The 72089-nt window shown below is 41.9% G+C and overlaps 1 protein-coding gene, 1 long non-coding RNA gene and 1 pseudogene across 3 annotated transcripts; all 3 read left to right on the top strand.

Moving 5' to 3' along the window:
- The first annotated feature begins 14872 nt into the window (after positions 1-14872).
- Positions 14873-50889, top strand: LOC136705505 (trichohyalin-like; annotated as a pseudogene).
- Positions 50890-56438: 5549 nt separating this feature from the next.
- On the top strand, positions 56439-57338 carry LOC136705096 (uncharacterized). Of its 2 annotated transcripts, none has more exons than XR_010804004.1 (3): positions 56439-56662; positions 56787-56947; positions 57202-57338. It is a non-coding gene; the product is annotated as an uncharacterized lncRNA (long non-coding RNA). The 2 variants fall into 2 exon arrangements; XR_010804003.1 differs by having other exon boundaries at positions 56439-56658.
- Positions 57339-61955: 4617 nt separating this feature from the next.
- On the top strand, positions 61956-65038 carry LOC136706177 (uncharacterized). Its single transcript, XM_066680131.1, has 4 exons — positions 61956-62431; positions 62665-62817; positions 63190-63282; positions 64363-65038. Exons 1-4 carry the CDS (start codon positions 62330-62332, stop codon positions 64663-64665), a joined length of 651 nt encoding a protein of 216 aa, XP_066536228.1. The 5' UTR covers positions 61956-62329; the 3' UTR covers positions 64666-65038.
- Positions 65039-72089: the final 7051 nt, after the last annotated feature.

The raw sequence follows: 72089 nt of genomic DNA on the forward strand, positions 1-72089 counted from the left end.
GCAGCTCCAGGTGTGATGTGAGTGATGTTACTTGTAGTAAAACGAAGCATTTTAGTTCCATTCCATAGACGTAGTGTATTCTACCAGTCAAATGCTCATTAATTATCATAAATATTCAGAAAAGTCTATTTTTTTACAGCAGAAAAACACATTTACACAATTTTACCAAGTATTTTTTTATGAAACATGAAAAATGTATTTGTAGTTTTCCAAAAGCCTTTGTGTGTAAATGTGTCGCTCAGTTGTCGACATAGATTTTCTGACATTCAGAGGAAGAAGATGATGATGCAGAGGACTGTGGGAGGACTGGTGAATGACCTCATACCTCAAGCCAAGGTTCAGACAGTAACAGAAACAACTGTATTTTCTCTAAATGTGGAAACACAGCTGTGCAGATCAACACAAAAGAGCCTTTGTGGTTTCTGTGTTTTTATTACCACCAGCAGATGAAATGTAAAATGTCAGGGAGAAGAATAGAGTTCTCATGGGTGAACGACCTCTGGAGCAGTGTTTCCCATCGGCTCAATGGTACATTTTCCTGAAAAGTTCTTAAGAACAGAGACAATCATTTGCTATTCGTTGTTAAATTAATCAAACTTAAGAAAAAAAAAAAAAAAAAAAAAAAAAAACAGTTTAACTGTTATTAATTTTAATTATAGAATATATATATATATATATATATATATATATATATATATATATTTATATATTGCTAAATGTCTAAATATGATGCATTCAGAAATAATGATCCAAAATTTAAATATTAACTACATTAGGATTTTTAATTAAAGGACTACGTAATGTGGGATAAAAAAAACAATTTTTGTAGTATATAATTTTCATGTGTCAGGCTTTAAGGGGTTAATCCAGTGACCGCTCAATGCACACCCTGCATGTGCCCAATAGACCATCTGTATCCACTCTGCAGACACTCCTGATAATGAGTGAATTCACCCAAACATCTGGACGTACAGACTACATTGTCTTTCATGAACCTGCCACTAGAAAGTCCACATTACTTTGCAATAGAAAGGCTGGATGCCAGCTGTGCGGCTGGAAATGCCACTGCGTAAACAGTGCACCTCTCTGTGTATGTTATATATCCCATCTCATGGTTTACAGACTGTAGTTAACTTCTGACCCAGACATTTATACTCTCTCGCCACATTTCTAAAACTCCACTCTGCTTCTGCCAAGTAATTCCTGGCCCAGCTCCTTTTTCTGCTCTCAAGTTGCAACTCTCATTCACACATTTGGTGAAACGATAAACAGATGACTGCTCTTTTGGCATCACTTCCGTGACGAAACACCTTATCAGTGAGAATCTGCTTGGCTTGTTTTCAGGGGGTCCTTTTATTGGCTCATGCTTGTTGCTGATCCTAGCAGAGGGAAAGCAACAGCTTGCCATTTTTCATCCCCCGAAATCAGCCCAGTGTGGTCCTCCTTGTAATACGATCCCACCCTCACCTGTATCTAAGAGTACAATGTGTTACACAGTTGTTAGAAGCTGGAATGCTGGCACCATAACAGTAAATGACTGTAAATGACCAGCTGCCTATGCTCCAGCCACTACAAACTGCCCTACACTGAAGACTCCTAACTATTATCACCAGTAGATTGACCAGAGGAAGGTAGGTCTCCAGTATGAGCCTTGGTTCCTCCCAAGGTTTCATCCTCAGCTCTGAGGGAGTTTTTCCTTGCCACTGTCGCCACTGGCCTCGCTCACCTGGGGATTTTTTTTTATATCTTTACATTTCTTGTTAAAACTATGTCTTTACTGGAAATCTGTGATGCTGCTTTGTGAAATCATCAGTTGTAAAAAGGTTGAAAACAGTTTCTGTAACAGTGAAATACCATAAATATTTTTATCAGCCAAAACATTTTTACATGTATTTTACTGTAAAAAATATATTATTTCACTGATAAACGCACAAACCATTAGGGGGCGGTACAAGTGTCCAATGACTGGGAGGAGCTGAGACTCATTAGGGAGCTCCCAGCATGCCTTGCAGCTCCATATTTTCTGTAATTTTCTTGCTTTTTCTCTGTCTTTGAGGCTTTGTGATTTTGGCTTTCATTGAGGTGATTTAGATGACATTTCTTTGATCCTTTCAGCAATACCTCCTTTTAAGGGCTGAATATAAGATGTGGTTTGGCTGTATTTGCAGTTTGGCTGTATCTCAGTCTCTGTTCTTTTATTTGTCACAATATTTACATGTTAATTTTATGGCAAAACAATGTTTCTTTGTTATTTATAGGTAAGTATTATGTTTTTTTTTACAGTGTGTATCTGTTTTTTAACAGAAAAGTACTGTAAACAAAACAGTTCTTTAATGTAAAATTTACAACTGCCAAAAATGATCATATATAGATTGATTGTATATTTTACATTTAAATTTTTGCAACCACAGCTGTCGTTTATTTTTTTACTGTAAATTTTATGTTTTTTTTTTTTTCTTTAAAAATGTTTTTAGAAGAAATAAAACTGTAACTTCCTTATTGGTACCCTTTATTTCAGAAGAATTTTGGATAAGCATCTGTTCATATTTTCTCTAGGATTTGTTTAAGGTGATTTGTTTATTCAAGTGAACATGAGAGAGCTGATAAACACCAGATTTAAGGTCATTTTTACACTCTACTCACATGAAATAAATAAAATAAAGCATTCAGCATCACTTATCACACTTGAAATCAGTTTGCTCAGTTTACTACATCTTAACTGACTATTTTTAACCGAAAGTTGCCTTCTGTACATGGTTAGGATAGTTATGTTAGCTGTTGGAATTTGGCCTTAGCATATGTTTGTTTGTCAAAAAGACTCTTTGTGGTCTCAATAAGACTATACCTTAATGTAGTCCTTCAGAATGCTGTCTGGCCTGTTGTGGGGCACTAAGGAATCAAACAGAGCTCAGAGTCATGTAGCCCATGTCCGCGCTGAGGTTCAGTGCTGGTGCTGGTTTCAAATTCTTGGATGCATCCGTGTGCAAAGGACTTTAGGATATTTTACAACTATATTCTTTTCAATTGTTAAACTTATCACACTTAACGTTAGTTTCTGTCTGACTGGTGTTTCTGAGCTGTGTTTTTTTTTTAAAAGATCCTCTAATGTAAATGTAAACATATGCGTGCATTTGTAGGATTTTACCATACAGACAGACTTCAAATAGACAGACAGAGATTATTGGTTTTTGGGCTATGAGAGAGAGAGAGAGGGAAAGAGGAACCCAGTCTCTCTGGATCTCTCTCTCTTTCCACAGATCCATGAAAAATGACCATGTTAGAAATATTCCCCCTGACATGAAACACTTCTAGCAGCAGGTTTCACAGGTGTGGGAACTCACGCCTGGTGTACTGACCCTCTCCTGTGGAGCTCCTGATAAGGACACTTACTGCCTGACCTTTTGTGGTGGGAGAGGAGCAGCCCTCCCTGAGGCAGTACCAGATTTCATGGACTCGCTCCTGGCCTCCTCCACCACACACTGCTGATGAAGTGATATTTACAGTAAAGCGACTAAGTGTTTGGAGTCATTCATTTTTCATGACCAGCCTAATTCTCATTTCGTAACACTGCCTCGTTAATAATGAATAAAACATTTGTTTGTGAGCTTCGCACATTGCCCTGGATGCTAATGAGAAGGAGGTGACAGCAAAGCCAAGGTGATTTGGAGTGCTCAAGTCAAGTTGTGATCAAAGGACTCATATTGCTTCAGTGCTGCGGCTGCAGAGCTCAACGCTGGGAAAAGTGTGATCAATAGGAGGAGCTGAATTTAATTGTTTTGGTGAGGAGCTTCTACACTGATCTACAAGCCATAGCCATCTCTGGCTGTTTCCACATGCACAAAGGAACTAGACAAGGATGCCCACTATCTCCATCCCTATTTACCCTCCTGACTGTGGAAGAACAATAGTAGGAGAAGATGTTTTTTTTTGTTGTTGTTGTTGCATGGGACGGTTAAAGAAAAAGTCATTCAATAACACGATGTACAGAGACTATCCGAGGACACATGAGCAAAGAATTATGAAATTATATAAAAACATTGTCCATATTATCAAGAGTTAGCACAAAGACTGGCACCTAAACCAGCCTCCTCTCATTTTTAAACTGTCCATTGTCTCTTGGTGTGCTGGTGAATGAGCTCTGAAGCAACGCAGAGAGCACAACACAGGCTTCTGTCTCTGAGATATATATAAATATTTTCTCTGCAGGTTTCTTCTGTTGGATTTTAGTGGGTGGGGCAAGTGTTGGCTCATGTGATGTCAGGTCCTCCACAGGTCCAGAGTTAATGATATATTTATGCCCTGCCAGCCCGCACCCACCACACAAAATAAAACAAAAAACAAAATAAAGACACCACCTTCTGTGCATTCAGCCTCTAAACGTTTGCTGGGAGTGGAGAAGTGTTTCAGGGGGACGGATGTAATTAATCATTGTTCAAGTCTCCTCAGTGAGGGACGTCCTTCACCTGGACAGCATTAAAACCACTGTTGGACAAACAAGCTTCCTCAGGCACTCTGCACTCTGCAGCCCATCCACCACCCCCCACTCCCCACGTTACCGTCATCTCTAGGGTCGGCATGTGGGCTCTCGTCCGCTGCAGTGGCGTCCAAACCCAGGCCAGCTTGACTAACCTCTGGGGTTGTTTTGTTGAGACTCTTGTTGGCAGCAGCACTCCAATTGTTGACATTGATAGTAGTGACACCATGTCAAAACTATCATTTTTATTTGACCCACCCCTGCAGCCATAAGCTGCACTAGATGTTGGGTATAAACTTGTATTACGATTATTGATAATAATGCTGATTAACACAGGTGTGATTCTTATTCTAGGGCTTAGCTCTGGGACATTTCTAAGATTACAAATAATTTTAAATAAATGCAACAATGAGTTTATAGTGACTTTAGTACTACTACTACTACTACTACTACTAATAATAATAATAATAATAGTATATTTTACTAGGGGTCTTTTCTTATACATAGTCACTCATCACTCACCAAATTTCATAACAGTTAACTCTTACACACCCAGGGATTCACCTTATTGCTCCATGTTTCCCTCCCTTGTTCTCTCTCTCTCTCTGTCTCTCTCTCTCTCTCTCTCTCTCTCTTGCTCCCTGAGGGTCAGGAGGAGGGAATGATCTTGCTTTGATTGCTGTGTGGCTTCAGGCTGTCCTCAGGCGAGCAGAGGATTTCAGCGGGAATCTGTAGTAAATAATCCCGTCTGGGGAAAGATGACAGAGAGAGAGAGAGAGAGAGAGAGAGAGAGAGAGAGAGAGAGTATATGTGAAGGGCACTGTTGGAAAGCTGAAATGAAAAATTAAAATGAGTGAGGGAAGGAGGAAAAGAAGAAACAAGGACCCCCCCCCCCCCCTTTCAACAACCAGGAAGGAAAGAAAGCATCACAAGAGGAGGTGAAGGGATGCAACAGCATGCTGGAAAATGTAGCCTGCTTTTCCATACGTGTGCTACGCTAAACATGAGTCGTCGTCAGGAGATACGAGAGTCTCAAGGGAGAGAGTGGTGGCGGCAGAAGGGAAGATCAAAGGAGACTGGAGGAGGAATGAAGGGCGATATCCGTCTAGCCCCTTTTTAAAACCTAGACCTTTTATAATTCATCCCCTCATCATTGGACACCTACTTCCTCGCTGCTCAGCATTCTTCCGCTCACACTCCTCTACCCTGCCCTTCCCTTCTTTAATCTGCTCCTAAATAAGAGCTGACATCTATGAAATATGCATGCTCTTCCTCATACCTACCGCTCCTCACTGAGCATGCTCAGAACAGGATGTTACCCCTCGCTTCCCCCGTGAAGGAGAAGCTGCGGATGTCATCACGGTTGGGCCGACGGTGCTTAAAAGGAACCTGCAGGCACTTAAAGACAAGATGTTCCTCAAGGTTAAGGAGTATGAGCTGTGTTTTCATCATGGACATCGCAGCTGGAGCTGCTGGCCAACGTACATACACTAGTCAGTCAAATCGTTACAGTGACCTCCCTGTTTCTACACTCACTGTCCACGTTATCAGCTCCACTAACCACACAGGAGCGCTCCGTAGTGTTTCAGTGGTTTTGCATACTTTGTTACCACTGCTTTTCAGTGCTCAGGACGCCCACAGAGCAGGTGTGATGTGGTGGTGGATCATTCTCAGCGCTGCAGTGACACTGACGTGGTGGTGGTGTGTTAGTGTGTGTTGTGCTGGTGTAGAGTGGATCAGACACAGCAGTGCTGCTGGAGTTTTTAAACCCTGTGTCCACTCTCTGTCCACTCTGTGAGACACTCTACACTACATTTGCTGGGTTGATAGTTGCCCCACTGCCATGTATCCAGACAAGAGCCAATCAGGCTTAAAAATGTCCAGCACAAACTCTGTACAACAAAAGGTGGTCGACAACTCTTGACCTTCACAGCGGGTAATAACTAATGTCTAATAACAGAAGTGTAGTGTCATCAGTACTACATCCATACTCCGCCTTTAGGACCCTTCGCCTGATCAGTGCCCCACACACGTACAGCTCTGTGTTCTTGAGGGCGGTAAGCTCGTGTCATCCTGATAAACACCCTAATATCAGCTGATGACAGCCACCCAGAGGACGAGGGCTGTGGTTACGTGGCTGTAAGCGAGTGCATCTGTGAAATTGCATCTCTGAAACACATCGTCCAGCGCCGCTTTCTAATGGCCGTCAGGAATGGATATGCCTCTTAGGGTGCGATAGCGACCGGCCATCCATAAAGGCCCTGTCAGCTGCACACAGAGCTCATTCACGGCCCTGCTTATTCCTATTATCTCCAGGCTGGCGAGCCGAATGCTGCACGCACTGATCACATGGGCCTCGGTGAAAGAGCAGGTGTTTACTGCAATGGCGATTCAGCTGAGGGCTGGGGGCAGTGAGACATGCTCTCATTCTGGCTTAGATCTTGTCTTTAGGAGAGAATGGAGAAGTTGTATGTTTTCCCAGTTATTATTTGGAAATAGCGGCTGGTGTCTCCCTTTCATTGGATTCACAGGATGACGAAGGAAATTGAGGCGTGATACAAATGTAAAGGTTGTTCTAATGAACATAAAGAGTAAAACAAATCATAAACTCTACCAACTAAGGTGACCCTCTGTCCTCTTTTCCCTGGACAGGTCCTGTTTGGAAACTAAATTTCTAAATCGACAAGTGTCTGTAGTTCTTCTCCTATCCCAGTTCTTGAGCCTAAGGCATATTGATACTTCTGCATTGACTCGACACTGAGCCTACAAGGTTGTGAGTGTTTATTCTTCTGCGTTGGTGTCTACGCCGCTCTGCAGTACCACCCCCACACCATTAAAAAGTGCTATACAAATAAATTTGATTTGATTTGATTTGACTCGGAGCCGAATCTCAAACATCTTCCTCTTCACTGTATAGTACACAATGCAGTGGTATAGAATAATTGATTTTATATAAATATATAATCTTTATAAGTTCACTATTTAGGGAGGAGGGCATTGTTTGGGGCTTGATGTGTAAGGAAAGTAACTAATACAAAGCAGTACATTTTTCCCATTCTTTATCCCCCCCATTTGGAGACCTTCGTATCTTTCCTTTGTTCAAACTTTTATTCGTCCCTGATGTCCACACCATGTCTGAGGAAATCTCTGGCTGTGAATGTGCTGCTGTCTGTGTCTCTGTGCGAAGGAGAGGAGTTCATGTTTCTGTACTTCTTCAGTTCAACTTCAATAATGTCCCTCCGACTACCGACCAATAACAGTCTGCGGTCTGCATCAATGTAGTGCATAGTTACATTTCTGGAGAGGTGCGTGTCAGGGTACGCCGTAGGGTACGAATTGGGCTTTACGGCCCTAAGGATTTGATGGGATTAAGCCATAAGAGAAGTCACTGAGATCAGATGCTGGTGTTGGTAATTAGTTCTGCTTCACAAACATAACTCCAGCTCCTCCCATATTAGCTCCATCACTCCACTCCACAGCCCAGTGTTTGCCAGTGGGCATGGTGACCTTAGACTCATGGGCAGCTGCTCCATAGTGTCCCATTTCTGTTCTTGACCATTTACAGTACAAAAGACTTATGCACCTTCATTCATTCATTCATTCATTCATCCATTCATTCATTATCTGTAACCCTTATCCAGTTCAGGGTCGTGGTGGGTCCAGAGCCTACCTGGAATCATTGGGCGCAAGGCGGAAATACACCCTGGAGGGGGCGCCAGTCCTTCACAGGGCAACACAGACACACACATTCACTCACACATACAGACATTTTAGACTCGCCAATCCACCTACCAACGTGCGTTTTTGGACTGTGGGAGGAAACCCACGCAGACACAGGGAGAACACACCACACTCCTCACAGACAGTAAAATTATTATTTTTTGAATGTAGTGTCTGTGTTGTGAGTGAGTGAAAAGAAGTGTGTTTCCAGATATTCTCCTGATTGTATGGATTTGTTAAATCTACAGAAGTGTTTATTAACCTCTGACACTAGGCACTGGATGATCACCTTAAATAACAGTCACCAGGAGAGATGTGGAAAGGGTTAAACCAACACACACACACACACACACACACACACACTATCACACTCACTAGAATAATGGGGCTGGGTTTATTCTAATATTAGGGTTGTTGTTTTTTGTTAGTTGGTTTGTTTTTGCACAAATAAACTCACTGCTCCAATAAAAAGCTTTTTAAAGCTCATTTTCTCAGGTTCCTAAAATGTTTGCACAGAACTGTATGTGTGTGTGTGTGTGTGTGCAAGCAACTTACTGTATCATATCTGCCTGTGAAAGGTAGACCCTAAAGTAGATATAACTGTAATTAACCAATCAAACTGAGCAGACCGTTTTCCAGCTGCTAGTGCAGGGGGGTCTTTAAAGACAGGGATGTGGATGAAGGATAAAGTTACTAACTGAACTGGAATACACTCCTGATTACTTCTCCCTGACTCAGAGTCTTCTATGATGATCAATGCTATTTATTTATTTATTTTTTGCTTTGCTGTAGTGTCAATATCATATTGAGCTTTGTGAGTCTCCTGTCTGCGCTTAGCTCTGCCGAAGCCAATTACTGCGTGGGATAATCACCAAGCGGAGGTTTGTTTGCATTAAAGAGAGAAAGTGTGGCGTCTCTTGTTTTATGCTGGTAATAAGGGGAAACACTCTGGGTTACCCTGGTGAATAGAGTACAAACCCAATTCAGAAAGCCGTAGAGGCAGTAGAGACACAAACACAAGCAGAAAATCGTTGTAAATCTGTTCTGACTTGTGTTTAAACAGAAACAGGACAGAATCACTTTCAGTCGTTGACCTCATGACCACCAATCAGATTTGTTGCAGAAAACCAGGGTGAGCTCTACTGGAGAGAAGTCTGTTTTTCTCACTTGGTAAATAAGCAGTGTATTCATTCATTGTCTGTAACCCTTATTCTTATTTGTGGTGGTAGTGGGTCGCTGGGCACATGGCAAGAACACATCCTTGCCTTGCCTTCACAGGGTGACACATACTCACACATTTACTCACACACTTACACCTACGGACACTTTTGAGTCTCTAATCCACCTACCAACGTGTGTTTTTGGAGTGTGGGAGGAAACTGGAGCACCCGGAGGAAACCCACGCAGACACAGAGATAACACACCACACTCCTCACAGACAATCACCCGGAGGAAACCCACGCAGACACAGAGAGAACACACCACACTCCTCACAGACAGTCACCCGGAGGAAACCCACGCAGACACAGAGAGAACACACCACACTCCTCACAGACAGTCACCCGGAGGAAACCCACCCAGACACAGAGAGAACACACCACACTCCTCACAGACAGTCACCCGGAGGAAACCCACGCAGACACAGGGAGAACACACCGCACTCCTCACAGACAGTCACCCAGAGGAAACCTATGCAGACACAGGGAAAACACACCACACTCCTCACAGACAGTCACCCGGAGGAAACCCACGCAGACACAGAGAGAACACACCACACTCCTCACAGACAGTCACCCGGAGCGGGACTCGAACCCACAACCTCCAGGACTACTGTGCCGCCCAAACAGAGTTTATTCTTTTTTTTTTCATTTTAAATTGAAGTGCACTGTTTAAAATAAATGTACTACATAAATGTTCTTTGATTATGTCATAGAAGAACCATTGTCGGTTTCATAAAGAACCATTTTTTGCTGATACCTTTAAATGGTAAGGAACCTTAATACTCACCCGTGCTTAAAAGGTTCTTTACACTCACACATCTCTTAAACAAACTCTGTTCTTTATGGAACCAAAAGTGGTTCTATTCTATTCCTTTTTAGCACCTTAATTTTTAAGAGTATGACTTTAAATTCAAATGCTGCATGCTTTTAAAGGGCGCTGTGATCACTCGCCCTGTCCGAAACACAGGCACACGTGTTGGCACCCATCTCTTAACTTATGTTTACAGACAATAGAGACTTAAATGGTGTAGAATGTATGAGCTCACAGTTTCAAGGCTATCTAGATTTTTCAAACATTTTGTTGCTTATACCCTTGAAGGACTGGAGCCTCCAGTGTATTCTCGCCAGGCACCCAGTGATTTCGGGTAGGCTCCGGACCCAATGCTGCCGCGGCTTTGTATTTTTTTTTTTGAAGAATGTTTATTATGTCACCCTCTGATCGACAAATTGAAAGTAAATTTCCCCCCGTCGTAGACAAAATTAACTCGCTGTAACCCATTGCAATGTTATTTCTGGCCACACCACTTTTCTGAGGTCTTAGCTGCATTTTCATTATATTTTTTAACAATAATTTTTATTTTTATATCAGCAACATCAGAATATTATGACAGCACCCCTGATGATGGCAGAGAGCACACCAGCTGGGAAAGGCTGGGCTAATCCATAGATACGTGTCTACAGGTATAAGGCTCTTAAAGGCTTTTCCTTTGTTCTGATTTTGATCATTTTTTTTGTGTAGCTCCATTCATAGGTACCCACCCTATATATATATATATATATATATATATATATATATATATATATATATAGTGTGTGGTCACTAAGGTGATAAGGTACAATCAGTGTAAATGCACCATTTTTAATAAAACATATTTACTAAATATATTCATGAGGTAAATACCTTCATCTAAAAAAAATTATCCTGTAATTAGCAAACATGTATTGATCACTTTTTTACTGGCAATTCATACCTGTTGATGTTTTTTTCTGAAATCTTGACAACCTTCCAGACATTCCACTTTACTATTCCCTCAGAATTTAGTGGAGCATTGGAACCGTTTTATTTCTTCTAGCAACTGGAAATATGTTGATTCAAGTTCGAGAAATCACAGTCATGGTACAAACTCAAGGAAGGAAAGTAGGATTTATAATGCTCCTCTCAGTTCTTCACTGCATCAATATCCTCTTGTATTCTGTTTCATACGAGATCAGCCTTTGAGATATAAACCCCTCATCTCTCTATGCTTCTCTGCTATTTACTGCCACTTTCTTCTGTGTTTTCGTGGATGTATCCGTTGGTTCCCATGTCTGCGTTGCTGGAGTTTCATATGAAGAGGATTAGATGATGAAGGGAATCAATAATTTTAGCACTGACCACTTATGTTGTCTTTATTTACATAGGCCTCTCAGATTTTAAATAATCAACATTAAGATGCTGGACTTACCAGCATCTTCCCACATGCCCCCTGGTGGCCATCAGCCTGCTTTTTCTCCCAGTGTAACTCTGCTGATAGGGGAGTCCTGGTATGTACACATTCATGCAGAGCATAGTGAAATAAATTAGAGCAGAATCAGAGATCTATGTGTCCTCCATGTGTCATATCATTGTACACATAATGCACAAGGCTTTCTGTCCTGTTGGAGGCACTATGTTTGTTTCTGAGTGAGTGTGAGAGCTCATTCAGGGTGGAGTGTGATCAGAGCTGATACCTATTGTGCTTAATCAGAGATAAGTGATAAACACAGTCCACATGTTCATTATATTCTTGTTTTTCAGAATACACAGATGATTATTAATCAAAATAAATACCTAGGAATGTCCAGGTTTGCTTGACAGTGGACATTAAACATCAAACACATGCACAACTTAAATGACACATTGTGCTGTTATCAGGGAACATGAGATAAATAGGGGGCCACTGCAGTAATTCCAATCTTCCAAGGCCTGGCCCGATGAGTCCTTGGTGAAGGTGGACATGAACCATTAGAAGAACAGAATGCCTTGCTTCAAATAATACCCCAATTCTGTAAATGGCTTTCAGGCCTTACTTCTATTAACCTACTGTAGGGATTTAAAACTGCTGGCTGGTGTCATGGCATGATGAGAACACTTACAAGTCCTCCAGGTCAGCAGGGGACAGCGTCTTGGCTCCTCACATTGTACTCAGATTAGCAGTGTCCAAAGTGTCAAACTCAAACTCTTCAGCCAAGGACTAGAGCAAGAGGTTTTATATTCACAGTATTATACAGAGGGAGGTGTGCTAAATCAGACAGAGAGAGAGAGAGAGAGAGAAAGATTTTGATTTTAAGCAAGCACCAGTAAAATGCAGAGTCATCACTTCTTTAACTTCACAGTATTTCTGAGCAAAACTTTGTACTATATTCAATGTATTAAATAAAAATACATTTCAAATGTTAAAAATGAGCAATGTATAGACTTTTTATACTGAATTAGACATGTTCTAAAAAGTTGGGACAGGGAAGTTGTCTAGTTCAACAGAAAATAAATAAATTGGCAACAAATCAGTGACATGATTGGGTTAAAAAAAAAAAATATATATATATATATATATATATATATATATATATATATATATATATATATATATATATATATATATCAAAAGTGGGATTCCCATTCGTCCAGTTTATGCTAGTAATGAAAAATCACACAAATTAATAACAATAAAAAAGAATAGACAAGGCCCAAATATCACAAAAAGATTCTTATGTTCGGACGAGGTGGTAAAGAGCAATGAAGAAATGTTTTTCAAATAAACGATAAGGTTTCAGCTGGTTCAGATCTAATATGACACAGCGCCCCCCAGAGACCTGCACTGACATCCTGACCACAGGCTTTTAAAAGACTCCCTCAGTTCCTCCACCCTCCAGACCACTCTGTTCTCACACCAGCGCCACCTGGAGGTCTTATTTTAGTGTTTATATATATATATATATATATACAGCTGTAAAATCAAAATGAAAAGAACTGTTATCAAAGCTAGAACTCACTCAGATCTCTCCCTTTCCCTTATTTCCATGCTGTCCCTGATCACGGAGCTGATGTCATCTGGAGTTTATTTGCAAAGTGCAGTGGATGGAAACATGATGATATTTCATTTAAATTATTTCTTTATTGTGCTGAACATTTGCAAAGGTTTTGGATGGAATCCCAGCTGGAGTTTTTCTGAAGTAAAGCTGGGGAAAGGTTCACCACTGTGAAAGTCTGCATGGTCAAACAGTGAACCAGTTCAAGAATAATGATTCCAGGTAGGCTCTGGACCCACCGCAACCCTGAACTGGATAAGGGTTACAGATAACGAATCAAGGAATCAATGAATGTCAGGAACACGGAGCGGACTGACTGAGGGCGGAAGCATTCGCTAAAACACAGTAAACGTTTATTAACGGAAAATAACACAACAGAGACTTTTAACATAAGGAAAACAGGCTAAACTGGAGACAAGGAAATAAACAGGGTAAATGGGACAGACAGACAACAAAGCGGAACGACTACAAAGGAAATGAAACGACGACAGGGGAAACTTCGGAGACAGACAGATAACATGACCGACTTGACATATAACAATGGAGAACCAACACGACTAAGACCACGACAAAACAAAGGTGAAATGTTCGACAAACAGGACGTGAGACAAGAGGGCTTAAATGCTTGACACAGACGAGACACACCTGGACAGATAACGAGGGGTCAGGTTAACAAATGACAGACGAGGAGGCGGGACAAAGGCGGGACTAGAATAATAACAAACATAGCCATGTGCTAAAAGAGCACATGGCCGGGGAAAACAGACATGACGAGACGAGGGCGTGACAATGAACTTAAAATAGTAAAGAATTAAAAGGTTTTTTTTTATATCATTAAAAATTTTCATTAAAAATATCATTAAAAGCATCAGAGAATCAGGATAAATCTGTAGACATGAGCATACAGCATAGTTTTCTCAAAATGTGAAGGACAGCTTCTGTGTTCAAATGATGTAATAAACTAAACATCCACAGACACAGGGAGATACATGTTTTTAATTGGACAGAGGGGATACATGTCACTACTATTAACCTTTCCTACTTGAAACGTGAATGTCTCCACTGGTATTCCACTAGACCCACAGGGGCTCCACTGGATCTAATATTTACTGTTGCGCATTTGAGGGTCCACTCCCTCTGTGGTGACCGTGTACTTTCTTTCTGCCGGTGCAGAGTGAGGTGGAAGGAGACGTTGACTTTATCAGACAAATTGAGATGGCTTTGTTTTCCTCCGGCTCTTCCCTCAGTCCCTGCGTCTTTATTTGCTGCGCCCGCTCTTGGTTATTCCTCACAGAGCTCGTCTGTGTGATGCCGTACGCTTGGACGTTATCTCCCATGCCTCTTCCTCAGTGTGTGGAGATAAGAGGCTTTCTTGGAGTGAGTTACACTGTTGTGCTGGTGAGGGGAATCAGTGGAGGGGGTTAGACATCATTCAAAAGATCGAAACGAGTCGGCCACTGGCAGAGCCAGAGGAGCGAGGCTCTACTTGTGGCGGAGGAACCGAATGAGTCCCCACATGTCATCTTTCCCTCTCCTCATGGACTGATTAAGGGCCTTCTCTGACTCTCTCTCTCTGTCTTTTTCTTTTCCTTGCTTTCCTCTTCTGCACTCCTGGGACAGATGCTAGGGCATGTTGAAGAAGAAGAAGAAGAAGAAGAAGAAGAAGAATTTTTGGTGCGTCAATTAGGCCCTGCCGAACCTAATACAGGTTTATGCGAGTGTATCGCAATTACCCAAATGAGGCATCTGCATAACTATGATGAAAGAAGAACAGGCGCTCTTCCCAAACTCGCCCCCATGCCTTCCTCTCATCCCACGGATTAGTGGCATACTCAAAATATGGTGAAAGAAACAGGAGGATGGAGGAATAGAGGGAGGCAGATGGGGCCAGGCAAGCTCTCCACACTCTCTCTCTCTCTCCCTCTCTATCTCTCTGAATATAATTGGCGCTCCCAGGAATTGTGTTATTTATCTCGCCCCTTTTAACAAGCTCTCGGAGCAGCCAGCCGGCTGTATTATAGGCAGGGGGATATTGATAGGAGAGAATAGAGCTGGATCGATTGGGAGGCACTGAAACCTGCCAGCAAGGGTTTCCCTTTGACATGGACTCGCCCTCCTCAGGCCACGGCTTCGGGATCCGTGTGTACGGATGAGCGTTGGAAGCTTTGATTAACACGGTCAATCAGCACCAGATGAGCTCAAACTAACAAACAAACATCCTCAGGGTCAAGATTTGATCAAAGACATCATGATGCGTCCCCACGTCCCCAATTACATGTTTGTTGTTGGAGCTGCCGACTTGCAACAAAGTCATACCTAACAACGGATTAGCACAGTCGCTAGCAAATGTTATTTCCAGCCGCATCTAATCGAGTGACAGGGAAATTACCCCGTGTCTAAACAGGGGACAGAAGCGAGGGTTGGGTAATTGCATATCACACTCTTCACTCTCCCTCTGTGGCCCTCAGTGAATGATGATATGGTTTGTGGCGCTGTTGCCTGGTGTCTCCATCACATCGACCCACAGGTAGATGAATGTGTGCAGGGTGAGGCGTTATTTGTTTTGTGCCGCTGATTTTTTTTTCTTCCCTCTCGCACCTTCACCTCGCTATGACACGATCAACACTTTCCCCATCGATCACTCAATTACTGCATTGCATGGGTTGCCTGAGGCTAGGGAGGCTGTGGACAATGTTCACCGCTTACAACAAACCCCACAGTGCCCTCCTCACTGCAGTGCTCCACAGTTCATGCTGCGGTTCGAGGGCGTTCACATTTAGATATAAAGGACCTATTTGACACTGAGCTTTGGTGTGTTCTCCCTGTGTCAGCATGGATTTCCTCCAGGTGCTCTGTTTTCCTCCCACAGTCCAAAAACACACGTTGGTAGGTGGATTGGAGACTCAAAAGTGTCCGTAGGTGTGAATGTGTGAGTGTGTGTTGCCCTGTGAGGGACTGGAGCCCCCTCCAGGGTGTGTTCCTGCCTTGCGCCCAGTGAATAGACTCCGGACCCACCACCGCCCTGAACTGGACAAGGGTTACAGACAATGAATGAATGAATGATGTTGAGCATTTCAGAATGTGTTTTAAAAAAAGGAGCAAAAAGTCACATTTTCCAACAAATATAACAACTGTGCATGGGACTGAACAGACCACATCTTTACAAACAGAAGCCCTTCACCACTTTCCCTTTTCTTACATTGCCAGAAAAATTATTATCATTATTATATACCTAGTATACCTTTAAAGGTACAGCAGTGGTGTTAAATTCCAGTGGTGTTCCCTAAAGGTTTATTACATTCTCTTCCCCGGAAGAAGAGATCAATATTTGTCATTTTTTAAATGATAAAACTGTGTAAAATAAAGAAAGTCATGGAGTTGAAATAATATGAATATGATAATAATATGAAATGAATAATATAAAACAGTGGTTCCCAAACCTCTTCTGCAGTGCCCCCTTTTTTGTAGGTGAAAATATTTTCAAGCACTCCCTGACACACACACACACACACACGGATGCACACACATACACACACACACACACACACAAACATTTTGCTTTTAGACTACACTAGAAAATTATTTTAAACATTTTAAATCAAACTGGCAATATCTTATTGAATAAAACAAAATGTGAAAAATAACAGTTAAATTATTAATAATAGAGTTAAATTAGTACAAGTGTCAAACCTTATTTATCTCATTCACCGGCCTCGCTGGAACCACTAAATACAAACATGTTCCTAATCAAAGCAGTAAAAATGTAACCTTGAGGGTAACACTACAGTGACCTTTTTTTCTGAGGAGGTTGTAAAGTTCTTTTAACATTACACTGAACATCACCTTAGCAGTTAACTATCGTAGCATCTCTGCTAATTAATGGATTGACTCTCAGCTTATGCTGTGCGTTCTTCGTTTTGCACAAACGCACTCTTAACTAAACAAAATAAAAACAAACAATGCCACCCTTATTCACAAAAGAAAACCAAAGAATCCACAAACATTCATTCCTGAATTCACCCATAACATATTTCATTTATGCAAAAAAGTACAACCATAAGCATTTAATATCCAATTAAATCTTACCATCTATTAGCATTGATATGTCTCTAATCCAGTAACAATTCCTTAATATTAATATTAACATTCCTAATTGCTTTAAAGATAATGTAGAACATTCTGAAGAGTTATTGTTCTCAAAGCAAAAAAAAAAAAAAAAAACCTCCTTCTCAATTTTCTTTCCATTCAGAATCTCTGTATCTTTTAATGTGGAGCGGTGTGTGTGAGTAAGAAACGACTGTATCTTTTAAGGTGGAGCGGTGTGTGTGAGTAAGAAGCCACTGTTTCTTTTAAGGTGGAGCGGTGTGTGTGAGTAAGAAGCGACTGTATCTTTTAAGGTGGAGCAGTGTGTGTGAGTAAGAAGCGACTGTATCTTTTAAGGTGGAGCGGTGTGTGTGAGTAAGAAGCGACTGTATCTTTTAAGGTGGAGCGGTGTGTGTGAGTAAGAAGCGACTGTATCTTTTAAGGTGGAGCAGTGTGTGTGAGTAAGAAGCGACTATCTTTTAATGTGGAGCGGTGTGTGTGAGTAAGAAGCGACAGTATCTTTTAAGGTGGAGCGGCGTGTGTGAGTAAGAAGCGACTGCATCTTTTAATGTGGAGCGGTGTGTGTGAGTAAGAAGCGACTGTATCTTTTAAGGTGGAGCAGTGTGTGTGAGTAAGAAGCGACTGTATCTTTTAAGGTGGAGCGGTGTGTGTGAGTAAGAAGCGACTGTATCTTTTAAGGTGGAGCAGTGTGTGTGAGTAAGAAGCGACTATCTTTTAATGTGGAGCGGTGTGTGTGAGTAAGAAGCGACAGTATCTTTTAAGGTGGAGCGGCGTGTGTGAGTAAGAAGCGACTGCATCTTTTAATGTGGAGCGGTGTGTGTGAGTAAGAAGCGACTGTATCTTTTAAGGTGGAGCGGTGTGTGTGAGTAAGAAGTGACTGTATCTTTTAATGTGGAGCGGTGTGTGTGAGTAAGAAGGGACTGTATCTTTTAAGGTGGAGCGGTGTGTGTGAATAAGAAGCGACTGTATCTTTTAAGGTGGAGCGGTGTGTGTGAGTAAGAAGCGACTGTATCTTTTAAGGTGGAGCGGTGTGTGTGAGTAAGAAGTGACTGTATCTTTTAATGTGGAGCGGTGTGTGTGAGTAAGAAGTGACTGTATCTTTTAATGTGGAGCGGTGTGTGTGAGTAAGAAGGGACTGTATCTTTTAAGGTGGAGCGGTGTGTGTGAATAAGAAGCGACTGTATCTTTTAATGTGGAGCGGTGTGTGTGAGTAAGAAGCGACTGTATCTTTTAATGTGGAGTGGTGTGTGTGAGTAAGAAGGGACTGTATCTTTTAAGGTGGAGCGGTGTGTGTGAATAAGAAGCGACTGTATCTTTTAATGTGGAGCGGTGTGTGTGAGTAAGAAGCAACTGTATCTTTTAATGTGGAGTGGTGTGTGTGAGTAAGAAGCGACTGTATCTTGTTGGTGTCTAAAGTGTAAATTGTGTTTATTCACTGTTTGAATTCTTACAGAAACTCATGTGTAACTCGAGCTGTTTAGTTTTGTAGCACTTTCGCTCTGTGTTTAATTTCATGCAGGTAGCACTCTCCTGAATTTAGAGTCAGTTCCACCTTAAGTAATGTGATTGTAACAGCAAAAATAAGTCTGTGTTACCTCCTTATGGAGCAGGAATAGAGCAACATCCATAAACATAATCGACTCTTTCAGCATTCAGATATCTTCCCAGAGTCAAAATGCCTCCTGATGCAGAGAGAGAGAGTGAAAGACTTCCCCTCATTCATTCATTAAAACTGTCTGTAACCGCTTATCCAATTAAGGGTCGCAGTGCTTCCCTCATTTGTATATGCAATTTTTTTAAACATACGCTTGCTGTATTTTTTATTTAAAATGACCATGTATTATTTGTGTTTATTTCCTGTAATATAAGTGTAAGCATAAGTGTATTTGCTGTAATTTATGAGAAAGCCCAGCACCAGCGATACATGTCCCCAAAATTAATATGCCTTATATGCAGTCATTATTACAAACATGTCCCATGTGCTCTCACTGGCCACTTCATGAGGTCCACTGTATATATACACAATTACAGACCATTACCCATCTGGTGTCAACCAATTCCCTATTGGTCAGTTTCTGATCACACCACAGTTGTTGACCAGTAAGTAACCAATGAGAACATTATCACAGGGGAAAGGCTTCTCTTGGAGAACATCTGCTTCCATGAACTGCATATTTACTGAATATATGAATGCATTCTGTTGTTTACAGCTTTGGTCGCCTGTGGTTATTCATTTCTGCAGTTTCTTACTTTGTGGAAGACATTAAGAGGCTTTCATTCATCCACCAATTCATTATTTAGTTAATTCATATATTCATTAATTTAATAAGAAATTTTAGGAGGTGAAGCTTTATTTACTGACAAAAACAGAAAGAACAGATTTAGAACTCAATGCCTGCAACACACAAAGGGTCAACCTATGAAGCCAAGAAGGGGTTTGGTCATCACTTTGGCCCAAAATATGTGAGGAAAGCAAACAGTTAAAAAAAAAATGTATATATATTTCACCATATACCATCCAGAATGACATAGAAGATTCAGGCATTGTGGGAAAAATCTCATTCCATGTTGAGCTAGGCTGGACACCACTGCATATGAGTATGACCTTCCAGCCCTCAGATGGCACTGCATGGGCTATCATTATGCTACTGCAAGAAGTATAGCCACATGGGCTCAGGATTTCAGAGAACACCACTGTCACTAAATCACTGTCACCAGTCTGCAGTTGCATCAAGGAATGCCCCTAAAAAGTTATTCCACAAAGACAAAATCATGCATCAGTTCTATGCAGAAAAGCTGCAAAGTTATCTGGACCCAGCTTCATCTGAGATGCCTCAGAAGAAAGTGGAAATGTGCTGGGCACAGTGAGGTCTATGATTTATCATGTTTTCATGAAAAGCTGATGTTGAGTTCAGCTCAGATATTTATCACCAAAAATACATAAGACAACACCTGTCTGGTATGGTCTGGTGGGGGCATGAGTGCCCATGGAATGGATGAGCTGCTTGTGTGAATGTACCATTATTACATAAGCTCATATAGAGACTTTAGAAAGACACATGCAGAATTCAAGGTAATGTCTGTTTTGAGGAAGTCCATGGTTATTCCAGCAGAACAATGCAAGGTCTCATTCATCATTTGTTACCACAATGTAGCTTTAGATTATATTTGATTTGATTAGGTTAGATTAGGTTAGATTAGATCAGACTGGATTCATTTAGGCAACATTTATTCATTTCCAAGGGCAAATGTAATACAGCAGCATAGGGGCAGAATATATATATTTAAAAAAAAAAATCATTATATGCTAAGTTTAAACTTTCTGGGCTGGTTTTCCAAACTGTGATTAACCTTCCTCTTGTGTTAGGGTCTTGACCAACCCATTTTAGGTTTTAAATGCATACAAGTGCTCCATAAATTTGTTTATTGCATCAAGATGTCATGCCCTTGTTCTGTCTTGTCTGTTGTCCCTGCCATGTGCTCTCTCTGCACATGGCTCTGTTTATTATTGTTCATGTCTCCGCCCTAGTCCCACGTTTGTTCCGCCTCCTCGTCCGTGTCTCATTTGTTACCCTGCCCTCTCATTAGCTGTCCCATGTGTTTCTTGTCTGTAGTTTGCATTTAAGTTCCCTTGTCTCTGTGTGTGTTTGATGGACATTCCATGTTTGCCGGTCTGTCTTGTTGGTTCTTTGATTTGGTCCGCGTTTGCTTATCTGTATTAGCAGTTTCTTGATTTGATTCACATCCCTGGTCTGTATGTTTCTTCCTTGTGCTTTGTGAGTTGTTTGGTTTGTCTATTTGTATTACTCTGTTTAGTTCTGTGTTCTAGTTTAACTCTGTTCTAGTTTAGCCTCTGTAGCTCTCTGTCTGTTTAGCTCTCTCGGTCCAGTTCCCTGTTTGTCCAGTTCTCTCTTTCTGTCCATGTCTCTCTGTCTAGGTCATTTTTTCAAAGTCTCTGTCTAGATCTTTCTTTATCTAAGGTTCCTGTCATGTGGTCCTAGTTTGCCTGTTTTGTTAACTTCTGTTTAATAAAAATCACTGTGTTTTTAGCAAGTGCGTCCGCCTCCCGTCAGTCTGCGCGATCCTGACACAAAACTGTTTGACTTTGTCAGGAAGTTCGATTTCAACAAAATAATACATATATATTTTTTTTACTAAATTATAAAATGCTCTTGTTATAATTAATAATTATGGCTTTTCTGTTATTAGGGTTAATTTTGACCCAGGCATCATTTTAAATCAGAAAACAAAATCAAGTGCCAAATCTGGACTCATAAACACATTCTACACGAACAGCCTACAGCTGGCTCCTCCTACAACCACTCGAGCTTCAGTTAGGGGCTTCTGTCTTTGTCTGTTTCACAAAACAAGGAAAGACAGACATGTCCAGACACGTAAGGCCCAGTCAGTTTAGAGCTTGTGTTTTGTAGAGTGTACATCTCCAGTTTACAGTCCGCAACAATGAACAATTAAAACCAATCATTTCATGGATAAAGAAGAATAACAATGTCAACAAAACATAAGAAACAAATAGGTTGATAATTAATGGTTTTTAGGGGATCTTATGGCTGATTTAAGACACGGGTCAAAACCGACCCATTAACATAAGAGACGGTAACAGAAAGCTAACACACAAGAAATGTTAAGCCCAATCCTGGACTACACAGCATTTTCAATTGTGATATCCCTTTAAATGAGGATAATGTCCAGGACTAACTTAATCCCTATCTGGGAAAACAGCCATCTGAGTTCTAAGAACTGAGAGGAGCTTGCAAGGGGTAAAGTGCAGCCCCAGAAATAGGGAGAAAGAGGGCCAAACAGGCAGGGCTGTCTCCTCGCTCCCTGAATTCCAGCATCTCTTCCCCTAGCCTTGACAGAAGCTGCATTGAGTCATAGCTGATATTCTGTGCATCTCAAAACCCCTGCAGGACATCCTCAAAGTTGTTTTTTGGCTGTCTTCTTACGTGCAGTAATGATTAATCATGGTGAACATGAACACTGGTTGATGCTCTACGCATGTATGTTCATGAAAAATGTTAGATACAGTGAGGAGCTACGGTATCAGGCTGCCACAATCAGTATCCTCAGTTCCCAAATGTCAATTTGTTCTGAGAAAAAACCCTGGAGATATACCTTTGTGCTTTTGTCGTTAAATTAAGCTTTAAGAGAATCAACAAACCACAGATTATTGTTTTCTTTTTTTTTTTTTTTTTTTGAGTTTTTGGAAACAGGTTATTTTCTTTTTTTTTTGCTAATATGATCCTCCAGGAATGTGCAGTAGAGTGGAATAAAACAACACTGACTCTATAGCCGATGTTATTATATCTAGGAAAAGACGGATGTAGATACATGCACGATTGGCTGCAAGACAAGTCCAGCTTACAAGGCAAGTCCACACTGGCCCAATTATCCCGGCCTCCCATTGTCAGAGAGACAGGCTTGTGGTAGCCCTGGTCTCCAGGTCTCCAGATTTCAGAGAGAGGGGAATGCAGCACTAGAGGAACACAGGGGCGCGAGGACCAGCACTGATGCCTGCTGTGCTTGATAGTCTCCTTAATCACATCCTGTTGGCAACGTCACAGCAAATTGTTTCTCGGGGAAGAGAGCAGTGTCACTGATGAGGCCGGCATCTTCTCGTATGCTAAATTAGGTCACATCTGCTCTGGTAATTGCAGGCTAAGATATGCCTTATTTGATGCGTTCTTCTGCAGTCGTGAAGTGAGCCCTCCGCAACAAGACACAGGTCGAAGTGGAGACATTGTATCTTAAACCTGCCGTTGTGTTTATCTAAGGGGGACTCTGAGGCCCTTTAACTTGCTGGAGAGACATTTAGCTAATTTTCTCCCGAGATCCACACATTAGCTAGGACCACCATCTTATCATATCTAGCACAATGCTAACATATCTGGAAAAGTGACAGCAGGAGGAGTTTCCTGCGAGACCTGTGAATCCAGTTACTGTACACAAGTACAGCCACAGTTCCCCATCATTTTTTTTTTATATAATTAAATTAAGACTACATAGAGTTTTTACCTTCAGTTTAAAGATTCAAAATACTTGTGATGCTCCGCTGAGCTGCAATAGAGAGAATTGAGCCTCTGCTGTTGCTATTCTGGCCTCAGTACTGCAGAAAGTTCACCTTGTATCTTTTTGAGGTTTCTAATTTGAAGGAAAATTAACTAAGACAAAGACATTTTCATTGGATAGTTCAAGATAAAGATGGAACACAGCAGAGTTGGGAGTAAGCCCTCACAGTTTGTGAGAGATGAGCTTTGTGAGGTGACGTGAACTGTGTGCAATTTTTAATATGTTCATGAAAAACACTGAATAATTAATCTAAAACACGTGGCTACAATTTAGCCGCTGTACATTTTCATAATTGTCTCAACTTTGCACCCAAAAACAATTTGTATTAATGTCCAGTTTGCTGTAATTTTAGTTAATTATACAAATAATTAGGGTTTAGATTTAGGGTTAAATTTAGCATTAGGTTTAGGGTTAATTTTAGGATTAGGGTTGGGGTTAATGTTAGATTTAGGGTTAGTCAGGGTTAAGATTAGGGGTTAGGATTAGGTGTAGGCTTGTTTAGGCTATGAACAATATTTAGTACACATTTTACAGACTATGGTAATGGCCTTTAAACTCACAACTGTATGAATTCACTCTGAGACCAGGCTGTATTTTCACCGTGCCCAAAGCCAAGTGTAGCCCAGAGGGTATAATCTTTCCTAGATATTGTCATGAATCACTGTTCAATTTCTTTCTTGTGGTTCATTGCTGTAAACACATGACTTTATTTACACACATTGCATACACTGGCAAATGCCATCACTCTTCTGTTTTAGAGGTAAGAATGACAGCTTCCCTGAAATAAACAAAACACAATCATGGTTTTCTCAGGGATCACACTGTGTCTCACTGCTCTGTGCAGACTGCCCTGAGGTTGTGTGTTGACACCGCTGACAAAGGCAGAGGACGGAGTGTGAAGGAATAAACAGTCATGCATTTGGATGTAAGAGGAATTGGCCGCATAGATGACGCAAGGGCGTTGTAAGAGAGAGAGAGAGAGAGAGAGAGAGAGAGAGAGAGAGAGACAGACAGAGAGACAGACAGAGAGAGAGAGAGAGAGAGAGAAGTTATGTTTACATCACTCTGAGTCCAGTTGGCTCTGTTGTGTTTGGGTTAGTGACACAGGAGACCCCTACGGGCGAACGTCCTCAGAAAGAAGGACCCTTTTGAACCTTTTGTTGTGGCTGTCAAAAACCTTCTTTAAAATGTCATTCAGCTCACGCGGCGGCATTGAAAGAGTCCTCAAAAGATGCTTTCAGAAGCAAGGCCTTTTTTCCAGGCATTTCAGTTCGACTGCAGCAGAGGGCTCCGGGGCCCTGGTCATTGTGAGGAGTGTCTCTGCACTGTTGGTGGTCACAGTTCATCAATAAAACCTGATCATCTACTTATCAGACGTGATCAGATGAGTGAAAAACTGCGTTTAACTGTGTTTCTGATTGTTGGCAGGGGCCAGACAGCTCTCCCTCTCAGTTTAGTCCTGATTTAGCTAAACATTCACAGACATCACACTGCAATCCCAGAGATGGAGGACAGAGCCATGGAACAGCACACGGTGTCTATGGGGAACACAGTGTGTGGAAGTGTGTGAGTATTTAGGTGAGCGAGTGAGTGTGTAAGGGAATATGTGTGTGTGTGTGAGTGACTGAATGAGTGTGAGAGTGTGTGAATGGGTGAGCATTTAGGACCATAAAAAGTATGAGTAATTATGTGAGTGTAAGTAATAGGTGAGTGTCTGAGGTGAATGAGTGAGTATGTCATTGAATGAGTGAATGTTTTTGTATATGAGTGATTGAATGTGTGAGTGAGTGAGTGAGTATGTGAGTGATTATATGCTTGGCCTAGTGAGTATTTAGGTCAGTGTGTAAGGAAGTGCATGAGTTAGTATGTGTTTATGTGAGTGACTGAATGAGTATGTGATTGAGTGAGTGAAAGGGTGAGTAAATATGTGCATGAATGGAAAGGTGAGTGAGTTTGTGAGTGCCTGATTGAGTGCATGAGAGAGTGAATGAGTGAGTATGTGTGTATACCTGCTCTGTGGGGTCCTGGGGAATAACAAAACATGCAGAGTAACAGATGGCCTACAGGTTGTAGCTGTAGAACTACAAAGTGCTCTGTGTAGTCAGTGGAGCTGAGAGAGTGGACAGTGAGTGCATTAACCAACTGGTCATCTTGTTCATTAAGTTTTGGTGTTGTGTGATTGTACACATTTTTCTGGGTGATAGAGCAATAAGTCCCCAGCAGTAAGACATGTGTCCACTCCATAAATGTCCACCCAGTCTCACACACACACACCTGTGTACAGTTTCACACACTCACAACTGTGGACAGTTTCACACACTCACCCAGTCACTCACACACTCACACCTGTGGACAGTTTCACACACTTACCCAGTCACTCACACACTCACACCTCTGGACAGTTTCACACACTCACCCAATCACTCACACTCTCACACCTGTGGACAGTGTCACACACTCACCCAGTCACTCACAACTGTGGACAGTTTCACACACTCATCATGTCACTCACACACTCTCACACTCACACCTGTGGACAGATTAACACACTCACCCAGTCACTCACTCACACACACCTGTGGACAGTTTCACACACTCATCATGTCACTCACACACACCCACACCTGTGGACAGTTTCACACACTCATCATGTCACTCACACACTCACACCTGTGGACAGTTTCACACACTCACCCAGTCACTCACACACTCACAACTGTGGACAGTTTCACACACTCACCCAGTCACTCTCACACTCACACCTGTGGACAGATTCACACACTCACCCAGTCACTCACACACTCACCCAGTCACTCACTCACACACACCTATGGACAATGTCACGCACTCATCATGTCACTCACACACTCACCCAGTCACTCACACACTCACACCTGTGGACAGTTTCACACACTCATCATGTCACTCACACACACCCACACCTGTGGAAAGTTTCACACACTCATCATGTCACTCACACACTCACACCTGTGGACAGTTTCACACACTCACCCAGTCACTCACACACTCACAACTGTGGACAGTTTCACACACTCACCCAGTCACTCTCACACTCACACCTGTGGACAGATTCACACACTCACCCAGTCACTCACTCACACACACTTGTGGACAATGTCACGCACTCATCATGTCACTCACACACTCACCCAGTCACTCACACACTCACACCTGTAGGCAGATTCACACACACTCATCATGTCACTCACACACTCACACCTGTGGGCAGATTCACACACTCACCAATCACTCACACACTCACCCAGTCACTCACACACACCCTCACCTGTGGACAGTTTCACACACTCATCATGTCACTCACACACTCACCCAGTCACTCACACACACCCACACCTGTGGACAGTTTCACACACTCATCATGTCACTCACACACACCCACACCTGTGGACAGTTTCACACACTTACCCAGTCACTCACACACTCACACCTCTGGACAGTTTCACACACTCACCCAATCACTCACACTCTCACACCTGTGGACAGTGTCACACACTCACCCAGTCACTCACAACTGTGGACAGTTTCACACACTCATCATGTCACTCACACACTCTCACACTCACACCTGTGGACTGATTAACACACTCACCCAGTCACTCACTCACACACACCTGTGGACAGTTTCACACACTCATCATGTCACTCACACACACCCACACCTGTGGACAGTTTCACACACTCATCATGTCACTCACACACTCACACCTGTGGACAGTTTCACACACTCACCCAGTCACTCACACACTCACAACTGTGGACAGTTTCACACACTCACCCAGTCACTCTCACACTCACACCTGTGGACAGATTCACACACTCACCCAGTCACTCACACACTCACCCAGTCACTCACTCACACACACCTATGGACAATGTCACGCACTCATCATGTCACTCACACACTCACCCAGTCACTCACACACTCACACCTGTGGACAGTTTCACACACTCATCATGTCACTCACACACACCCACACCTGTGGAAAGTTTCACACACTCATCATGTCACTCACACACTCACACCTGTGGACAGTTTCACACACTCACCCAGTCACTCACACACTCACAACTGTGGACAGTTTCACACACTCACCCAGTCACTCTCACACTCACACCTGTGGACAGATTCACACACTCACCCAGTCACTCACACACTCACACCTGTAGGCAGATTCACACACACTCATCATGTCACTCACACACTCACACCTGTGGGCAGATTCACACACTCACCAATCACTCACACACTCACCCAGTCACTCACACACACCCTCACCTGTGGACAGTTTCACACACTCATCATGTCACTCACACACTCACCCAGTCACTCACACACACCCACACCTGTGGACAGTTTCACACACTCATCATGTCACTCACACACACCCACACCTGTGGACAGTTTCACACACTCATCATGTCACTCACACACTCACACCTGTGGACAGTTTCACACACTTACCCAGTCACTCACACACTCACAACTGTGGACAGTTTCACACACTCACCCAGTCACTCACAACTGTGGACAATTTCACACACTCATCATGTCACTCACACACTCAAACCTGTGGACAGATTCACACACTCACCCAGTCACTCACACACTCACCCAGTCACTCACTCAAACACATCTGTGGACAATGTCACGCACTCATCATGTCACTCACACACTCACCCAGTCACTCACACACTCACACCTGTGGGCAGATTCACACACACTCATCATGTCACTCACACACTCACACCTGTGGGCAGATTCACACACTCACCAATCACTCACACACTCACCCAGTCACTCACACACACCCTCACCTGTGGACAGTTTCACACACTCATCATGTCACTCACACACTCACCCAGTCACTCACACACACCCACACCTGTGGACAGTTTCACACACTCATCATGTCACTCGCACACTCACACCTGTGGGCAGATTCACACACTCATCATGTCACTCACACACTCACACCTGTGGACAGTTTCACACACTCCTCATGTCACTCACACACTCACACCTGTAGGCAGATTCACACACTCACCCAGTCACTCGCACACTCACCCAGTCACTCACTCACACACACCTGTGGACAATGTCACACACTCATCATGTCACTCACACACTCACCCAGTCACTCACACACTCACACCTGTGGACAGTTTCACACATTCATCATGTCACTCACACACACCCACACCTGTGGACAGTTTCACACACTCATCATGTCACTCACACACTCACACCTGTGGACAGTTTCACACACTCATCATGTCACTCACACACTCACACCTGTGAACAGTTTCACACACTCATCATGTCACTCACACACTCACACCTGTGGACAGTTTCACACACTCATCATGTCACTCACACACTCACACCTGCGGGCAGATTCACACACTCACCAATCACTCACACACTCACCCAGTCACTCACACACACCCTCACCTGTGGACAGTTTCACACACTCATCATGTCACTCACACACTCACCCAGTCACTCACACACACCCACACCTGTGGACAGTTTCACACACTCATCATGTCACTCACACACTCACACCTGTAGGCAGATTCACACACTCACCCAGTCACTCGCACACTCACCCAGTCACTCACTCACACACACCTGTGGACAATGTCACGCACTCATCATGTCACTCACACACTCACCCAGTCACTCACACACTCACACCTGTGGACAGTTTCACACATTCATCATGTCACTCACACACTCACACCTGTAGGCAGATTCACACACTCATCATGTCACTCACACACTCACACCTGTGGACAGTTTCACACACTCATCATGTCACTCACACACACCCACACCTGTGGGCAGATTGACACACACTCATCATGTCACTCACACACTCACACCTGTGGACAGTTTCACACACTCATCATGTCACTCACACACTCACACCTGTGGACAGTTTCACACACTCATCATGTCACTCGCACACTCACACCTGTGGGCAGATTGACACACACTCATCATGTCACTCACACACTCACACCTGTGGACAGTTTCACACACTCATCATGTCACTCACACACTCACACCTGTAGGCAGATTCACACACTCACCCAGTCACTCACACACTCACCCAGTCACTCACTCACACACACCTGTGGACAATGTCACGCACTCATCATGTCACTCACACACTCACCCAGTCACTCACACACTCACACCTGTGGACAATTTCACACACTTATCATGTCACTCACACACACCCACACCTGTGGACAGTTTCACACACTCATCCAGTCACTCTCACACACACACCTGTGGACAGTTTCACACACTCATCATGTCACTCACACACTCACCCAGTCACTCACACACTCACCCAGTCACTCACACACACTCACACCTGTGGACAGTGCCACACACTCACCCAGTCACTCACACACACACTCACATTGTCCAGATTCCTGCCAAATGCCATACAAATATAATTGAAATATACAGAGTACATATTAAAATTCTTATCTCCACATATTTTGATAAGAAATAATAAAAAAATACTGTTATTATGATTACATTATTATTTAATGAATGAATGAATGAATGAATGAGTAAAACGTAGTCTTAGAGCTGCTTCCCGCTGTCTCATGCTGCTGATTTAGTGGGAGATGACTGTATCAGTGGTGAATGATGTTGTGCTCTAATGAGAAGATGCTAGCTCTTTTCTCCAGGCAGATTCCTGAAGCCTTGCTATCAAACCCCCGCAGTCTGGGGGAGTCGCTTTGACTGATAGATCCCCTGGCCGACATGGCCCCGATTCACCATGTTAACATCTGACCATCTGGCTCTCACCACAGGCCAGCCCCCCCACACACACACACGGCCTCACTGTCACATTGTTAGCATGCTGTCCGTCACCGCAGCTATTAGCATCAACAAATATGTGAACTCTGAATATGGCTAACTCTGAAAAGCTGTTATTTTCTTCTCTCTTGTCTTGATCAGATTTACAGACCTGATTTACGGAACTGAACAGGGGATCTGTGTCCAAATTTAGCTTTCTGAGATTTACCCTGGAGCTATGAGGATAATGTGGGTAGCTAATAGAAAGCACTTTGCAGAATAAAACAAGGCCAACCCAATGATATTTTTATAAAACACCATAGAACAGCTAAATGCATCTGAGAATGTAAACTGCCCAGACCTTTCACATCAGCAGACAGAAACCTGCTCTCACTGTGAGCAGAGAGATAAATAGAGAGTGGGCAATCCCACACAACCACATCATCAGGATGAAGGTGAGTTAGTACACATTTAAATAAAAGTCAATTACCAGGATTTATCCAATGTGTACTACATATAATTCATCCTTTGCATTTGTACAAATTTATTTCTGGTATCTATCTGCTATCCTGCATGATCAGCTAACCTTAACCCTGCCCCTAACCTTAGTCTTAACTCTAATCTCCAGAGGGTCAGTTTACAGTGCTGTTTCTGTTATTCTCCTTCAGGTTCAGAACATAGAGTGTGTGTGGATTTGTGGAAACAGTGCCACCAGTGGATGGGAGCCCAATCGGTTCAGGCAATTTTATATGTATATTGCTTTTAACAACTAGAAGGTGTCACAAAGCTACAGTCGGGTGGAGGAAGAAACCTTTGGAGGAGACACCCAGGGTCCCACCCTCTGATCAAACACATAAACAATAGAGCTTTATTTTAAAACGGCAGGTAGAACCAGACTGTGTAGCTAATGGAGGTATATCTAAAAACAAAGAAAATGTGAACAGAGAAGAAAGAGAACAGAGTGAAAACGGCTAAAAACCAGAGCTTCTGCTCCTCGCTCCTCACTGCTGTGCGCTCGGGGTCGGGGTGAACAGCGAGCGGCTCATTATCATTTAAAGGAACAGGTGCTGAAAGCGGGCGTTCTGAACAGGGGCTGTTTACACAGGGGGAGAACACTGCTGTGGGTCTCCAAGTATACAGGAGCTTGCTTAGTGATTATAAAATAGGTACAAGTGTTAAGGATATCAGCACTGCTCCTCTTTATGATATATATACACTGCATTTTTGAAGTTTTGGAACACTTCAACCAGCCCCTGTCTCTTATCTCAATCTCAGCCACATTGTTGGAGATTACCTCATGAAGTTTCCATCACTAGCTTCTCACCCACTATCTGCTTCTCAGTTTGTAATCTCCTAATGTCCCTCCAACACAGATCTGTGAGTAATGAACCAGGTAACATAATATTTCTCCATTAATAATGCACCTCTACACTCCCGCCAGCCATGTGGGGTTAATTATATGCTTGTTAAAGATGCATAAGTCTGATGAAGCTCAAAAATAACGACTAAATTACTTACGTCTCCTTCATATCTCCACACCTCTCATTATCAATGTTACATGCTTGGCTTAATGCACTACGAGTTTGTTTATCACCTGAAATAATGCACGTGCATGTGTTTATGTGATTTTGAGCAGAAACAGACCACAAAAATAAGCCTTTAAATCAATCCTACTGTTGTTCAAGCTCTCGCAGATTCGTTGTCTTTCTGCAGTTTGAAAAAGATGTGCCAAGATGATGGGGTCGCTCACAACATCAACATCCAACCACAGGTGAGCTTGCTCTTTCTTAACTTCTGAAACATATGTAGCATTATTTTGCATTTCACATCTTTACCACGCAGACACAGGGAGAATAAACCACACTCCTCACAGACAGTCACCCGAAGGAAACCCACGCAGACACAGAGAGAACACACCACACTCCTCACAGACAGTCACCCGGAGGAAACCCACGCAGACACAGAGAGAACACACCACACTCCTCACAGACAGTCACCCGGAGCAGGAATCGAACTCACAGGACCCTGGAGCCGTGACAGAGACACTACCTGCTGCACCACCCTGACTCCCTAATAATGAATAGTAATAGTTAAAAAAAGTAAAGGTTTGTAAGTAGGCTTTTAGTTTGCATTTTAATATAAAAATATTTTTAGCTCCTCTCACGTCTACTGGAGGGCTGTGGAAGTTCAGAGCAGAGCAAAAAAGAGAGGCACTGGAGGATCTAAGAGCTGTTCCTGGTTCATAACTAAAAGCATTTCCGAAAAGAAGTCTGCAGAAAGACCATGTAGTGCTTTATAAACAAAGAAAAACATTTTAAAATCAATATGTAGCTAGTGTAATGACTTTATTAAAGAGAATCCACAGTCTGTCTCTGGGCTTCTGAGTGAGGCCTCTCTCACACACACACCCACACACACACACACACACACACATACACACCGGACTCTGAGCAGCGACCAGCAGATGATTATCAAGAGTGTTTCACTCACAAAGGAGCTGTGTTCAGATCATCGCTGTGCTCAGAGATCCAGCATTTAATCTTCAGTCCGTTTTCCTTTTTAATCCTGTTTTAATATTCACTGAGTCGTGTTAAAATAATTCTTATGGGGAGAAATCCGTTTATCCACGGGGTGCTGTTCGTTCAGAGTCCACAGAGCATTTAGAGAGGATCTTCTGGACCAGATCAAATCATGTGGAGGAGCCAAAGTGGAGAAGCCAAAAGTTCCTCCTCTCAAAGCTCTGGCTCCAAACTCTGAGGCTGTGTCTATCCGTCTGTGTCCGTCTGTCTGTCCGTGTGTGTGTGAGTGACTGGGTGAGTGTGTGTGTGTGTGTGTGTGTGTGTGTGTGTGTGAGAGTGACTGGGTGTGTGTGTGTGTGTGTGTGTGTGTGTGTGAGTGTGTGAAATAATGCAGCGTGTAACTAGATGATATTTAGACATTTTCAGGACTCTACACTGGTGTCTGTGTCGGTCTCATGTCTCCAGTGTAAAACCCCAGTGCTACAGAGGTTAACCTCACCTTTAGACACCTTTGCTTCAACTCTCTGCCACTTAGCTCCAGTTAAACTGCAATATCACACCATCAGGCAGCGATATTGTGTCTGTACATCATCCCAGGCTTTAATACCGCAGACCTGTAAAAGTGTTCAGAACCGAGACATAACGGCTGGCTCCTCTTCTTTTTAAGTGTTCTCAATAATCATAAATGTCAATATTCTAGTTCCATATGTCTTCATAAGATCTGTGACACTGTGTTGGTGTTTTAAACTCTTACAAATAACTATTTCTAATGTGTAAAAAAACAACTCCTGTAGAAATAATAATAATAACGTTTAGAGCAGAACCCAATCCACCGTCTGAATGCAGCAAATTCATTCAAACCCACCCAAAGCCCAAGTCTGCTGCAGCTGTAGACCCCCCCCCCCCAACCCGATTAGTGATAAAGCTTAATGAAGGGTTAAAAGCAGACACACCTGTAATGTGGAGTGATACATGTACAGTTATTCATGGTGTATTGGCGTGTTGTTGTTGTTTGGGACTGAACACAGCTTCGTCATCAGTTCAGACAGATCAGTAGAGTTTGTTCCTTCCTTGTTGCAGCGTCCAGCTCTCGCTGGATTCTTTCGTCGGCCACCGATCCAAGGAGCATTTGAACCCCTTCAAAAGACCACGGCGTTATTTTACGAGCTGCCGTCGTGAGTCGGATAAAAACAAACGTGATCTCTGCTGCAGCTGGAGATTTTACAGATGGAGAGTTGGTGCTGGTCGTCTGCGTTGCGTGGCGTAGAGTGACGACTCTCTCTGGACAATCAGCGCTCTGCAAGGTTTACACGCCATGGTTTAGTCCCTACTCGACTCGCTCTGAACCACGAGAGAACAGCCACTAAACAAGAACCCACTTCCAGAACCAGAACCAGGACCTGATTCACCTGGTAGAGATATCATCCTTTAGTTTTGTCTTTGATTTTATTTGAATATTTGGGCTTAATTTTGTTCAGCTCTGGGACTTAATTTGCATTTCTTTCTGAATAACAGACTGGTTATTAACAGAGAGAATAGAACACTGAGGTGAATAGATGTGTTAATAAACAAAACTAGTGAACATAAAGGTACAAAGACACAGGGAATTATAAAATACTCCAGAACTAAAATGAACCGTGACACACAGACACTTAGACAAACCTTAAATAGACAGGCAGGATAAGGATCACCTGTGAACCTAGTCATATGACTTTACCCGGCTACTGGTGGAGGGGCGTGACTAAGGGGAACATGTGGGAGAGAGAAAACCAAACCAACACAATGGGGGAGACCCTGATACCAATAGTTACATTTGTATATTGTTGTTTGTACAGTTGCTTGTGGTTTCTTAAGTTACTTGGACATTGCTCCTGTGGTGGAATTAGACTAGTTGCACGTTTTTTTTTTGGTTCTGAAGTCTTCCTTGTTTTTTTTTTTTTTTTTTTTTTTTTTTTTTTTTGCACTGATTTTTCATTTGAATCAAGATCAAAAAATACACTGACTGTAAAGTTAAGCCCTTAAGTAGAGTCACAGCTGCTGTAATTACTTCCTAGTTTAACATTTTGCCAAACAGAGGTTGCTGAAATCCCTCAGTTCTTTCACACTGACAATTAGATGTAGCTCAAGTGAATATCTTTCTAATGAGTAGTTTTAGAATGACCTCTGACATGAATAAAGTAGATTTACAATAATAAACATATAGCCCAGTTATATATGAACATTTGACATTAACTGTACCTTCCACAAGCCCTTATTCGTGCTTTTATTTTTAATCTTTCATGAGCTAAGCCCTCTCTCCCGAGCTAAGAGTCTGAGCACTAGGCTCTTCAAAGAAAGCAAATATTGGTCGTCAAAAAAAGAAAAAACCCTCTCAGCACCAACCATCACGTCTCACACACACTCAGAGAAAACATTGAGTCTATGAAGAGGCAAACACTGGCTTGTTTGGACACAGCGTGTGAATATAGACACAGAGTCTCTGTGTTTAAAACAGAGCGGCTTTGACGGTCTGTAATTACGACAGGATGCCATTCGGAGACACAAATGCACCACCCAGCAATTATCAATCAGCTCGGTGAATGTGAGCGCTCATGTGGATAATGACGGCGGAACAGGGATCTGTGATTGGGAGCTGGGCACTTGAGTAATCTGGGTTGCTCTCTCTTCACATCCTCAGTAAACATACATCTTTAAACCGAGTACATGACAGTGCAGCCACCTCATCAGAGCACTGCATCTTGTATATTGTTAACATTGCAAAGGCGATTACATGCATCCACTTGATTTTTACGGCGCTAGATTTATAAAGGTCTACAAGTTAATACAACATGCACATGTCGGAGTATACATGTTAATAACCACTAGACTCACCCTGACCAGGGTACGAACACTGACCCATGATTGTTTTACTCTCTCAGAAAGAAGTGTAGTGTATCTTTAAAGGTACAGACAGTGTAGTGTATCTTTAAAAGTACAGACAGTGTAGTGTATCTTTAAAGGTACAGACAGTGTAGTGTAAGTTTAAAGGTACAGACAGTGTAGTGTATCTTTAAAAGTACAGACAGTGTAGTGTATCTTTAAAGGTACAGACAGTGTAGTGTATCTTTAAAGGTACAGACAGTGTAGTGTATCTTTAAAAGGTACAGACAGTGTAGTGTATCTATAAAGGTACAGACAGTGTAGTGTATCTATAAAGGTACAGACAGTGTAGTGTATCTTTAAAGGTACAGACAGTGTAGTGTGTCTATAAAGGTACAGACAGTGTAGTGTATCTTTAAAGGTACAGACAGTGTAGTGTATCTATAAAGGTACAGACAGTGTAGTGTATCTATAAAGGTACAGACAGTGTAGTGTATCTTTAAAGGTACAGACAGTGTAGTGTATCTATAAAGGTACAGACAGTGTAGTGTATCTTTAAAGGTACAGACAACGTAGTGTATCTTTAAAGGTACAGACAGTGTAGTGTATCTTTAAAGGTACAGACAACGTAGTGTATCTTTAAAGGTACAGACAGTGTAGTGTATCTTTAAAGGTACAGACAGTGTAGTGTATCTATAAAGGTACAGATAGTGTAGTGTATCTTTAAAGGTACAGACAGTGTAGTGTATCTATAAAGGTACAGATAGTGTAGTGTATCTTTAAAGGTACAGACAGTGTAGTGTATCTATAAAGGTACAGATAGTGTAGTGTATCTTTAAAGGTACAGGGGTGTAGTGTATCTTTAAAGGTACTCTTTAAAGGTACAGACGTGTAGTGTATGTTTAAAGGTACAGACAGTGTAGTGTATGTTTAAAGGTACAGACAGTGTAGTGCATCTTTAAAGGTACACACAGTGTAGTGTATCTATAAAGGTACAAACAGTGTAGTGTATCTTTAAAGGTCCAGACAGTGTAGTGTAAGTTTAAAGGTACAGACGTGTAGTGTATCTTTAAAGGTACACACAGTGTAGTGTATCTTTAAAAGTACAGACAGTGTAGTATATCTTTAAAGGTCCAGACAGTGTAGTGTATCTTTAAAGGTACAGACAGTGTAGTGTATCTTTAAAGGTACAAACAGTGTAGTGTATGTTTAAAGGTACAGACGTGTAGTGTATGTTTAAAGGTACAGACAGTGTAGTGTATCTTTAAAGGTACAGACAGTGTAGTGTATCTTTAAAGGTACAGACAGTGTAGTGTATCTTTAAAGGTCCAGACAGTGTAGTGTAAATTTAAAGGTACAGACAGTGTAGTGTATCTTTAAAAGTACAGACAGTGTAGTGTAAGTTTAAAGGTACAGACATGTAGTGTATCTTTAAAGGTACAGACAGTGTAGTGTAAGTTTAAAGGTACAGACGTGTAGTGTATCTTTAAAGGTACAGACAGTGTAGTGTAAGTTTAAAGGTACAGGCGTGTAGTGTATCTTTAAAGGTACAGACAGTGTAGTGTATCTTTAAAAGTACAGACAGTGTAGTGTAAGTTTAAAGGTACAGACGTGTAGTGTATATTTAAAGGTACAGACAGGTAGTGTATCTTTAAAGGTACAGACAGTGTAGTGTATCTTTAAAAGTACAGACAGTGTAGTGTATCTTTAAAGGTACAGACAGTGTAGTGTATCTTTAAAGGTACATACAGTGTAGTGTATCTTTAAGGGTACAGACAGTGTAGTGTATCTATAAAGGTACAGACGTGTAGTGTATCTTTAAAGGTACAGACAGTGTAGTGTATCTATAAAGGTACAGACAGTGTAGTGTATCTTTAAAGGTACAGACGTGTAGTGTATCTTTAAAGGTACAGACAGTGTAGTGTATCTTTAAAGGTACAAACAGTGTAGTGTATCTTTAAAGGTACAGACGTGTAGTGTATGTTTAAAGGTACAGACAGTGTAGTGTATGTTTAAAGGTACAGACGTGTAGTGTATCTTTAAAGGTACAGACAGTGTAGTGTATCTATAAAGGTACAAACAGTGTAGTGTATCTTTAAAGGTCCAGACAGTGTAGTGTAAGTTTAAAGGTACAGACGTGTAGTGTATCTTTAAAGGTACAGACAGTGTAGTGTAAGTTTAAAGGTACAGACGTGTAGTGTATCTTTAAAGGTACAGACAGTGTAGTGTATCTTTAAAAGTACAGACAGTGTAGTGTATCTTTAAAGGTCCAGACAGTGTAGTGTATCTTTAAAGGTACAGACAGTGTAGTGTATCTTTAAATGTACAAACAGTGTAGTGTATCTTTAAAGGTACAGACGTGTAGTGTATGTTTAAAGGTACAGTCAGTGTAGTGTATCTTTAAAGGTACAGACAGTGTAGTGTATCTTTAAAGGTCCAGACAGTGTAGTGTAAGTTTAAAGGTACAGACAGTGTAGTGTATCTTTAAAAGTACAGACAGTGTAGTGTAAGTTTAAAGGTACAGACATGTAGTGTATCTTTAAAGGTACAGACAGTGTAGTGTAAGTTTAAAGGTACAGACGTGTAGTGTATCTTTAAAGGTACAGACAGTGTAGTGTAAGTTTAAAGGTACAGACGTGTAGTGTATCTTTAAAGGTACAGACAGGTAGTGTATCTTTAAAGGTACAGACAGTGTAGTGTATCTTTAAAAGTACAGACAGTGTAGTGTATCTTTAAAGGTACAGACAGTGTAGTGTATCTTTAAAGGTACAGACAGTGTAGTGTATCTATAAAGGTACAGACAGTGTAGTGTATATTTAAAGGTACAGACAGTGTAGTGTATCTTTAAAGGTACAGACAGTGTAGTGCATATTTAAAGGTACAGACAGTGTAGTGTATCTTTAAAGGTACAGCAGTGTAGTGTGTCTTTAAAGGTACAGCAGTGTAGTGTATCTTTAAAGGTACAGACAGTGTAGTGTATCTTTAAAGGTACAGACAGCGTAGTGTATCTTTACAGGTCCAGACAGTGTAGTGTATCTTTAAAGGTACAGACAGCGTAGTGTATCTTTAAAGGTACAGACAGTGTAGTGTATATTTAAAGGTACAGACAGTGTAGTGTATCTTTAAAGGTACAGCAGTGTAGTGTGTCTTTAAAGGTACAGCAGTGTAGTGTATCTTTAAAGGTACAGACAGCGTAGTGTATCTTTAAAGGTACAGACAGTGTAGTGTATATTTAAAGGTACAGACAGTGTAGTGTATCTTTAAAGGTACAGACAGTGTAGTGTATCTTTAAAGGTACAGACAGCGTAGTGTATCTTTAAAGGTACAGACAGTGTAGTGTATATTTAAAGGTACAGACAGTGTAGTGTATCTTTAAAGGTACAGCAGTGTAGTGTGTCTTTAAAGGTTCAGCAGTGTAGTGTATCTTTAAAGGTACAGACAGTGTAGTGTATCTTTAAAGGTACAGACAGCGTAGTGTATCTTTACAGGTCCAGACAGTGTAGTGTATCTTTAAAGGTACAGACAGCGTAGTGTATCTTTAAAGGTACAGACAGTGTAGTGTATATTTAAAGGTACAGACAGTGTAGTGTATATTTAAAGGTACAGACAGTGTAGTGTATATTTAAAGGTACAGACAGTGTAGTGTATATTTAAAGGTACAGACAGTGTAGTGTATCTTTAAAGGTACAGACAGTGTAGTGTATCTATAAAGGTACAGACAGTGTAGTGTATCTTTAAAGGTACAGACAGTGTAGTGTGTCTTTAAAGGTACAGACAGTGTAGTGCATCTTTAAAGGTACAGACAGTGTAGTGTATCTTTAAAGGTACAGACAGTGTAGTGTATGTTTAAAGGTACAGCAGTTGTGTTAGAGTCCAGTTGTGTTCCTAAAGGTTCATTACATTCTCTTCTCCAGAAGGAGAGGGGGATCTCGGTAATCTTTCACTGTGTCAAATTAAATAACTGAATAAAATACATTTAAAATCTACAATTAATGTAGGGTAAGGTACAGTTATGATCCCTAATTAAAGACACTGGATATGTGCCCTTCAGGGTACCAGCAGAGTGACCGTTTTTTTTTTTTCGAATAAACTGAAATATTCAAATGCGAAATTATCCCTAAAGGAACCAACAGATGAAACATAGCCCACATAGTAAGGAACAGAGGGCCCCACTGTAGTACAGGACCCCAAAATCTGCCTGAGTTTACTTCTACATCCTGTTGTGGTGCAGATACTGAATCGTTTTGTAAGCAGCATTCAGCGCTCAGGTTTGAGAAGCTGTCATTTCTGAAGGCTGTAATCCTCCATCGATTGGATTATGTGATGTTCTTGTTGCGACTGTGGCCTGATGCACCTGGACTGAGAATATAATCCACGAAGAAGGGCCAAACAAAGAGGACATCTCATTTGATTAATGCTGGACAGAAGGGACAAGGGACATGTTGTGTTTGTGTGCGTGTGTGTGTGTGTGTGTGGGTCAATTTTCAGTACATAATACATAATACACATCTTATAAATAAGTAGTTTTATATACATATCTCATGTATAACATGTAATTACACACATATACTACATTTATTTACATATGTATGGTATAAAAACTTGCTCATAATGTAGACACTTGTTGAACTCTGCTGTGAGGATTAGATTTAACCATGAAATCATGGAAACATCAGTGCATTAGTCATCTCAGCTGCTAATTTTGGATGAGTTCTGGGTCACAAAAAACAATCTAACTACTCCCAGTGTTAACTCCATCACTCCAGAGAACACGGTCCCACTGCCCCATAGCCCAGGCTTCTTTTAGCCTTCTTGCTCATGCTGCTACTGTGGTAACATGGTGATTTCCATGATCATGTGCAGCTGCTCCAGAGCTCCTGTTCTATCAGTATGTTGTTTGAATTGGAGTGTATTGAAGCGTGTGTATGACTGAACGCCTGTGTGCGAACGTACGTGATCACACCATAAAGGGGACATATACTCACCATTCTCCACGAGGGAAAAGCTCTGTGTCTTAATGAAACACAGCAGTGTTCTCCCCGTGTAAACAGCCCCTGTTCAGAACGCCTGCTTTCAGCCCCTGTTCCTTTAAATGATAATGAGCCGCTCGCTGTTCACCCCGACCCCGAGCGCACAGCAGTGAGGAGCGAGGAGCAGAAGCTCTGGTTTTTAGCCGTTTTCACTCTGTTCTCTTTCTTCTCCGTTTTTACTCAGTGCTCTTATTTCTCCGCGCTCGTTGTGTCTGTTTTGCTGAGTTTAACCTCGTCTTTGTGCTCTCACGTAAACACGGCTCCAGCGCTGTGATCGGACAGACTCAGACGAGGGGGCGGGGCCATTCTGAAGTCTCTGCACTTGACGTCCAAGCGTAACAGAATCAGAACGACTTGTTTTGTCCCGTATTTTATGACTCAGGCCCTTCAACGTAAAAATACAGTGAGCAAGGGACTTTTTGCATAATATGTCTCACTGGAAGTAGCTGAAAGTCATTGGGGGCGGAGGGTATGAATACATTCGGAGAGCGTATAATATGTTGGGGATAAATCTTTTGACATTAAGAAAAGTGAGAATATAAACTATAAGTTAAACCTCAATTTAAACTAATCCTCATATGAAATCATTGATTGTCTAAATTTAATACATTTAAAGTCCTGATAAATCTGGAGCAAGAGAAAGTGTGTGTGTGTGTGTGTGTGTGTGTGTGTGTGTGTGTGCATGAGTGTGCATGTCCCTTGCGTGGGAGCTCAAGTCCAGACTGTCATAAAGTCAAATCCCTTCAATATCACATGGTGAAGCAGGAAATGAGGCGCAGGCAGCTTGGACTTTTCTGCTGAGTGTGGACAGCCCAGGGTCATGAGTGTACATTCGATGTACAGTAATGTATTAAAGCAATTACACAAATTATATAAACACACATAACTTAGCCACAATTATGCTTCTGCTTATAAAATAAACGTGAATCATTTTAATACCTGCACACAAAAATGGTGTAAACACTCTCCCAACTTATTAGAACTGACAGGTAGTGTTCTCCTCCAAGTGTGTGGAGCTTAGACTGAGTGCACTGTGTGACGTAAAAACTCTTCATCATCTGATTTGTGCAACTTTAGTGTTATCTCTGAGCACAGCTGATGAATCAATTTTAATGTGAAATCAAGCTCCGCCTACCTGCACCCTATTTACATATCGTTTACATAAATCTCACCGTAACTCATACAGATTTTTCTATAATGAGCCAATGACAAACTGTGAGGCTACGTCTGAACTCGTAGGTGGAGTTTGAGGTGAGTGCACTGCTCCCCCTACTGACCAAACTGTATAGCGTTAAACTGAGGGTGGAACTGAGGTGGAGTAAATGGAGCATGCTGATTGGTTGGAGATGGTAGGTGTGTGATGGTGTAAAATAATAGACAGTGCATTACTGCAGTTGGATTAGAGGCTGTTGCTCCTCATGCTTTGTTTAGGGTGGAGATTATGGGCGGAGTCCGTTGTATAAAATAAAAGCACACAGCAATGTGTCTTTAAACAGAACACAGTGGAGGAGCAGTGTGTGTTTGTATCCGTGCACATGGAAAGATAACTCCTCCCACATTTGGACTGGAGCTGTGTGTAGATTAATTGTGTTAGGATTAGTGTCTGCTTTTGTTCTAATCGTTATAGCTCTTACTGATGACCGTGTTCCTCTCAGATTTACATGCTCTAGAACCAGACGGGGGTTTGATCAGAGAGGAACGTCATACACACCATGTTCTTACAGATAACTAAATCATCCCTGAGTACGGAAGCAGCTATAAGTTAAAATTTCCATTTTAATTTCAGAATATTTACATTTTATCATGAGAACGATCTCTGCTCAGATGTTTTCATAGTCAGCTGTGTCCGAAGACACCCAGGACATTATTTTAACACTGTAATAATAAAAGAGTATGGTCTTTATGGTCTGTTCTGTATTGTCACGTCCAGTTAATGCATTACAATGAATTCTGGGAAGTTTAAAATACGGATGACATTATCTTCACAGGAACTCACTTTTTTTCTTCTAGTAAAACTTCCATTGACATTATGCAACAAGCCTGAATATGTATGAACACTTATCTCTGCCAGGGCAAGGTTTTAGACATGTTAAATCAGCTCGTATAGGACGAGAGAGAGAGAGAGAGAGAGAGAGAGAGAGAGAGAGAGAGAGAGAGAGAGAGAGACTCAAGTCTGTTGGATTACTTATTCATCCTCCTCATTATTCTGGCCCCAGTCTTCTGTCACCCTCAGTATTGACTCGGCTTCCATTAAAGTCATAGAGAAAGTTAAAGCCTGGAAGAAGACCAGGCGCTGCAGGGCATGCCCTCTGTGTGCAGTGCTAGTTTTTTTGGGGGGGCTTATTTATTCATCAGGATACACAACCTGGAGTTTCCAAAAAACTTGCTGATGTGGCAGTCAGTGTAAAGTAATAAGACACAGGAGCAGGTTGGCCATAATGAAGCGTACGTGAAACTAAGTGTAACTACAACAACGGCAACTGAGCAGTGTCTGCAGTCTCCCACATCATCCACAATCTGCTGCTTCATCTCCTGGCCTCTGCTTTAACAGCAACCTCTCCATTACTCCAGAAGAAAAAGAAGAAAAAAGTAACTTTATTAGTCCCCTTAAGGACATTGCTTCTCTGTGTTTAACCCATCCAGGCTAGTGAACACCAACACACAATAGTGAGCAATTCTACACACACTGGGGCTGTGAACACACACAGAACCATAGCAGGGGCTGCCAAGGGCACTTCAGTCATGACCCTCCAGTCTCAGCCTCGCTGCTTTAACCTTAAGGCAACAGCTGCCGCCAAAATCTGCATCCTCCCATTTGGGGAACCCAACCACAGTCTTCCATGTGGCAGGTGGAGATACTGTCCACTATACCAGGTGTTTTCTGACAGGTAATTATGGTGTGTGTGAGTGAGAGGGGTCATGTTGCCTCAGCTCCACCTCTGGGGGAGCCTGCTGGGTCAAAGTGTTGCCCTCTTCCCGAGCTTGTACCTGACCAGGGAGACTGGGCCCATCTGTTGACACCGCTGTATTGGGCTGTTCTTGTTTGCCCTTAAATCCCAGTCACACTGGGTTGTTGCATTTCTCTTTGCCTCACAAAATGAGGGCGTGGCTGTGAGCAGGGCCAGGAACCATGGCAGTAAACAGTCCTCCATTTTGTTCCAAAAATTATTTGATGGAAAAAAAGTGACTAAATTCAAAGGACTGCATGGAATTAAATCAAGTACATCCAGGGGTATGATCTGAGTACAATGTACCCAAATGTTATACATGAACACAGACAATTTAACTATATGTACCCTTTCACATTAAAATATAAATAAATAAAATCAAGGAACCATTTTTTCTTTTCAATGAAGGTGAATTCCTTTGATGTTCTTGCGAATTATATGATTCCTTTCATTTCCTAACTGGCATCTGCAGAGCTTTTGGAATCATGTGAAATGTCTTTCTTTACACTAAAGGATTTCAGGGGAGATGCACTGGGCGCTGTGGCACAATGTACCCCAGCAAACAACAACAACAACAAAAACCAGGTGCTTGCAAAGGACCTTAAAAAGTGAAAGCCAACAAGTTTTAGACAAAGTGCACTTCCAAAGCACACGCTCCAAATAGGGCTAGACTTTGCATCGCAGCCTCTGTAGGCCAGTCTGACTTCCACAGGCTCACGGCACACAATGAACAGCGGTCCCTTATGTAGCGTGCACAGTCTGACAGAAAGCCTAGCACTTTATAATTGAGCTGGTTCTGCTCCGCTGGGAGAGGTGGAGAGTTGTGGGTGGAGGTATAGGGGGCTTTCTGCATTCATGTGCTGTTCAGTCCCTCTCTAAATAAAGGTGAAACAGAAACAATTAGAGAGCCGCAGGCCTGGATGACTGAGATGCCTGGGGACTGTGCTCAGCTCATTACTGAAGAGCAGATATGTGCCTGCTTCCAGAGTGTTGGAGGGGGCTTTAATAGCAGAAGGACAGTGGACTCGAGAGCAGGTGGAAAAAAAAAGGCAGGTCAAGGTGCTCAATTCTGAAAGTTTATAGATCCTAAGGTGACAATAGGGTCTTATGTCAGGGGCGGGAAACCCTCTCATTGAACAGTACACTTGGATATACAGTTTACATCAGAAAGATAAAATAAAAACAGCCTATGTAAGGGTGTGTTTGGAAAAAAAAAAGTTCAACACCAGAAGGAGAAGGATGTAAAGAAGCTGGGCAAGTGATCCTTAAAAGACCATAAAAGAGCCATGTGCCAGTATCATTTTGGCTCTTTGTACCTTAACGTCTCCACCTTAATCTGTTTAAATAAATATGGAATCCTAGTTTCTTTGAAGCCGAAACCTGTGTCCTTTTGAGTAAATTGTGGTCAATGTAATAGTCGTGACAGTGTCTTTACACTATCACATTAATATTCTAGATTTTATTTAACGGCTCTGATTCTGGTCTCACTGGAGTCGACTCTTGCTCTCGACTCTGTGATTCATCTTCATTGTAACAAAGACAAACAAGACCTTCCCCCAAGACTGAGCTTAATCATTCAGTCATCATCTGTAATCGCTTATCCAGATCAGTGCGGAGTGAACCCGGAATCACTGGGCGCAAGGCAAGAACACACCCTGGAGGGGGCAGCAGACCTTCACAGGGCAACATGCATGAACATTCACTCACACACTACATAGACTTTTGAGTCACCTATCCACCTACCAACCTGTGTTTTTGGAGCATGTGTTATCACTAATACAACTAATAGTGTTGATTTAACACGGGTGAATTTACTGTGCATGGGCGTGGAATGCTCAGTTCTGTTGAGTGGGCTTAGTTGGAAACAGAAACTCGAATCCAGACCAGTCCAGAATGGCTTGTCATGGCTCTGGTGACGCAGCAGTGGAACCGAGGCCAAATAAGTCAGAATGTCTCTGTTTACTTCGCCTCACTACACTCTCACATCAATGGCATTTTTTTTAATGCCAAATGTTTGCAGGGAATTAAATATCTACTTTCAGGGACATCATCTGAGTAACATGTACTCATTGTCCAAATTCATAGTTGATTGTTGATGATTTAATTTCTTCCAGTCCTGTGGTGTGTGTGCTGTTTCTTCTTGCTTCCTGACCTCCAGACCACACATCTTCAGCATTGAATATACAGGCACACACAGGGAGCAGTGTTCGATAAAATATGATGTAGAGATCATCTACTCCAACAAAACTAAGACAGACAGGTTTATGATGTGTTTAAATATGCGATTTATTGTCATTAATATTTCTGAATGGTTTCCCAGCCTTAATTGACATCCACAAACTCAGATGCAGTGTGTACCATGGGGTACACACTAACTCCCTGCCTCTGTTCCCTACTTATTCCTGAGGAGAGATCCCTGTTTCCAGAGCGTGGGATGCAATGTAGGCACTGGACACATCATGTGGCACATTTTTGGTGGATCTTACCGTTTATAGGCCTAGTTTTTACTGGAGATAATGGCACCCCTCCTCAGTCTTTCCAGAAATAGAGGTTGTGGGGGAAATCATTAAATAGGGCACTGTTGCTGCACCACAATTGGCTCCACCCATCTCCATGGATACAGAGAAGAAGTCACAGTTACAGGTTGGATGCTGTTACAGAGAAGATGAATGCACAAGTAAATCTGATGTTTTCCTGCAGAGAAGGAGAGGAGGAGAGGAAAGGAGGGGAAAGGATGAGGATAATATCTATTCTGTTGATTCAAATGAAGTTCATTTAGATCTATTCATTCCCAGATTAGAAGTGGGCAGTGCTGTCAGTAAAGAGGAGCTGTTGTATACACACACTGTCACACCTAAAATGTGTAAGACCAATGTTTTCCAACTTGAATGAATGTGTCAGTGTTTTTTTTTTTTGCCACTAAAAGACTTTTGAAGATGGGCAGAAAATCACAACAGGGCGTCCTCACCCTAGTAGCTCTTTTCCACAAAAAGTCTCTGGTTCTGGAACCAGTTTCGTTCAGGATTTATGGACGCTTGTTGGTCTCCAGTGAACCCCTACCCAGTTTTGATGGAAACCAAGGATACATCATCATCAGGGGGCACTGTGGGGTCTTTGGGTCCCTCACTGTGTCTGAATTCAGCTCCGGAGCCGGAGATAAACAAATAAAGTCAGGACAGAGTCAAGGTTAATCCACTGTTTACAGCCGGTTCTGATACATGTGTATTACTGAGTTCTGAGCCACTCTGCGCAGCTCGTGAACAGTGAGAACAACAGAGTTAATGACCCAACATACCTCAAGTCATGCTTACCACACACACACAGGCGGGGCATTTTCTTGCACAACACTGAGGACAACATCACACTGAAAATGACCCGTCTGGCTGAGTGAGGAGGAGGAAGAGAGGAGAAGAAAGGTGGGGCTCCCAGTCCTTTAGGGGCTGTTTATTTCTGTTTTCAGGTGTGAATAATTTGATTTGTAGAGCTGTTAAGAACCTGATGTATTCACTGAGGCGTCGCTGTTATATCAGAGCAGTGAAGCGTGGGAGAGTGATGCATTTTAACCATGAACAGAATCCAGGTTTATCAATGTTACACAGTTATTATTCATGTGTAATTATTACATTAATGTGGCTGTCATTATTTAATGGTTCTTTATGAAAAGAGAAGAAGAGGGATAGAGGAAAAGAAGGAGAGGAGGGTGGAGGAGAGAAAAAAAGGTGAGAAAGAAGGACAGGAAGAGATGGGAAGAGGAGATAAGAGAAAATAAAAGAGAGGAGGACAGGAGGAGATGGGAAGAGGAGAGAAGAGAAACGAAAAGAGAGGAGGACAGGAGGAGATGGGAAGAGGAGAGAAGAGAAACAAAAAGAGAGGAGGACAGGGGGAGATGGGAAGAGGAGATAAGAGAAAAGAAAAGAGGAGGACAGGAGGAGATGGTAAGAGGAGAGAGGAGAAAAGAAAAGAGAGGAGGACAGGAGGAGATGGGAAGAGGAGAGAAGAGAAACAAAAAGATAGGAGGACAGGGGGAGATGGGAAGAGGAGAGAAGAGAAAAGAAAAGAGAGGAGGACAGGAAGAGATGTGAAGAGGAGAGAAGCGTAAAGAAAAGAGGAGGACAGGAGGAGATGGGAAGAGGAGAGAAGAGAAACAAAAAGAGAGGAGGACAGGGGGAGATGGGAAGAGGAGAGAAGAGAAAAGAAAAGAGAGGAGGACAGGAAGAGATGTGAAGAGGAGAGAAGCGTAAAGAAAAGAGGAGGACAGGAGGAGATGGGAAGAGGAGAGAAGAGAAAAGAAAAGAGAGGAGGACAGGAGGAGATGGGAAGAGGAGAGAAGAGAAACAAAAAGATAGGAGGACAGGGGGAGATGGGAAGAGGAGAGAAGAGAAAAGAAAAGAGAGGAGGACAGGAAGAGATGTGAAGAGGAGAGAAGCGTAAAGAAAAGAGGAGGACAGGGGGAGATGGGAAGAGGAGATAAGAGAAAAGAAAAGAGAGGAGGACAGGAGGAGATGGGAAGAGGAGAGAAGAGAAAAGAAAAGAGAGGAGGACAGGAGGAGATGGGAAGAGGAGAGAAGAGAAACAAAAAGAGAGGAGGACAGGGGGAGATGGGAAGAGGAGAGAAGAGAAAAGAAAAGAGAGGAGGACAGGAAGAGATGTGAAGAGGAGAGAAGCATAAAGAAAAGAGGAGGACAGGAGGAGATGGGAAGAGGAGAGAAGAGAAAAGAAAAGAGAGGAGGACAGGAGGAGATGGGAAGAGGAAAGAAGAGAAAAGAAAATAGATGAGGACAGGAGGAGATGGGAAGAGGAGAGAAGAGAAAAGAAAAGAGATGAGGACAGGAGGAGATGGGAAGAGGAGACAAGAGAAAAGAAAAGAGAGGAGGACAGGAGGAGATGGGAAGAGGAAAGAAGAGAAAAGAAAAGAGATGAGGACAGGAGGAGATGGGAAGAGGAAAGAAGAGAAACGAAAAGAGAGGAGGACAGGAGGAGATGGGAAGAGGAAAGAAGAGAAACGAAAAGAGATGAGGACAGGAGGAGATGGGAAGAGGAGAGAAGAGAAACGAAAAGAGAGGAGGACAGGAAGAGATGGGAAGAGGAAAGAAGAGAAAAGAAAAGAGATGAGGACAGGAGGAGATGGGAAGAGGAGAGAAGAGAAACGAAAAGAGAGGAGGACAGGAAGAGATGTGAAGAGGAGAGAAGCGTAAAGAAAAGAGAGGAGGACAGGAGGAGATGGGAAGAGGAAAGAAGAGAAACGAAAAGAGAGGAGGACAGGAGGAGATGGGAAGAGGAGAGAAGAGAAACGAAAAAAGAGGAGGACAGGAAGAGATGTGAAGAGGAGAGAAGCGTAAAGAAAAGAGGAGGACAGGAGGAGATGGGAAGAGGAAAGAAGAGAAACGAAAAGAGAGGAGGACAGGAGGAGATGGGAAGAGGAGAGAAGCGTAAAGAAAAGAGGAGGACAGGAGGAGATGGGAAGAGGAGAGAAGAGAAAAGAAAAGAGAGGAGGACAGGAGGAGATGGGAAGAGGAGAGAAGAGAAAAGAAAAGAGATGAGGACAGGAGGAGATGGGAAGAGGAGAGAAGAGAAACGAAAAGAGAGGAGGACAGGAGGAGATGGGAAGAGGAGAGAAGAGAAACGAAAAGAGATGAGGACAGGAGGAGATGGGAAGAGGAAAGAAGAGAAACGAAAAGAGAGGAGGACAGGAGGAGATGGGAAGAGGAAAGAAGAGAAACGAAAAGAGAGGAGGACAGGAGGAGATGGGAAGAGGTATGAAGAGAAAAGAAAAGAGATGAGGACAGGAGGAGATGGGAAGAGGTATGAAGAGAAAAGAAAAGAGATGAGGACAGGAGGAGATGGGAAGAGGAGAGAAGAGAAACGAAAAGAGATGAGGACAGGAGGAGATGGGAAGAGGAAAGAAGAGAAACGAAAAGAGAGGAGGACAGGAGGAGATGGGAAGAGGAAAGAAGAGAAACGAAAAGAGAGGAGGACAGGAGGAGATGGGAAGAGGAGAGAAGAGAAACGAAAAGAGAGGAGGACAGGAGGAGATGGGAAGAGGTATGAAGAGAAAAGAAAAGAGATGAGGACAGGAGGAGATGGGAAGAGGAGAGAAGCGTAAAGAAAAGAGGAGGACAGGAGGAGATGGGAAGAGGAGAGAAGAGAAAAGAAAAGAGAGGAGGACAGGAGGAGATGGGAAGAGGAGAGAAGAGAAAAGAAAAGAGATGAGGACAGGAGGAGATGGGAAGAGGAGAGAAGAGAAACGAAAAGAGAGGAGGACAGGAGGAGATGGGAAGAGGAGAGAAGAGAAACGAAAAGAGATGAGGACAGGAGGAGATGGGAAGAGGAAAGAAGAGAAACGAAAAGAGAGGAGGACAGGAGGAGATGGGAAGAGGAGAGAAGGGAAAAGAAGAGATTTTACTCTTTTTCTTGAGAGAGAGAGTTAGCCAATGGAATATGAGAAAATAGCAGAGGAGCAGAGAAGAAATGCAAAGAGAAGAAAAAAGAAACCAGAAGAGAACAGCGCTACATGTTTATTGCTGTTATCAGAAGAAAACCAGAGAGAAAACAGAGCGCAGTGTCTGTCAGCAGTCCCCAGTTCGCCTCCACACTGATGGAGCTCTCGGAGATACAGTAAAAGTGGAAACCTCATCAAAGCAGTCCATGGAGAGGGGGAATGAGAGTGAGAGAAAAAGGAAGAGTGACAGCAGGGAGGGGAGGGAGGCGAGGAACAGCAGACCAAGAGGGAGCGAGAGCAACTCCTGTTTGACATCTTATTAACATCTCTTCATGAGTGCAGCTCTAATCAAACTGAAGACGTACAGCGTGCCAGGGGAGAGTGATTAGCATACAAATAAAACCGCTTTGATGGCGAGGTTTATGAGCGGAGCCTGTAAACTGGAAATAAAAGATACATCAGGTTCGGTCGGAGGACGGCTGATGAATGTGGAAGCCTGGCTTTGCTCTACAGTAGTATGATCACTGATTATTAATTTAATAACATGGAAATTTAAATCTATCCATGCATTACTGAGCACTTTCATAAATCTGCCACTGGTTCTCCTCAAATTCAGTGATAGTGTAATGAGTATGATGACTCAGTACATCCCATATAGACTCCATATATAGAGAAGCGGAAAAAAGGGAAGAGGAGAAGAGAACAAAAAATATTGAAGAAAGAGAGAGGAGAAAAGAGAAGAGAAGTGAAGGAGAGAAGAGAAGAGAAAAGAAGAAAGGAGGAGGAGAGGAAGTGAAGAAGGAGTGGAGACAGAGGGAAAGAAGAGAAGAAAAAAAGAAAGGAACAGGAGAGCAAGAGAAGAGTAGTGATGTGTATGTGTGTGTTTCTGTTTCCCATGTCTCACCAGTGCTCCAGGAGTCGTTGTTCTGCTGCTGTCCTCCATCCAGTTTAGTGTTAATTCCCCTCTGTCCTGGAATTGAAGGAGATCCCACTTCTGACACCAGTGCAGCAAAGGGTGCAAAAGAGGAGAGATGGGAGTCACAGCTATTATTGGTAAAGTGTACTAGTTAATATGCCCTAAGAAGGGCATAGGGAACAAGGGTGTGAGATCGGCTTGAGCTTGCTGTATGGCAAGGGCCAGCAAAGCCTTTATTCAGTGTCTGGATATTCTTATCACACATACAAACACACACACACATACACACACACACACACACTCACACACACAAACACACACACATGCAAACACACACACACACATACAAACACACACACACACACAAACACACACACACACACATACACACACACACACACACACACACACACACACAAACACACACACACACACACACACCTACAAAACCAACCCACAACATATATTTAGGTGCACAAATAACCCCCAAGGAAGCCCCAAACAACTCTCAACTGTGTAAAGGCCATAATTATGCAAATGAGGCTACTATTCTGAGCCTCTGATAGGTCCAACCCACCAAAATACTCACGTGAAGAACATTATCACCAAAGAGAGAGTGGAAAAAAAATAAAAACAATTCCACATTTCAAAACCCTGAACACATAAAGCAGATTAGTGGAGACTAATGAACTCATAACGACCCTGAGCTAGTGTCTCTCATTGAAAAGCCTTCTGTCTTAAATTTTTCATTGTTAAGAGAGAGGAGCAAATAAAAATCAGAACTTGTGTGTGATTGCTGTTTATAGACGACATGAAATAAAGTCAGGGTGGTCTCTGACTGCATTCTTCTGAAAGTACCACGCACAGCACATCGCGGTGTATTTATTTTTCATAGGGGATTATTTCTCAAGAGATGTTTCCTCTACCGAGGTGTGTCCCAAGGTGCAGAACATGGCAGTCTTGAAAGATATTACAGCGCCAGTGCGGAGAGGCCCTGGAAGGCCACTGTGCTGCGGGGCTTTGGTGGCGGAGCTGTATAAATTATTCGGGCCACAGAAGCCTGTGGATTTACAGAGGAGAATAAACTACAGCGCCTGGGCAAAAATAAATACAGAGCCCACGCTGACCCAGTGATGGAGATATTTTTCAGCCCAAAACTGAGAGAATACTCAGCCTTGAGTCCTGTGCCACACACAGACACTCCTCAAAGAGACCTTAAAGAGACCTAGAATGGTTATTAATGGTACTATAACTGTCTACACCACTGGTCAGTTTCCTTCTCATCATTATATTAAAACAACTCAAAAAATAACTTTTATTTATCTATTTTTCAGTGAATATTTCCTCACCATTAGATGTGTTTACTAAGCCCTGTGTAAGTCAACAGGTGACAGAAAAGAATTGTAAAAGGGGGTCTTGTCCTGTATGCTATGCTTTCTCTCTTTCTGCTCACAGCAAAGAAATAGCATCTGGGGGTTTTAGACGATGGAGACACCAAGCACTGAAAAGAATTAACCGAGGTGTGGATATTTCCCTCTTTCTGCTTCATAGCTGGGTAATTTTTTTTTTTTATTTTTACTGTAGTTATTACTTAAGTTTGAATTGATTCTAAATTCAGGAGAGTGCTAGCTGTATGAAAGTAAACAGAGTGAAATTGCTACAAAACTAAACAACTCGAGTTACAAATGAGTTTCTTTGGTAATCTATTCATTCAGTGTCTGTAACCCTTATCAAGTTCAGGGCGGCGGTGGGTCCGGAGCCTACCCCGAATCACTGGGTGCAAAGCAGTAACACACCCTATAAGGTGTCCTTGACAGGGCGACACACACTCATACATTCACTTACATACTCACACCTATGGACACTTTTGAGTCTCCAATCCACCTATCAACGTGTGTTTTTGGAGCGTGGGAGGAAACCGGAGCACCCGGAGGAAACCCACGCAGACACAGAGAGAACACACCACACTCCTCACAGACAGTCACCCAGAGGAAACCCACGCAGACACAGGGATAACACACCACACTCCTCACAGACAGTCACCCATAGGAAACCCATACAGACACAGAGAGAACACACCACACTCTTCACAGACAGTCAATGAATCTGCCTCTGTATCTGCACTGGAATGACACCACCAGTCCAAAGTGATGACCAGTTTACATATCTTCACATTATTATACCATAAAACTACCAGTAGACAAATAATAACTATTATAACAATTAATTACCAAATAGGTATTTATATTACTAGTGTTAAAAGAAATACAAGAATATTATTTTCATGAAAAGGTACAAACAGTGTAAATGTAACTTTAAAATGAGTTCCCTAAAGGTTCATTACATTCTCTTCTCCAGAAGGAGAGGGGGATCTCTGTAATCTTTCATTATACAACTGTGGAAAATAAAAGAATAAAACTCCTGGAGAAGAAACATGGCGTATGAAACCAACACAACTGTAAAACTAACAGTTAATATAGAACATGGTACAACTGTTCCATAAATGAAGGTATCTTCTGCTTCATGCCCTGCTTGGATCTAAAATGCTGAACTGAGCTGTTGTGGTCACTGTGTGGTAATCACCTCAGAATCTGAAGAACTAGTGCTGAAACCTTCTGCATTCTGGCCAGTCATAACTGGCAAGAACTAGTGGGGCTCCTGAGGTCATCTGGTCTTTCCATCAATTTTCCTTAATTCCTCAGTTGTACACTAAAATAAATATGTTTTCTGAGCTTAATTCAGCAGCTCCAGTGATGTGGATTGTTCAGAGAAGTCCATTAACTAAAGGTGCTTATCCTTTAACATTAACAACACGTACAATAATCACAATTATGGAGCTCAGGAAAATACAATGGGCTAAATTATGCATTCATGCCCTCATTAATGGTGTAAAATATTTATGCATGCTAATCTTCCCTGTGGATTTATTCTGTCAGGTCTGTTGGCTCCACTGTCACTCTGACGCCTTCATGCCTCTGTCTCTTATGTCAAAATCCCAGCCGTAACTATGGGTTACACACTGAATGTATGGGCATCTCATGTCATTTCCTCATCATTGTTGTCAAGGTAATTACCATCATTACCATCAGCATCAGCATCAGCTCCATTATTATGGAATTGCTAAGCGAGATAGGCCAGACACGTTCAACCTGAGTAGATCAAAGCTTTAGCTGATCATGAATGACCAGAAGGGAGGTGAGTATGGGCGCTTAATCGAAATAGATGGGTGTTGAAGCAACGCTAAGCTTCTTTCTGCCCTCTGGATCTGCCTGAGCTCTTTGGAGCCATTTGCATGTGTCATTCAGGCTCCTGCGGTGATGAAGAGCCTCACCTGGAAGCAGCTCCATAGACTCTGACAAATGGTCCACCATCACGTCCCTCTCAAACTGCTGCTGTGATCTGAAATGAGCTTCAGGACGACTTGGCCCTGCGTGAACCCCCAGCCCCTTTCAGAGAGCTCACACCGACATTCTCAAACATGTCATTCACAGTGAAAAATAAGACCACACTTCTCTTTCTTTATCTGACAATTTAACGCCATGTTCACAAGATTAATCCAATACAGTTTTTATGAAATACAAATATTGTTTTCTCATCATATGCTGCTTTCCATTCTGTTAGCTCCAGAAAAAAAGTTCTGGTGTTTATATGTAGCCCTGGTAAATGGGAAACAGATGACCCGATTGGGACAGGATTTTACCTGTGGATGTGGGGTACAGTAATTACCAGAGTATTTTTTTTTTTCCAAACTGACCATTTCCGCAGTTTTTCCAAACAGTAAACACTCCCGATTCAGTAAAAATTAATTGGCCTTTTACCTACTGTAAAACAAGCAGTAAAAATAAACCCAAGATATTCATACAGTGTGAATTGACATGTGGAGGAATATTCCGTCATATCCTGGGGTTGAGTTTTATTTGTGTTTGAGTGGAAGAGCCAAAGGATGCATTTAGTGATATAAGATTCAGTTGAAATACGAGGTTAAGCTCTGCTTCTGAACGTCGTGCCACACTCAATTCCACAAAATGATCTGAAGTATCACTCTGTGGAGCGAACATTTTAATTATACCTTTTTTTCTTTGATATGCGCAATATATTTGAATATTGGAATACAAAAAAAAAAAATGGAAACATACAATACTAAACAAAATAATAAAAGCCACAGCCCCCTGCAGGGTGTGTTCCCGCCTTGCGCCCAATGATTCCAGGTAGGCTCTGGACCCACCGTGACCCTGAATTGGATAAGCGGTTACAGAAAATGGATGGATGGATGGATAAAAGCCACAAGGGGTTCTACTAGACACTTTCCCACTTTTGTTGAATTTAAATTAGGCTCATACTGTGTTTAGATAAAGAGAACGTGCAGGAAAAAGAGTAGACATACAGAAAAAATGGAAATTACTATAGCAGCTTTGGATGTGTTATGAATGTGTCCTCTTATTAAGTCACAAGTAAACGGTATACAATATCAGTTATAATTGCCATCTTCTCACCCATGATATATTTCATTGGAACAGAAGATAATGTCGTTATAGGATTGAACAATTTTGGTGGGAGGGCTGTTCTTAGAACAGTAAAGAATAATTACTCTAGTAGCTCTGCTGTGTCTGATCCACACTGTGACAGCAATGGTTCCATCTCTCCCCATTTTCATCAAGATGTTTATTATCCATCATAAACATCATTGATATCCACATTACTCCAGCTCCCCACAGAAAAATAATTTTCTCTTCTCTCTTCTCTCTCTCTCTCTCTCTCTCTCTCTCTCTCACTCTCTCTCTCTCTCTCACTCTCTCTCTCTCTCTCTCAAACACAAATCTTGGGACAAAATCCATTTGCCATGCATTCTCTTGTACTTATTGTGTTGCTGTGATTGTCTTTGTTTTGTGTGTTATTGTGTAAGTGCTTTGGGTTCCCAAAAAAAACTCTATATGAATAAAATATTATTGTAATTATTATTATTATTATTAAAGGCAGCGCTGATGATTAGGAAGAACAAATGTAATGGGTTTCCAGCCGAGAGTCTGTGATTAATGTGATTGGTTAACACACACAGAGCGGAGATTTTCAAATGCCACACTATAAACCGTTGAAGCTAGAACCCCATGGGTTGCCTGCTCTGACTGCCGGAAATGCCTTTGAAATATATGTGTGCATGTATTGCGTTTAACCAATTCAGTTCATTGGCTTTGGCTGGTAAACAGTTACATTCATTGTTCCTCAAAGGCAGTGCTGCCTTAAGAACCATTTTTACTAGTGATTTTAAACACAAGCTAGAAACAGTAAGATTTGACTCTATTGCTATTCCTGCCCCTGCCACAAGGGGGAGGCAGTGCAGCACCAGGGCCAATCAAGATAAACATCCAACACCTGAAAACAGTGGTTACATAAGCCTGCAGGGCCCTCCCCTCTCTGCTGGCTCTTATGTCTCAGTTGGGCTAAAGACACAGCCAGGTAAAGGTAGAGGGTTGAGAGATTTCACTCTCCCCCTCCCCCTCATTTTGTCTTTTCTAGAATTGCCTTGGGGTTTTCTCTAGTCCTCTCACCCTTCCTCTGTCCCCTGAGTCTCCTGGGACCCTCTTTCTCTGGTTTGGATGGGTCATTTCTGGATACCCCAAAAAGGCTCCTATCTCTGTCTTCTCAAATGTCGCAAGTATTTCTTTGTTTTCATTTTTCTTATCTCCTTGTGTTTTGGGAAATATATGTTTTAGTTATTAGTTCAGCCTTCAAGATTCCTCTGTAACAGCCAGGACTCACGAGTTCAAATCTCTCTCCAGGTGGCTACCATTACAGCATCATTTGGTGCTAAGTATAGGCTGACTTTAGACGACCTTCCTTGGATGATGAAGGTGCACTTTGGCAATTAAAAGTTGTGAAGTGCACATCCATTTTAAAAATGTGTTTTATAGCAATGTTTAGAGAAGAGAAGGTTTATCAGGTAAATTTAGATTATATTTTGTTGTTTAGTTTGTGGATTACTGTGCCATAATTTATACGTGTTTTAAGTTGTGCTGTCAAAATTAACTCATTTTAAAATGTGTGAATTTAAGGCAGTTTTATATTTTATTACTTATTTTTACCCTGAAACAGAAATTAAGAGACTTTTTTTCAATTTAAAAAAATATCAAAACTTTCGTTTTGATGTTTGTTCTCTGATATTAGATATTCATTCATTCTCTGAAACTGCTTCAGGGATGCGGTGGGTCTGGAGACTACATGGAATCACAGGGCACAAGGTGGGAACACCACCCTGGAGAGGCTACAACCCCAGGACCCTATATCTGTGTGACAGCATCATATATCATCATGTTTGCCACATTTCCACCCACTGAGATATTATAATAAAGTTAAAGAAAAATTTAAAATAATAGTCTCCTCTTGCCAGTTTGTCATGCATATCTCACTATGTATTTATCTCCCTCACAAACATATGGAAACACAAACACATAGAAATATCAGAATTTAAACTTTGTAAAAAATCAGTAGACACTTGTCAGGAACGCGGGAGGACTAACAGAGGTGGACGCACTTGCTAAAAACACAGCAAATTTTATTAAACAAAAGATAACACAAACTGGTTTGAGGGCAAACACGAAGTGGGGAACAGATGAGACCAAACGACAACAGGAAATGAGACAGTAGCAAAGACAGATTAGACTGGGAAACGAAGAGAAACAAAACAACTGGAAATGAAACAACATGAAGAAATGACAGAGACGGACAGACTGGATAGAACAAGGTGACACAGCAACAATGGAAGCGAAACAACACAAATGACTGACAACTAGGAAGTTACACGAGGACTTAAATACCAAACACAGACAATGGACACCTGGAACAGATAATGAGGGGGACGGATTACAAACGAGGCTGACGAGGACAAGGGCGGAGACATGAACAATAGCAAACAGAGCCATATGCTAAGAGAGCACATGGCAGGGAAAATGGACATGACAGGACAAGGGCGTGACCACACTAATGATTATAAATATAATTCCACTGAATTTATCTAGATAAATTAATTACAAGAGCATTAAAAAGATAATTCAATTCAAAAAGTGAAACTCATATTTATATAGATTCATTACAAACAGTGTTTCAGCAGTTTATTTTAATGTTGATGATTATGGCTCACAGCCAATGAAAATGTTGGGTTATCTCAGAAAGTTACAAAAATCAACACAAAACACCTGCAAAGTTTTCCTAAGCCTTTAAAATGGTCCCAGAGTTTGGTTCAGTAGACTAAACAATCATGGGGAAGACTGCTGACCTGACAGATGTCCAGAGAGCAGCAATTGACACCCTCCTGCTGTATCCAAGCACATTAATGTAAAAGTTGAGAGGAAGGAAAAGGTGTGTTAGAAAACACAAGGGGTGGACTGCTGCTGGAGTCAGTGCTTCAAGAGCCACCACACACAGATGTATCCAGTGCATGGGCTAAATGTGTCGCATTCTTATGTCGAGCTACTCATGACCCAGAGACAACACCAGGAGCGTATCACCTGGGCCAAGGAAGAAAAGGACTGGACTGTAATCTGAAAATAGACTTTGGACACTGAGCGAAAGTAAAGTTTGCATTTCATTTGGAAATCAAGGTCCCAGAGTCTGGAGGAAGAGCGGAAAGGCTCACAGTCAAGCTGCTTAAGTCTAGTGTGAAGTTTCCACAGTCAGTGAGGGTTTGGGAGCCGTGTCGTCTACTGGTGTTGGTCCACTGTGTTATATCACATCCAAAGTCAGTACAGCAATCTACCAGGACATTTTAGGGCACTGCATGCTTCCCTTTTCTGACAAGTTTTATGGAGATGTGGATTTCATTTTCCAGCAGGACTTGGCACCTGTCCACACTGCCAAAAGTGATACCTGGTTTAATAACCACAGTATCACTGTGCTTGATTGGCCAGCAAACTCGCCTGACCTAAATCCCATAGAGAATCCAAAGGATAATGTCAAGAGGAAGATGAGAAACACCAGCCTCAACAATGCAGAGCTGAAGGCCGCTATCAAAGCAACCTTGGCTTCCATAACACCTCAGCATTGCTATAGGATTGCCTCCACACCACTCTGCGTTGATGCAGTTATTCATGCAAATGAATATGCACTGACCAGGTATTGAGGGCAGATACTGAACATACTTTTCAGTAGTAGGCCAACATTTATGTATTATTTTTTTTTTTTTTTTTTGGGCTTATTCGAATTTCCTGAGATAATGGCTTTTGGGTTTTCACTGGCTGTGAGCCATAATCATCAACATTAAAAGAAATAAATTCTTGAAATAGATAATTCTGTTTGTAATGAATCTATATAATGAGTTTCACTCTTTGAATTGAATTAGTGAAATAAATTAACTTTTTAATGATATTCTAATTGTTTTAGAAACACCTGTACATCAACAGAAAGGGGATGTGTCAGTGTGTTGATCAGAGAATTCTGACTGTACCTCACTCTGTCCAGAGAGAGAGGGGGGGAGAATGCGAGAGAGAGAGAGAGATCTGTGTGTCATTAAATGTCCATTCTATAAATTAAAGCCACCAATTTCCACATTCACTTTTTGTTTTCTCAGCACCAATGATCATAGAGGAGCACTCTGTAGCTTTACAATCACAAACTGTAGTCCCTGTTGTTCTGCATATTTTAAGACCCCCCGAGAGCAGGTATGATTTGCATGGTGGATCAGACACAGCAGTGCTGCTGGAGTTTTTAAACCCTGTGTCCACTCTCTGTCCACTCTGTGAGACACTCCTCCCTCGTTGGTCCACCTTGTAGATGTAAAGTCAGAGACAGTAGCTCATCTGATCCACTCTACACCAGCACAACACACACTAACACACCACCACCACGTCAGTGTCACTGCAGCGCTGAGAATGATCCACCACCACATCACACCTGCTCTGTGGGGGTCCTGAGCGCTGAGGAAATGTAGAGACTTGCGTTGATCACATGCAACAAAACATGAAACCAACATCTAAGACAGAACTTAGCAGGGGCTGCAACAGTTTACCTGCAGTTTACTTTGAAGGTAAAGGATAGACAGGAAATTAGCGGCTGGAAATAAATTAAGGTTTTTCTCTGATCTGATGTCTCCACAGTGCTGTTTATATACACACACACATTTATATACATGAGCACACACACACACACAGTCTTTAATATACAGGATAAACCCCTCATAGATGTGCTTCCTGAGTGAAGCCGACAATTAAGAGCTCATCAGGCGAGTGACTGAAAGACTGCGCTGATCATTATGTTCTCATTATAAACGCAGGAGTTGAGGAGTGGAGGCGTGGCGCTCAGGGCCCTTTACCCACAACCAATTAAACCTTAAAAGTCCAGGGTTAACAGCTATGATTGTGCTGTTTCTTACACACACACACACACGGTTTTCAGGCACTGTGGGTCCATTGCTTAAGGCTGCCACTTCTTTTGTGGTGACTTACCTTTAGTTTATCCCTAACTACACTCTCAGGAAAACTCTCACTGCAGTCGTAAAGATTTCATACACCCCTCCCTCTTCATCTCCAGGACTAATGTTGCTCTATTTTACACAGTTCTATGAAATAATCAGAAAAATCATCACTGTTCCATTAAAACATATCTACTTTTCAGTCAATTGTTTAGTTTACTTTGTTATTTGAACACAGCAGCTGTCCTTCACATTGACTTCATGATGATGAATGGACCAATAGAAAAGTGGATTTTACATCCACTTCCATTGAATGTTTATTTTTCTTCTTCCTTCTACTGTAAAGGTATTACTTTGGGGAAGTATTCCTCTCTTTTGGAGAAAAGAATGTAATGAACCTTTTAAGGAACTGTACCTTTACTCTAACACTAACCCTAATCCTAATTCTAGCTCTAAATTTTCCATACATTGTAGGGTCATAATACAGACTTCCAATCCATCAGTGGTAACCAAAAGTACTACACTTCTAACCCTAACACTTACTCAAGTCCTAAACCCTACACTAACCCTGACATAACTTCAGCTTCAATGCATTACAAGGAAGTCTCCATGGTATGACTGGTTTTGGTTGGTCTTGATACACACACACACTTATCTCTCATACTGACATTTGGGTCTCTTCAGAGGTTCCTGTTGGTCTGTCTCTTTAGAACATCACAGTATGATTAAAAATATCAAAGCCTGTAAGAAATGCTTCTGAAATACTAAACTGTACACCAACAAAGTAAGAGCTCAGACGATATTAATGTAGTGTATTTCTGAAGGAAGCGAGAACATGGGTGAGGCATGGTTTTATTCTGCACAGTTAGACGGACACCATAAACACACTGTCTTCCTTCCAGCTCCACTCCAATGACTCCAGTGTTTAAAATCCCAGACAAGTTCCTGTGCTGTGGACCAAACCTCTGCATGATTTACAGCAGCGTTTAGGTCCAGTTTCATTTAGCGTTCACACTGACGCATTAAACCCAGAGTCAAAACATGTAAATAGTCAGATGGGAAATATGAACTCAAGTTTTATATCTACCAAGTTCAAGCAGTGATTATGGTGTGTTTTTTATTTTTATTTGTATTTTTTTATTCTTTTGTTGTGTGATTGAGTTTTTAATAAACATTGCATTCAAATAGGGCGGCACAGTGGAGCAGCAGGTAGTGTCTCTGTCACAGCTGTGACTGTCTGTGAGGAGTGTGCACTGTAAGCCCGGATTTTATATCTACTTAAAAAAATTATGTACATTGAACTTAACAGTTTAAGTTTTATTGCATTACTATCAAATGTAAGTACATTATACTCATATTAGTACACATTTAAATGTATTAACAGTTTTAAGTTTAATGAACTTAAATTTGTACGTTTTTAAATGATTAACTTAAAAGCTTAAATTAAGGTAATTTAACAGAAAACTGGGGACTTTTCACGTGTAACCCGCCATTTTATTTTTTCAGCTTGCTTTTGGCGCGTCAGGCCAGAGACGTTATCAGGCAAGTTGGAGTTTTGGTGCATTTCAACCAGTGTGACCGGCGTATTACGCAGTCCTGCAGATAATTTGGTAGACGGCAGTTTGCGAGCAGAGATGATTTTGTTTTAATGTCAAGCTTTTACTTGTTGACGGACGTGTTGTTTTTCAACTGTTGAAGGCTTTTGCAAGAAGTGTGGCGGAGTGATTTTTAACCGAAGTTTAACCGACTTTGTGAAGTGGAATCTTTGTTTAACAAAGTCGACGAATATTTTTCACCAGAACGCGCTGTTTTTTGAGCGGCATTTTTTGTTTATACCAGTTTAACAGGCGGTTTCTGCTACAGTTCTTCTGCCAACTCGACCAGCGATTAATTTCGGATTAATCTCTTGTTAGGAAAGAAATGGATGTAACTTTTGCTCTTCGGAGAAAAGAAATGATCAGAGACAAGCCTGCCATCAGCCAAGTGGTACATCGCTGGCCAGCACTTTTTACAGAAAGCCAGGTTTGTATGACTGTTTTAAGTATTAAAGTATTGTCAATACAAAGGATGGTAGTCTTTTGTATTATAAATATATATTGAATCATTTTTTTTTTTTTGTAGTAGATGTTCAGTTGTGCTTACATTTGTCATGGCTTTGTGTTGGTTAAAGTTGTGTGACACATCACTTAATGGGTCATATATTGGGCACATTTAACCACAGGTATATGCATGGTTTGCTTTGCTTTATTTTTTAGGTATATTGCGAGTTCACCAGAGTGGTAGGAAAAAATCTCAAAGAACAGTTCTTTGATGCCCTTGACGAGTTCTCTCCAAGGCTGATGGACCTCTTCAGAAAGAAGAAAGGACTTGCTGGTCAGCTTTTGGCTGACCTTTTACGACAGACAAAGGTGAGTTGTCAAGTCTATCCTTCTATCCATTTAATCTTCATTCATTCATTCATTATCTGTAACCCTTATCCAGTTCAGGGTCACGGTGGGTCCAGAGCCTACCTGGAATCATTGGGCGCATGGCGGGAATACACCCTGGAGGGGACCAGTCCTTCACAGGGCAACACAGACACACACACACACATTCACACCTACGGACACTTTGGAGTCTCCATTTAATCTAATTTCTCCTACTTCCCTGCATGTTCTCTTTAATCTCTTCTCTTGTCATCTCCCTGTGTCTTTTGCTTTCATGGCATCTCTCCTGACTCTTTTTAGATAAATACTCATACGCTTCTTTAACTAACATTTGCTGTGTTCTGCATTTTGCAGACCACTGAGCCTGCAGACATCAGATGCCTTTGTCTTCGGGGCTTGCCAATCATCTTGGGGGATGATCCCTCTACCTTCTTCAAGACATCCTTTGTAAGTAATTGAATTTGTTGTAAATGTTCATTTTTTTCTGTTGAATTTTATTTTATTATTTTATAAAATATTAGTTTTTTACTAAATATTTAATTTGGTTGCCCAACCAATGGTTTTTGGACCATCTCTATTATTGATTTTTTTTCAGTTGTTTATATACACACCATTAATCGTATAGTTTTGACTGTTACACTTCAAAATCGTCTTCAGAATTACTTTAATGGAAGGGCATTGTCCAAAAAAAAAAAAACATCCACAAATTATGTACACTTCATTATCAAACACATGTGTAGTTTAAAAAGAAAAAAGAAAACTTTATACATTTAAGCTAAAAAAAAATGGGTTATATTCTCATTTGCTGCTACTGTTCCACATTCAGACTGTGGGAGGCTGGAGCACAGGGTCATTGTGTAAAATGTCGTTATGCAGTTTGTGATGCAATCATTCTTTTTTCTTTTTTTTTTTTATATTAATATTTTTGTTTCTTTTAAAATTATGTAATACATTTTGGTAAGGAAAGACGTAATACCAGCTGCCTGAAATGGCTGCCCCATGTTAGCTACAAATAAATGTTTATTTTGTGTTCTGTATGCCAATTGAGTGAGGTGGTTTCAGCATGTACTTGTTAAACATGTTTTTGTGACAGTACATTTCCAGAGTTTATTAGTAATGTTAGTCTTACACCTGCAATTTAAATTAAAGATATATCTGGATTTTAATCACAACCTTTTTGATGAGTTATTTGACTACATATGGGCTAATTGGTAAAATCATGTAAACAATTCTTCTGAAGTGTATCAAAGATACAGATTGATATAAACTAAATCTAAATCGGATTCTGCACTAGTTTATGCTGAGGAGGGGTAAATCTGTGTTAAAACACAGGACGCATATACACCAGAATAGTAAATATACAGGCCTGAAATTCTTCAAACCATTATTGGACAGAATTACATGGTTTCCAGATGTATATGGCAGTTTCCAGTTTCTATATGGCAATTCAAAGCAACTCTGGTATTTGGTGGACAACACATCAATTAACTTGATTGTTTTGTTTGTTAATTTAATTTTTTCTGTTAGGATGTAACTGACAAGGACTCATACAGCCAAACTTCAGTGGGACTCCTCTGTGTTGATCAGGAACACCCTCAAGTAAACCCATCCAAAGTGGGGATCATCTTGAAAGGCACTGTGGTGATGGATGACCCGGCCAATTTACCCCAGGCCACCTGTCTTCTGTTTGGTCTCATCTATGCTCTTCACCTGGACTACCCTAAGGGCATGAAAAACACTTTCTGCTTTATTCAGCAGGTAATGCTCAACCTGGGTAGTCGTGAACTGCCACCCAAAATTCAAACTTTAAGAAATCAGCTTGCTAACTGAATTCAGGAAGGTTACTGTTCCATGTACAAAATTTGTTATTTATATTTTTGCTCTTGTGCACTGTTTGCAGTGTACACAATATGGCCTAAAATTTGTGTGCGCACCTGTTTGGCTGTAATTTTATTAGAATTTTGTCATTAGGAAGCATAAGTTTAGAGAAGTCATATTCTCTGTCTGTTTTCTTTCCCAATGGCCACATTATCTATGTCAGGACAGCTTTAGCTCAGATTTAAGATTTAGCTCATTTTCTCAAAGGTCGTTTTCTCTAATTTTTTATATTTGTGAGTACAACTTTGTATACCATTTGAGCAACTAAGCCTGATTGTGATTTATTCAATGCTAATTCTATGTGGAATTGCTTAAGAAGGTTTCAGTTATGCGAGCAAATTTTCAGGGTAGTGCATTATGTCCCTTTGTTGATGTTATATTTCAAGGAAATAATAAAGCACTGAAAAGAACTGTATTGGTCTGTCTTATATTTCCATTAATATTTCTAATCAATAATGAAGTTAAATAGGATTAAAAAGAAAATTAAGTAGAAATCAATTTAATTTATTTCAACTTAAGATATTAAGTAGAATCACTAGGTAAAGGAATTGGTATAACAAAAACAAAAAAGTTAAATCAACTTAACCTTTAGGTGTAACAACTTGACATTTTAAGTTAAACTGACTCAAGTTTTCATTGCACATTACTTAACTTTTTAAGGCAACCGGTTTCCTCAAATTTTTTAAGTAAACTCAACTTATCCGGGCTTACAGTGTGGTGTGTTCTCTCTGTGTCCGCATGGGTTTCCTCCGGGTGACTGTCTGTGAGGAGTGTGGTGTGTTCTCCCTGTGTCCGTGTGGGTTTCCTCCGGGTGACTGTCTGTGAGGAGTGTGGTGTGTTCTCTCTGTGTCTGTGTGGGTTTCCTCCGGGTGACTGTCTGTGAGGAGTGTGGTGTGTTCTCTCTGTGTCTGTGTGGGTTTCCTCCGGGCGACTGTCTGTGAGGAGTGTGGTGTGTTCCCCCTTTGTCTGTGTGGGTTTCCCCTCATGCTCAAAAAACACAAGTTGATTGGCGACAAAAAAAAAAAAAAGTGGTCATAGGTTAGAGTGTGTGTCGCCCTGTGAAGGACTGGCGCCCCCTTGAGGGTGTGTTCCTCTCTTGTGCTCAGTGTTTCCGGGTAGGCTCTTATTTTTGCCCTCCTCACAAATTTACATAGTGTAGTCTCTGCAGTGATGAGCCTGCTGTAAGTATGAGACTCTCTTCTCCTTATTACAGCTCGGTGGAGCATCACAATTTTGACGTTGTAATTTAAAGTAAGAGTTGCTTCATTGATGAAAGTATGCAGAACAACAAATGGACTACAGTCTGTAACTGTAGAACTGCAAAGTGCTCCTGTGTGGTTTTCTAATGGTGGAACTGGTTTATTTATGGTTATTGAAGAGAGGGAATAATACTCAACTTGATTAGTGCAGGATTAATTATGCAACGACAGCTAATTGACATCTTCAAAGCTCTGGTTAATATTAATATGGTTACATTAATGGTATCTGGCAAATGTTCTGCAGCTGAATGACCCAGTGGCATGTTAATGGTGCTAGAGATTTGAGCTAATGTGCCTGTGGTGACAGAAGCTCTTATACCTGAGCTGGGAATCGAACCCTGGTGGAATACTGCCTTTTCAACCACTGGCATTGTCCATTTCTGCTGTTCCACAACAAACTGCACTGAATGAACTGAGCCAATAGGCAGCCAGGCGTATTGACTGTTGGAAAATCGGCTAGCCTAAAGCCTGGTGTGTGTGTGTGTATGTGTGTGAGAGAGAGAGAGAGAGAGAGATCTGTGTTTAATCAAGGCCTGCTGAAACTTAGTGGACATGATTAATGGAAGTCCCATACAGCCGGCTTCTTTCTGGCTGGTGATTTAGGACAATAATAATCCCTCACTGTAGTGTAGTGCAGATTCCAGCCCATTAAAGCAATAGAGCTCCACTCGCTTCAACACAAACACCTCATTTAAGGCGCATTGCTGCCAACGCTCAAGGGAACCTCAGCCAAGGTGTCATATCCGCTGCAATTAGAACCGAGGAATTGAAACTTTTAATGTCACTCTCCACACGTTTCCTTTGTAGTCCCTGCGTTTGTGCATTAAAACGTTTACCACCGCTTTGCCATCGCTTTCTGAGAGTGCAGCACAGAGCTTTGTTTAGTCATCGGAGCTCTGAGCCATTAAATCTCTCTTGGTTTTTAAGCTGTTATTGTTTCTCTTAGGGCTCCACCTTCGAGGTGATGGATTATACAGACTGTACCAGAGAAATGCCACTGAGAACAGAGATATGTCCGGACTGCCTGCTTTAAAACACAATAAACACACACCTCATATCAGGAGGCCGCTGCTCTGCCTTAAACTCCACCGTCTGTCTTTCTATTGGCTGCTGGGAGCCTATATCAAACGTCTTTTAATTCTGGCCCTGAGGTGTAACTTTCCATTTTTAAACATGAACAAATGACAATGACGCTTTCCCAAAAGCATAGTTAATAACTGCATTGGCAAATTACACATGAAGGATGTGGTTGACGTGTAAGTGTTTCCTAAAACCACAGCTGGAACTATGGTGGTAACTACATTGGTGAATTACAGTCTGAACCATCGTTAAATGACTTGTGTTTCTCAATGACAGTGTTTGGGAACGTTCTGTGGAACTGCAGATTTATGTTGTGTAGTTGGAACTAAAGCTTGTTTCCATCGGTGACAGTCATATTATTATCGTTTAATATCTTTTTCATATATTTGCAGTTTATAATTAGAATAATGGCATATTTACCCTTTGAATTAATAAAAATGGAGGGTATCTTAAACATTTAAATAACTTTATTTTACCTTTAACTGTCTGTGAGGATTGTGGTGTGTTCTCCCTGTGTCTGCGTGGTTTTCCTCCGGGTGACTGTGAGGAGTGTGATGTGTTCTCTCTGTGTCTGCGTGGGTTTCCTCCGGGTGACTGTCTGTGAGGAGTGTGGTGTGTTCCCCCTGTGTCTGCGTGGGTTTTCTCCAGGTGCTCTTGTTTCCTCACACACTCCAAAAACACGTTGGTAGGTGGATTGAACTGGATACGAGTTGTTAAATGGATGTACCCTTTTGTGTGTGTGTGTGTGTGTGCACATTTTCACTTTAAAAATCAACAAAACAGTAGTTTTTGACCGGTGCCGAAACTGCATGCCACATTCTTTTATTTTACAAAAATCACATACATATTAAAGAATGTCCTTTTTTCTTGGTTTGGAGCTTTTTGAATGAACCACACTGTGACCTCCACCACGGAGCAGACACTCTCTCGTCCCAGTGCTCTGGAAAAAGGCGGTGCAGCTCTATCAGAGCTGTCAGAGAGTGAGTTACACCACATGCGTCCCCTCACTGAGCCATGACTTTGTCCGTTTGGCTCTCTTCTGGTCCTGATTTACGTCTGGTACATGCACCAGATTCAGGCTACAGCACACGACACACAGAAGCACAAGGAGAAGCCAGGGGATGCGTTGCACTCACGATAATTAAAGCTCCGCCGCTCAGGCAAGTTCCAGCTTCCCACATTTGCCACATAATTTTCTGTACTGAAAAATCTGCCAGACAAAAGATGGTGGGGCTCCCTCACTCATAACACAACCTGGAGGAGTGGGGCTCGGTGGGAAAATGAGACGAATGGTGAACATATCCAGACTTCGGGATAGTGTGAAATTTTCCAGAGTAATTAGTGGTAACACAAGTGGTGTGTTAGTGTGTGTTGTGCTGGTGAAGAGTGGATCAGACACAGCAGTGCTGCTGGAGTTTTTAAATCCTGTGTCCACTCTGAGACACTCCTCCCTCATTGGTCCACCTTGTAGATGTAAAATCAGAGACAGTAGCTCATCTGTCGCTGCACAGTGTGTGTCGCTCGTCCTCTAGTCCTTCATCAGTGACACAGGACGCTGTCGGCTGGATGTTTTTGGTCGGTGGACTGTTCTCAGTCCAGACACTGAGGGGTTTAAAAACTCCAGCAGCACTGCTGTGTCTGATCCACTCACACCAGCACAACACAGACCACCTGATCAGTGTCATGTCATGGCAGGTGATTTCTGGGTCTGGGTCAATGCAACTTATTATTGTATTATTGCACAAGTATTAGTGGTCCTTTAAGGACTATTGAAATCGTTATGTCACTTAATGTCTCCTTCCTGTTATTGAGTTGAATGTGGCTGTGCACCGCTGTGATCAGAAAAGCAAAGGCATCGAAGAAAAACTGGCAGTGAATAGGAGACTCGCTGAAGAAGACACGCTGTGAATCCTCCGACAGCACTTTTACTTAGTCTCTTCTGTTCCTCATTACAGAAACAAAACATGTGGCACAGACTCTGAGAAAGAGCCAGACGAGAGGTATCCGCTGAAAACAAACAGGCGGATCAGAGAGATACTGCGAGGCTTAGTCGCTTCCCCAGGAGAAAATCCAGTGCGTCTAACCTTGAGCCCCAGACTCCAACATGAGGGAGGGGTGGGCCAACTGGGGGAGATGAGATGGAGGGATCGTTGCTGGACGGAGGAAGGAGTTCTGGGGCAATCGATGGCCACTAACCAGAGCCCATTAACAGCCCATGTTTCAGAACCGTGCGTGTGTTTGGATTTGTATCTATCAAAGAAAACAATCCTGAAACCTGCAGCGCAAGCAGCCTGGTTAAAGTGCTGCGAATATTGACAAGGCCTCACTGCGAGACGTAATGGCGGTCTGTTTTCTTTCCCCATGAAGGTGACATTGCGTTTCTAACGGCCACCAGAAAAGCCTGTGGTGAAATTGGGAATTGATTTGCAGTCATTTCTTTTTTTTTTCCCCTCCCACAGACTTTCGCAAAGGCACCACTTCATACGATGCTAGCGTTTGGTCTATAACACGTGTATTTACACAGTAATAACACAACAATGTATTTAATTATAATACTGTAATAAGCCATGAGTAATATGAGTAGAAATAACACAAGACGTATTCACAATCCAGAGATTCCTGAGGTAATTCAGCCACGGAAAACACTGGAACGTGGAAAAAAAAAACTGAAGCGAGCTGCTCTCCTTGAGGTGTTGATAAAATATGACACCGTGAGGCAGAAGACAATAAACTTAACAGCCTTCAATGACATGTCGCCTTGCCGTGCTAGAATGAAACTATATATAATCACAGACAGGGAATAGAGAGAGAATAAGATCAGGGGCTTTCTATAAAAAAAATATTTGCACATGTTTACATCGAAGAGAATTGTGTGAGTGCTCCAGAAATATATCACAATGTGGGACCACATTCAGTAAACACACCTACACTGTGGGCACTCGCCTTCCGTATGGGGCCTGAGACATGTCCCAGTGATATACGTGAAGACATCTGAAGTTGACGATCTTTGAATCTTGATTGAAAACCAAAAGCCTGTGTGAAAAGGTAGGTTCATCTCCCATTTCCAGGTTACTCTTCTCTACTGGTGACTCAGCTGGTTTTACATATTATCACTACTCTGTGTTACATACTCTTACATACACTTGTCGTTGCTTGTTTGTTGCTCTGCTTGGCCCCTGAATGCATCTCGATTCCTTCCCTGCTCCGCCATGGGCCTATTAATCCACCCCCAGCTCCTGGCCTTGTCTCTCCTACAGCACTCTGCTTGGCTGTGCAAGGATGTTTTAGCCTAGATGTACTCTGCACCTGCTTCTACCTAGTGATTCTCCACCTCCTGCTCCCTCTCACACCTTCATCAGTAACATTTCACCTTGTCATTATTGTAAACTTCATCATCTTTATCAGCTCACTTCACTTCTGTCCTGTGTCATGTCTCTGGTGTCACCACTGGCTCATAGGAGTGCAGACCCGGGTCTCTGTAAAGTTGCTTGGTGATGACTTCTGTTGTGAAAAGCACTGTATGAATACAATGTTGATTATCAAATCAAATCTCCAAAATGGCTTTGTTAAATTCATTCCATTAATTAACTTGATTTTCACAAACGTATGCTCACCACTTAAAGCAAACCAAATGTAATTACAGAATTAGATTCTTCTTCTGAGTGATGATACATGCTTATTGTATGATTAACCACACTGAACTCATTGAAGTGCTGCAAAGTGTTATTCTGAGCAATGCCATAGAAGAACCACTTTTGTTAATCACTTTTAACTGTTACATAGTAACCATGCAGTGGATTGGACTGGCTTTGATGGCATTGATTGTGTGTGTGTGTGTTTGTGAGAAAGAGTCAGTGAAGTGTTAGACAGACCAGGTCCTGGCGTTTCTGGTGATATACTTATCATATTTACACAAAACTTTCTCTTTGGAGTTTCTCTTTTAGAAAAATGTACAATTTATTTCAATAAATGGCTAAAGAAGTGTTCCAAAAAGAAAGGAATATATGTGTGTATGTGTGTGTGTGTGTGTGTGTATGTGTTTGTGTGTGTGTTAGAGCGTGTACAGCTTCTTCACCGCCTGCAGGTATCGTCGGCTTCATGAAAAGCTCTTCATCCTTATCTTTCTGACAGTCAGTCCCTTATCATCAGTTTCCTTTTTGGTGCCATCACACTCTCTCAGCTTTCTAAGACCTGCGTGAGAGTGAGTGAGTGAGTGTGTGTGTGTGTGTGAGTGTGTGTGTGAGAGAGATGTATACATGTGCTCAGCGTGTGGACAAAGCACAGCGAGAGATGTTGCTCAGGAAGAACACGCACCATGCCATCATCCTCAAGCCAAAAGCATCTAAAAATTTATGAGTCTTATGTTGGACGAGAAAGACGTGTAAGTTTAAATCCCCTTAAATTCTCTTTTGACTTAAAGACGGAGTCCTGATTGTCTTTCCTTGGCCGATGTACAATGTTCTCCGAAGCTTCCTTGGCCGTGTTCAGGAGCCTGAACTCCTGTCAGATGTTAGGTGAGTTTTCAGAGGACCCTACATGTAAAGAACCTGAAAGCTCAGCACTGGTGTGAAACGGCATGAACTGTCGAGTAGGGCCCGTGTACAGACGCCTACATCCTTCACTCGGTCATCTGGACAGGTCTTTTATCTGTCAGCAGTGATATACGCAAGACCCACTTACTGCATCAAAAGTGCAAGCCTCGCTCCTTCAGAAAGGGTTTTACTCTCAACCGAGTGAACATGGCGAGGGAGCCGCACGGAGGCAGCGAGAGACGGGAAGCGAGCGAACACAGCTGTCAGTCAGAGAAATATCACAGTGGAGGGTGCTGCGTTTTAGGAAAGGCACCAGGCCATGTCCAGGATGATGTTACCCAGGAAAGAAAAGTGTGTGCTGATATTTTTATCTTTTGTTTTAATGCAGTGACAGCACTGAGAATTCAGATTACACAGTACACACACTAATGTCAGTAGAGGACACATTACTCAACTTTCAGGTTAATTCTACTCAGCTTTATATAATTCTGGGTCCTAGCTTTAA

Source organism: Hoplias malabaricus, chromosome 8, assembly GCF_029633855.1.
Source record: "Hoplias malabaricus isolate fHopMal1 chromosome 8, fHopMal1.hap1, whole genome shotgun sequence".
Lineage (NCBI taxonomy): Eukaryota > Metazoa > Chordata > Actinopteri > Characiformes > Erythrinidae > Hoplias > Hoplias malabaricus.

Excerpts from the sequence above, each read along its gene's own strand:
- LOC136706177 (XM_066680131.1), top strand. The coding sequence starts at position 62,330 with ATGGATGTAACTTTTGCTCTTCGGAGAAAAGAAATGATCAGAGACAAG. Across the intron at positions 62,432-62,664 it reads CACTTTTTACAGAAAGCCAG|GTATATTGCGAGTTCACCAG; the intron begins GTTTGTATGACT and ends TTTATTTTTTAG. Across the intron at positions 62,818-63,189 it reads ACCTTTTACGACAGACAAAG|ACCACTGAGCCTGCAGACAT; the intron begins GTGAGTTGTCAA and ends TGCATTTTGCAG.